This window comes from Lotus japonicus, chromosome 4 (assembly GCF_012489685.1).
Source record: "Lotus japonicus ecotype B-129 chromosome 4, LjGifu_v1.2".
NCBI classification, from domain to species: Eukaryota; Viridiplantae; Streptophyta; class Magnoliopsida; order Fabales; family Fabaceae; genus Lotus; species Lotus japonicus.
Genome location: NC_080044.1, coordinates 40,944,676 through 41,016,764, shown reverse-complemented (window position 1 = coordinate 41,016,764; position 72,089 = coordinate 40,944,676). Strand labels below are relative to the sequence as shown.

Genomic DNA, 72,089 nt, shown 5'->3' with positions numbered 1-72,089 from the left:
AATACATGGCACATAAAGACATTAACTTTCATACAACATGTAAGCTAAATCTAATTATATTTCCAAAACAATCAGAATTTCCGTAATCTGGAAAAACAGCAGGAACACCAGCCACTAAAAGCGGTCTCCTGAATTCGTTACTGAACCAAAAATCATGTATTTTATATGCCTAGAAAGCTAACTTAAAGTCCTACAATTTCTTAGTTGATCACCTCTTCATTTGAGCACTCTAACTGGGCGAAAACAGGTCTCGAAGTGTACTGTCCAGCCCAGGAAATTTTGGACAGCAGCACAGCATCATCAAATCCGTGCATAAATCATATAGCAGTTCAGGAATTACGCTCACAGCAGAAACATATTTCAGTAGAGATAACCTACAGGTTTCGTTACTTGTTCAAAAATTACAAATGACCTCAATTTGAAAAGCTAACAGAAAACTCTACCACTTTGTAGTTCATCAAAGAATTTTCTGGGCACATTAACAAGGTGAAAAATCACGTTGAAGTTCATTGGCAGAGATAGCAGATACAGAGCGCAGAAAAACATGGTTTACTAAACTGAACTTACAGACCTCGTCTCTCAACCAAAAATTATGTACCATATCATTCCAGAAAGCTCTTTCAAAGGCCTACACTTTCTCAGTTCAACGTAACATTATTCGAGCACTCTAAACAGGCTCTAAAAGGCTTCGAAAGTCACGGTTCATACCAGAAAAATGACCAGTCCGTTTTATGTTCCAAAGTAAGTGATTAAAGTTGTTTCTCATCAAACAAGACACAAAACCTAACAAGCATGCTACCTAACAGTCCTTAGGTGCGTGATCATAAAGAAAATCAAAAGGGAACCTCAACCCAAAACTCCTAGCATACTATGGTTCTGCCCTCACCCCGTTCAATCACACAAAAGAAAATCCCCAAAATCAATGGATTTCAAATCAGATTTCCAGAACATCATTAACAGCAACAATTCTACATCTCCCAAATCCCTAATATCATTCACCATAATTCCATTAGAAACTCAAAATCCCACCCTTACCTTTGGATTGAGTGCAGCTCCGAGTTCCCTGATCGAAATCTCTGAAACGGAACCGTTCTCCCTCCCTTCCTGAAGTTTCACGCACGCACTACTCTTTCTCTCCTTCTCTTCCTGAAGTTTCACGCACGGGTTTCTCCTTCTTTTTCCAAACCCTTCTTTTTTTTCTTTTTAAATCTCCTGTTTACCTTTTTTTTTTTTTTCCACCTTAACTCTATTTTCAATATATTATAATTCCATTATTACTATTATCATCACAAAACTAAACCCTCTTAATTAATTACATACTACTAAAATTAATACTATTCTAATATTAATTTCTCCCGACTAAAATTAATAATTTACCCGATTATTAATTAATCGAATGCAGGTGTTACAACTCTCCCCCACTCAGAGTATTTTCGTCCTCGAAAATAAAAGTTTACCTGGTGCAAACAACTCGGGATAGGAGTCTCGCATCTTACTCTCTAACTCCCAGGTCATGCTTTCTCCAGCAGCTCCTAACCAGACGACTTTCACCAATGCAATTTCCCTTCCTCGCAGATTCTTCAACTCACGATCTGCAATACGTACAGGCATCGTCTCCACTGTGAGATTGTCCCGCACTTGCACATCATCCATCTGAATCACATGTGATGGATCGGGTATATATTTTCCGGAGTTGTGATACATGAAACACATCGTGCAAGTTAGCAAGATTTGGCGGTAACGCCACTCGGTAAGCAACTTTTCCAACTCTATCTGATATCTGATACGGACCAATAAAACGAGGAGTGAGCTTCTTAGACTTCAGAGCTCGGCCAACACCTGTCACAGGTGTGACTCTCAAAAACACATGGTCACCGACTTGGAATTCCAAATCTTTCCGCCTTTTGTCATGGTAACTTTTCTGTCGACTTTGAGCAGCTTTCATCTTTTCTCGAACTAACCTTACCTTCTCAGTAGTCTCTCGAACAATCTCAGGTCCAAGTACTACACTTTCACCTGATTCATGCCAACACAACGGAGTCCTACACCTCCGACCATACAACGCCTCAAAAGGGGCCATCCCGATACTAGAATGGTAACTGTTGTTATATGTGAACTCAATCAACGGAAGATAAGTATCCCACGAACCTCCCTGCTCAAGGACACATGCTCTTAACAAATCCTCCAGAGACTGGATCGTCCTCTCGGTCTGACCATCTGTCTGCGGATGATACGCCGAACTCAACCTCAACTTAGATCCCAACGCTTCTTGCAAACTCTTCCAAAAATCAGAAGTAAACCTTGGATCTCTATCCGACACAATACACAAAGGAACACCATGTAATTTCACAATTACCTTAGTATAGATTTCCGCCAACTTGGGAACTGGATATGTGATGTTAATAGGAATAAAGTGTGCCGACTTTGTAAGCCTATCGACAATCACCCAAATCGAATCATGTCCTCTCGAGGTATTCGGTAATCCCGTCACGAAGTCCATCGAAATGCTATCCCATTTCCATTCTGGGACTTCTAACGGTTGCATCAACCCTGCAGGTTTCTGATGCTCAATCTTCGACTTCTGGCAAGTCAAACAAGCATAGACAAACTGTGCCACATCACGTTTCATACCAGGCCACCAAAACAAGCCTTTCAAGTCCTGATACATCTTAGTAGCTCCCGGATGTATGCTCAAACGACTTCTATGACTTTCTTCAAGAATCATTTTCTTAATTTCTTCATCCTCGGGAACGCAAATCCGACCTCGGAATCTCAACACGCCTTGCGTATCTAACTTGAATTCATCATTCTCCGACTGATTAACTCCCATCATCCTATCTACCAACTTCACATCCAGCTTCTGAGCCTCTTTGATATTGTCGAGGAATTCATTATTAACTTTTAACATTCCCAACATAACACTTTGCGGTGTCACTTCGCAAACCAAACTCAAGTCTCGGAACTTCTCAATCAATTCCAACTCTTTAACCATCATTGCCGACATATGCAAGGTCTTTCGGCTTAAAGCATCAGCCACAACATTAGCTTTGCCTGGATGATAATTCAAACCGAAATCAAAATCTTTCAGTAATTCCAACCACCTTCGCTGTCTCATGTTCAACTCCTTCTGATCAAAAAGATACTTCAAACTCTTATGGTCACTAAACACTTCAAATCTGGAACCATAAAGGTAGTGTCTCCAAATTTTCAGCACAAAAACAACTGCAGCCAATTCTAAATCATGTGTGGGATAATTCTTCTCATGAGTTCTCAACTGTCTCGACGCATAAGCAACCACTTTACCATCTTGCATGAGTACACCACCTAAACCCATTAAACAAGCGTCACAATATACCACAAAAGGCTCTCCTGGATTAGGCAAAGTCAACACCGGAGCCGACGTCAACCTCTTCTTCAATTCAGTGAAACTTTCCTCACATCGAACATCCCACACAAAAGCCTTACCCTTACAAGTAAGCCTAGTCAACGGAAGTGCCAACTTAGAAAAACCTTCGATAAACCGCCTATAATAACCGGCTAATCCCAAGAAGCTTCTAATCTCAGTAGCTGACTTTGGAGCCTCCCATTGCAACACAGCATCTACCTTAGAAGGATCTACGGCAATGCCACTACCGGAAATGACATGACCAAGAAAACTAACCTCTTGCAACCAGAATTCACACTTGGACAACTTCGCATACAACTTCTTATCTTTCAAAACTTGCAACACAACCCTTAGGTGGTCTTCATGTTCTTTTTCCGATTTAGAGAAAATCAGAATGTCATCAATGAATACTACCACAAACCGATCCAAATATGTATGAAAAATACGGTTCATGTACTCCATGAATACTCCCGGCGCATTAGTAACACCAAAAGGCATCACCGAATACTCGTAATGCCCATAGCGAGTTCTGAACGCGGTCTTCTGAATATCATCTCCTTTCACTCTAATCTGATGATATCCTGACCTCAAATCAATCTTAGAAAACACTCTTGCACCCACTAATTGATCCATCAAGTCATCAATTCTCGGAAGCGCATACTTGTTCTTAATCGTCACTTTATTCAGCTGTCTGTAATCAACACAAAGTCTCATACTTCCGTCTTTCTTCTTTACTAACAATACTGGGGCTCCCCACGGTGATACACTTGGTCTTATAAATTTTTCTCAAGCAACTCCTCTAATTGCTTCTTCAGTTCGGACAATTCAGATGCAGACATCCTGTACGGTGCCATGGATACAGGTCTGGTACCAGGTACAAGATCAATTGTAAATTCAACTTCTCTTTCTGGCGGTATATCAGGAATTTCATCAGGAAATACCTCAGGAAATTCTCGCACCACTTGCAACTCATCAATTATAGCTTGATTCTCGATAGATAACGACGCCAACAATGAGAACATCTGCGCTTCGTCTTGCATCAATTGCCTTAGCTGTTTACCAGTCATCAAGCCATCTTCTTCCTCTTCCGCAGTAGAAAACCTCAAGGATTTGTTATAACAATTGATATGAACATAGTTATACTCTAACCAATTCATACCCAAGATCACATCTAGACCGCTTAACGGTAAACAAATCAAATCAACAACAAAGTCTCTGTCGAAGATCGACAAGGGACAACTCAAACACACACGAGAAGTGGTCACCGATCCCTTAGCTGGAACCTCGACGACCATTTCCCCTTTCATAGAAGACAACCCCAGACCCAATCTTTCAACACAAGCAGCGGCAATAAAACAATGCGTAGCACCGGTATCAATAATAGTGATTAATGGCGTACTATTAATGAAACATGTACCACTGATAAGTCGATCTTCACTAGGTGTCTGAGTCCCAGCCAAAGCGAACACCTTGCTACCAAGCGCTTTCTTTGGTTTCTGACAATGAGTACTGATATGTCCTTCTTCACCACAATTGAAACAGACAGCTTCCTTATGCATGCACTCAGAAACTGCATGTCCCGCTTTACCACAACGGAAACACCTCTTCACCTCAGCAGTAGTGCACGCATTGCTCCTGTGACCAGGTTGTCCACATTTGAAACACACAATCTTAGCAGGAGCGTCTCCCCCACTAGTCCTCTGACCTGGAGAAATTCTCTGTTTACCCTTTCCCGCATCAAAAGGCTTGCCACGGTTCTGTTGACTCTTGCCTCTCTTATCGGTAACAACTTTGTGATGAGCATTGCTATCTTCTTCAAAGATTCTGCAACTATCAACCAAATCAGAGAAGACACGAATCTTCTGATATCCAACAGCCTTCTTGATGTCAGAGCGCAATCCATTCTCAAACTTGATGCACTTAGAAAGTTCAGCACCTTTGTAAGACCTGGATTTTCAGAACAAGCTAGTTTCCGACTCACGCGTAGGATCCGTGTAAGCGTGACAGGAGTTTGACATTTGAGAAAGATTAATGAAGAAGAAAGTTCAGGAATTGCTTGAGGAATGTTGCGTAGTTGTTTTCGGAGTTAGTGCGAGTCGTCTGCACACCTGCCTTATGGCGAGCGTGTCCAGAATAGGCTATTTCGCTCTTAAAGCAACGTTTTGAGTGAGATTTCGAACTCTCGGAAAATTTAAAGATTCTCTTTATTTTTCCATCGACCAGCGTTTCATTTCGGAACTCTGGACTGTACGCACGATAGTATTTACTTTTCGGAAGTTCGCCGACGCTAATTTCTTTGCTTCGAAACCCTAGTTTTGAGCGATGGATGAAGACTTTTTCTATTCGGGACTTCTAACGAAGATTCCGTCCGCGTTGCTAGACTTGTTTCGACATTTCCAATCTTTCTTCAGTAGGGAGTTTTGTCGTCTGAGCATCACAGCAAAAAGTAGTTTTTCGGGGCAGATTAACCGACACCGCTTTTGAGTTTTTCGATATCGTTTTTCCCAAATCCTAGATATTTGTTTTGAGTTCTGGAATTCTGACGCCAGAATCTCTCTTAGAATTTCTCGGTGAACGTGCTGCAAAAATCAGAATCGCGAAATTTTCATTTTCCCGCGATTTCGCCCGCCTATAAATAGCGCGAAAAAGCAAAATCCTCTCATTTCTTTCCTCAAAGGGCCGCGAGTTTGGAGAGCAAGGGAGAAGAGGAATTTTCGCGAAATCTTGACCAATCTTCGTGCAGTTCGTCCCTACTTCTAGGTATCAAGGTAACTAACACGATTCCTACCTCTGATTGTTGTTTCTGTTGCGTTTCTGAAGTCGTTTCTGTGCTCACAGTTTTGAGCTTTTTCTAAAATTGTCTGATTTCTCTGATTTCTCTCTTGGGTTATGTTCCTTATGTTCCCCTGAGTCTAAAACCTCTGTCAGTAAACTCTGATTGCGATTCAGTTGTCCAGGATCTGAAAAATTGACTCAAAACCCTTTTTGCTCACATTTCGAAACTTTATTGTCGAAAAGACTTAATCTGACTTCGTGTCTTTAGGATTTGTTGTCACGGATGTCATGAGGATCGTTGCTGTCAAATTTGTTTTCAGAACTGATAACTTTGAAGTTTTGAGCCTTTATTTTGGACCAAAATGCCCCTGGATAGTCATATTTCGACCCGATTGTCCGAAAATTGTTCCGACAGTTTCTTTGCCTTAGTTTTATCCTAAAACTACCTTGTGAATTGATTTGATCAAAGAAAAAGAGCCGAAGCCCTTTTTCCTTTGAGGCCGTGGACTATTTCCTTTAGGGGGGAGTTTTTCGGTTTCGAAAACTTGTCTTTTCGTACCTGATTGTCCTATTCTGAAGCTTTAATGCTTTGTCTATCGTTTATGTATTGTTTTGCGATCGAACTAATCGATTTTGTTTGGATTCTGCTTTGTTTTTCTCCGAGGTTCAGTTGAGGGAACTTTGGAAGACTCAGAGCAATTGTTTGAGGAGAACTTTGTTTGCGAAGCTGGAACAGCTCGAGGTTAGGGCAACTTACATATATATTAGCTATGATTGCATGATAGGCGTCGATAAATTCGACTTATGCTTTGCTATGATATTGATTATGATGATGGTTTATTGTTATGATTGTTTTCATAACTTATGATGTGATGTTGTGTTGAATTGAGCGTTTTGACGCGGCTTCGGAGTGGAGATTCATTGATCTGGTGATCTTTGATATTTTGGGTTGGATGAGCAACCCTAGGCAAGTCCAAATGAGGGGTTTGAGACCTAGCTTGGTTGGTATTTGTTGGTTTACTTAGACTTTCCCCGGGAAACTTCTTTTGGGTGGTTGGTTTTCGGAAAACGTAGAAGGATTAGAATTTCGAAAACTAAAGACTTGGGAAACCTAGATTTTGAGAAATAAACTCATAACCTGACTAATCTGAATTGAAATCATTTTTATTAATGTTTAAGTATAGGAAAACTGAAGGGGAAAATACTTACGAAAGACGGGGAAAAGTCGACCTTTGTTGTGAGTTATTGGAATTGGGGAAAGCCACTAAGGTGAGCTATGGTGATGATTGAAAGTCACCGAGTACTTTACGTACTCTTGTTGATGGGGTTGTGTTGTATTGACCGACACTAATCCCTTGGGTTCTCTTGTTGTTGGAGCGGTGTTGTATTGACCGACACTTAGCGCTCTTGTTGTTTGGGCTGTGTTGTATTGACCGACACTAGACCCTTGTGTATTCTTGTTGGTGGAGCTGTGTTGTATTGACCGACACTTACTCCGAGTTGTGTTGTATTGACCGACACTAACTCATGGGTTTGTTGAGATTGGGTTGTGAGCTAAACACTTTCGTGGTAAGGGCGATTCGTTGTTTGGCTAACCACGTTGCATTCAATCGGGTGAATAACGGGAATGGTTCACCTGTGCATATCATGGTGAATAACGGGAATGGTTCACCTTGCATAAATGATGAATAACGGGAATGGTTCATCATATGGTGAATAACGGGAATGGTTCACCAAGGATGAATAACGGGAATGGTTCATCCAGGATGGATTTCATCCAGGATGGATAACGGGAATGGTCCATCCATAGTGAAGAACGGGAATGCTTCACTTGTGGCGAATGGGAACGCGTCACAAATCCGGATTCATATTGTGCATTTCACGCATACATTCATGCTGACTGAGACTGTGTGCTATTTGTTTATTGAAGCAATGTTAGAGCCATAACATGCTAGGATTACTTATATGCTTATATAACAACTTATATATATACCCTGTCACATGTTGAGTGTATATGTACTTATTGCTGTGAGTTGACCCTAGCGCCTTGGCTTTGTTTGTATGTTTGTGTTTGGGCGGTCGGCCTGCTGCCAGATGTCGATGGCCGACTGGTTCTCGGTGGTCTCTCCCTCGGGGGGGGATCAGATATGAGCTGCAGGATCGGGATGCCTCACCGCTTGGGTGATCGATGTTGCTGGTCACCGGGCGACGTATCGGGGAAGGGTCATGGAGGACCGGACTGACGAGCGTGGACGTCTGACGAAAGGAGTTCTATGGCGCATGGAGTTGAGCTTCAACTTGCCGACTTCAGATCGTTGTGGGTTTGGCACTGGGAGGTTAGGTTTGGGCAGGCGTCATGTTTTGTGTAGAGCTCTGATTCGTTTTGCTTTTGGGATCGGGTAGGTTTCCGACGCATGACTTTTCGTGTGGTTCTCGTACTGAGGGATCACAGTGAGTCAGTTGGACCATAGGTGTCTTTGCTTAGGCCATATTGAGGCCGACTTTCTCCTAGTGGTTTGTAATTATAATTTTCTCACTTACACTTCTGGGTCTGTATATATTTGCCTACGGGCACACTGCTTTGGAGTCACTGCGAGTGCGCGTGACATGGAGTGCAGCTGAGGCTGTACATGTATATATGTTGTATATCGGTTAGTTTAGTAGTTGGGTTTTGTCTTTATGTCCTTTATCGCTTTTATTTAAAGGAATCAATCGAAAAAAAATTACCTGTTTTCCGCGTAAAGATTATTTTTGGTTACTAAAGTGACACCTGGAAATCGGGGTGTTACATTGTGGTATCAGAGCTTAGTCGAGTCTTTTGGGAGCCTTTAGGGAATAGGTCTTTTGTGCTAGGTTGTGTGACTCTGCAAAGAGTGAAAATTGATTGTCTGCAGAGCGATTTTCGCTCTAATTGTTTGCGTTACTACTTAATCGGATTGAGTGGTTTGTCTAGTGCTACCGTATGGCTAGTACTAATCGGACGTTTGATGAGATATAGGATGGTGGACCTTAACCGGATGGCGGAGGCAATAGCTACACTGATCGAGGCAATGATGAACCAGGCTGCGGAAGACGCTTATATGCGCGCTGAAGAGGCTGCACGTGAGCATCACCAACGACTGATGGCGACGGCGATGTATCAACAAAGAGGAATGAACCGAACAGGAGCTGGGGGACCAATAAGGTCAGGATCTCAAGGCTACAACAGAAGGGAGAGCTACCATCAGTGGGGACCGTATCAGCGTTTCAAGGGAAGAGATCTTATCTCAAGAGTCTACAAACCAACGACTGCTGATACTGGAGGGGAGCCAGTTGGTGACAAAGGTGTGACATGTACTCGTTGTGGAAAGTTTGGGCATTTTGCTAACAAGTGCTCAGTGACTGGACGGAGATGCTTCAAGTGTAACTGAGAGGGGCATCTAGCTGTGAACTGCAAGACACCCCAGGAGGAAACGTCTGATAGTAAGATGAAAGGGAATGATGCTACCGAAGGGACAGGAAACAAGACTTCGGGAAGAGCAGTGACGTGTTACAGGTGCAGGGAAGTAGGGCACTATGCTAGTAAGTGCAAGATCAAGGGAAAACTATGCTTTAATTGCAACCAACCGGGACATTTCTCCAGAGATTGTAAGGCACTCAAGGGCGAATCATCAAGGAATGTTGGGAAAGGAAAACAACTTGCTACAGAGGAAAGGATTCATATCAAGGAAGGAGCAAGAGTTGAGGAGTCGAACGAGGAAGAACGTGGGAACGATGGTAATATTTTAACTGTTCTCTTATTCTAGAATAACTTACTCCTTTATCTTCGAAACGAGTGTGACGCGCCTAACTTGTATTTACTACTTAGACTATGATCTTATGATTATTATTCCTAGTAGGACCTTATTCGAGGTTGCTCGTGATTTAACTATAGAAGTTACACGGGGCCTAGGATAGCACGCTGAGCTAGGAAGTTGTTTTACCGACGCGTTGATAAGGAAGCTAGGATCTCAGGGAAATTCCTTATGGGTACGATACGTAGGATTTTAGGGCGTTTAGTTTTGAATCAGATTCGGGGAGGATCTTTCGGCAAAAGGATTCATTCGACCAAGTGTTTCACCGTGGCGAGCGCCAGTGCTTTTAGTCAAGAAGAAAGACGGAAGGTCGAGATTGTGTGTGGATTATCGACAACTGAACAAGGCGACGATCAAGAACCGATACCCGTTGCCGAGGATAGATGATTTGATAGATCAATTAGGAGGGGCTGCCGTATTTTCCAAGGTAGACTTGAAGTCAGGCTACCATCAGATCAGAGTGAAGACTGAGGATATACCGATGACTGCTTTCAGGACACGTTAAGGACACTACGAGTACCTAGTGATGCCGTTTGGAGTGACGAATGTACCTGCTGTTTTCATGGATTACATGAACCGCATCTTTCAGGAGTTCATAGATCGGCGTGTGGTGGTGTTTATTGAGGACATATTGATCTATTCGAAGGACGTGAATAAACATGAAGGACATTTGCGCCAAGTTTTACAATTGTTGAGAGAGAAAAAGCTGTATGCGAACCCTTCCAAGTGTGAATTCTGGCTGGAGGAAGTCAATTTCTTAGGCCATGCTATCTCGAAGGAGGGTATAGCTGTGGATCCGGCGAAAGTGGAGACTGTTTTGGCTTGGGAGCAACCGAAGATGGTGACAGAGATCAGAAGTTTTGTGGATTTAGCTGGATATTATAGACGCTTCATTGAGGGATTTGCCAAGATTGTTGGACCTTTGGCTCAACTGACGAGGAAAGATTAACCTTTTACATGGATTGAGGGTGTGTGGTTCCGTAGCAGAATCGTTAGGAACTTGATATCAGGATATTTGTGGTTACTGGATGTTAGGAACTCATTGTCTGTTCCAGTGGGTTTTTCTAAATTTCCACCTTCGATGTATTAGGCCTGATCAACCTAATATTGAGGGGGTGATATTCGGAATCACAGCTGGTTATGGACTTTGATAGAAGGACGGGTAAGATGAATTTGAATTGATTGAGGATTAGTCGGATTTGGGAGGAAAGTTCGTGTTAAGCATTTGATTGTAAAAGATTAAGATTTGAATCTGTGGAAGTCGATGAGGGTCGTATAGACATTGATTGGTTAGTTCGTGTGATTACTCCAAGTAGAGGTAGACCAAGTCAAGAGATTTAGTGCTGGAAAAGTATTAAGTAGTTTCTCGGAAGTTATGAAGTCATAGGTTATGTGATTGCTGAGGGGAGTTGTTAGAGACTAAATAAGTTGGATTTAATCAGGTTTTAGATGATAGCTTGATGGTAGCGAGATTGAGAAGAATTAGCTCTGAACTAGATTGTTATAGTCGAGTTCGAGGAATAAGTTTTGCTAAGCGTTTGATTAATATGTGGAGACATTATAGTCTTAAGAGATGAATTTTCGCTTGAAAAGTGTTGAATTAATGATTAAGTTGGAGAAAGAAAGTTTTAGCATAAGTTGAATACTTGAGGTTGGTGATATGGATTCCAAGGAAATATGCTAAGATTACTAAGTGAGATTTACTAAGTTGGATTGAAATCTTAGGGTTAAGATTGAATCTTGAGAGCCGAGAATCACGTACGAGGAGGAGATCTTATGGTTGTAGGTGTGACAATAGGAGTTGAATCTTAGAAGATTGAAGACCTGAAGGTGAGTTTCGGGTTAAGACCATTGAGGTGTAGTATAAGAGAGATCTTGAAGTAAGGGAATTCTGGGTTGTGTGGAGTGTTAAGGTCGGTGATCGATTGATGTTGATTATGAGATTGCGGACATAATGACCATGTGATAAGATTTGAATGATGTTAGCATAATAGGTTATGATTATGGATAGCAGGACCAAGTGGTGAGTGTGGAAGCATGACGACACTTATCAGGTCGTTTGGGTAAGTGAAGGAGTTATAGTTTTTAAGAAACGGATATTCATTTAAGAAGTATTGAAGGATTAAAGGTCATTAGAGGACCAAACTTGGTGAAGGTTTAGGTTTTAAATCTATGAATGGTTGTCTAAGGTGTGTAAGACTCGAAGTTTGTAAGAATTTGATTGAGAGATTAAGAAGTTGATTGATGAGATGGTGATTGAGTCACGAAAAGGAAGGTGTTAGTATTAAGATGAATACCTGAGGTTGTCATATTTTGACAAGTTTCTTAGAGCCTAAGAGTGAATGAAACTTTGTTATGGATTTTGATGGTGCATATTACGGGTAACAAGTGAATTTTACTAAAGTTGAATGATAATCCTAGGGCTAAGGTTGACCTAGTGAGCTGAGATTCCTGTACACATAAGAGATTTGGTGGTGTTAGCGGTTACGATAACAGTTAAATCTCAGAATGTTGAAGGATTGGATGATAAAATGGCTAGTTAAGTCCCTTGAGGTATAGTTATGATTAAATCTTCTAGAGGATAAGTCTCGATTTGTGCGAAGTGTTAGGGATTTCAGTAAGTGTAAATAGGTTTGAGTGAGGGAAGTTCTAAGGAAGAAGACGATAATACTGGATTGTTAGATATTAAGAAGAGGATTATCTTATAAGTTGTTGATAAATTGATGTTGAAGGGGATAAGATTAGTGAAGGACAAGAAATAAGGACATAAGTCGAGCTTTAATTCGAATAGTGACTAAGTAGAAGTGTGATTTCTTGGTGTGTGTAAAAATAGTTACGAAGTTAGAGGTGTTTTAATGGACTAGCGGTTTCCAAGGGGGAGGATTCGTCTAGAAGTTATCGAACGAACAAGTGGAGTTTTGGACTGTAGATGAAGATCACGAGGACAAGTTGAGTATCTACTTTGAGATGACAGAGAGGCACTGAGTTTAAGAAGAATTCCGGACGACCGAAAGTAAAGAAGTAAGTGGCTAAGGTTGTGCGACTGCACGGAGTGCCAACCGGTATCATTTCAAGCAGAGGTCCGACGCAAGTAATCGAGTCAGACGACATGAGGTTGAATGATGTTTTGTCTTTTGAGACGCCGACAGTTAGCAGTGGGGATAGAAGAGTGAAACAGTTAAGGGGAAAGCAGATTGCTTAAGTAAAGATTATGAGGAACAATGACACAGGCACTACTACATGAGAATTGGAAGATAAGATCGAGGAACTGTATTCGGACTTTTCGCAGAACTCTGAGTTTCGAGGACGAAACTTTCTTTTTGGAGGGGAGTATTGTAAGACCTGGATTTTCAGAACAAGCTAGTTTCCGACTCACGCGTAGGATCAGTGTAAGCGTGACAGGAGTTTGACATTTGAGAAAGATTAATGAAGAAGAAAGTTCAGGAATTGCTTGAGGAATGTTGCGTAGTTGTTTTCGGAGTTAGTGCGAGTCGTCTGCACACCTGCCTTATGGCGAGCGTGTCCAGAATAGGCTATTTCGCTCTTAAAGCAACGTTTTGAGTGAGATTTCGAACTCTCGGAAAATTTAAAGATTCTCTTTATTTTTCCATCGACCAGCGTTTCATTTCGGAACTCTGGACTGTACGCACGATAGTATTTACTTTTCGGAAGTTCGCCGACGCTAATTTCTTTGCTTCGAAACCCTAGTTTTGAGCGATGGATGAAGACTTTTTCTATTCGGGACTTCTAACGAAGATTCCGTCCGCGTTGCTAGACTTGTTTCGACATTTCCAATCTTTCTTCAGTAGGGAGTTTTGTCGTCTGAGCATCACAGCAAAAAGTAGTTTTTCGGGGCAGATTAACCGACACCGCTTTTGAGTTTTTCGATATCGTTTTTCCCAAATCCTAGATATTTGTTTTGAGTTATGGAATTCTGACGCCAGAATCTCTCTTAGAATTTCTCGGTGAACGTGCTGCAAAAATCGGAATCGCGAAATTTTCATTTTCCCGCGATTTCGCCCGCCTATAAATAGCGCGAAAAAGCAAAATCCTCTCATTTCTTTCCTCAAAGGGCCGCGAGTTTGGAGAGCAAGGGAGAAGAGGAATTTTCGCGAAATCTTGACCAATCTTCGTGCAGTTGGTCCCTACTTCTAGGTATCAAGGTAACTAACACGATTCCTACCTCTGATTGTTGTTTCTGTTGCGTTTCTGAAGTCGTTTCTGTGCTCACAGTTTTGAGCTTTTTCTAAAATTGTCTGATTTCTCTGATTTCTCGCTTGGGTTATGTTCCTTATGTTCCCCTGAGTCTAAAACCTCTGTCAGTAAACTCTGATTGCGATTCAGTTGTCCAGGATCTGAAAAATTGACTCAAAACCCTTTTTGCTCACATTTCGAAACTTTATTGTCGAAAAGACTTAATCTGACTTCGTGCCTTTAGGATTTGTTGTCACGGATGTCATGAGGATCGTTGCTGTCAAATTTGTTTTCAGAACTGATAACTTTGAAGTTTTGAGCCTTTATTTTGGACCAAAATGCCCCTGGATAGTCATATTTCGACCCGATTGTCCGAAAATTGTTCCGACAGTTTCTTTGCCTTAGTTTTATCCTAAAACTACCTTGTGAATTGATTTGATCAAAGAAAAAGAGCCGAAGCCCTTTTTCCTTTGAGGTCGTGGACTATTTCCTTTAGGGGGGAGTTTTTCGGTTTCGAAAACTTGTCTTTTCGTACCTGATTGTCCTATTCTGAAGCTTTAATGCTTTGTCTATCGTTTATGTATTGTTTTGCGATCGAACTAATCGATTTTGTTTGGATTCTGCTTTGTTTTTCTCCGAGGTTCAGTTGAGGGAACTTTGGAAGACTCAGAGCAATTGTTTGAGGAGAACTTTGTTTGCGAAGCTGGAACAGCTCGAGGTTAGGGCAACTTACATATATATTAGCTATGATTGCATGATAGGCGTCGATAAATTCGACTTATGCTTTGCTATGATATTGATTATGATGATGGTTTATTGTTATGATTGTTTTCATAACTTATGATGTGATGTTGTGTTGAATTGAGCGTTTTGACGCGACTTCGGAGTGGAGATTCATTGATCTGGTGATCTTTGATATTTTGGGTTGGATGAGCAACCCTAGGCAAGTCCAAATGAGGGGTTTGAGACCTAGCTTGGTTGGTATTTGTTGGTTTACTTAGACTTTCCCGGGAAACTTCTTTTGGGTGGTTGGTTTTCGGAAAACGTAGAAGGATTAGAATTTCGAAAACTAAAGACTTGGGAAACCTAGATTTTGAGAAATAAACTCATAACCTGACTAATCTGAATTGAAATCATTTTTATTAATGTTTAAGTATAGGAAAACTGAAGGGGAAAATACTTACGAAAGACGGGGAAAAGTCGACCTTTGTTGTGAGTTATTGGAATTGAGGAAAGCCACTAAGGTGAGCTATGGTGATGATTGAAAGTCACCGAGTACTTTACGTACTCTTGTTGATGGGGTTGTGTTGTATTGACCGACACTAATCCCTTGGGTTCTCTTGTTGTTGGAGCGGTGTTGTATTGACCGACACTTAGCGCTCTTGTTGTTTGGGCTGTGTTGTATTGACCGACACTAGACCCTTGTGTATTCTTGTTGGTGGAGCTGTGTTGTATTGACCGACACTTACTCCGAGTTGTGTTGTATTGACCGACACTAACTCATGGGTTTGTTGAGATTGGGTTGTTAGCTAAACACTTTCGTGGTAAGGGCGATTCGTTGTTTGGCTAACCACGTTGCATTCAATCGGGTGAATAACGGGAATGGTTCACCTGTGCATATCATGGTGAATAACGGGAATGGTTCACCTTGCATAAATGATGAATAACGGGAATGGTTCATCATATGGTGAATAACGGGAATGGTTCACCAAGGATGAATAACGGGAATGGTTCATCCAGGATGGATTTCATCCAGGATGGATAACGGGAATGGTCCATCCATAGTGAAGAACGGGAATGCTTCACTTGTGGCGAACGGGAACGCGTCACAAATCCGGATTCATATTGTGCATTTCACGCATACATTCATGCTGACTGAGACTGTGTGCTGTTTGTTTATTGAAGCAATGTTAGAGCCATAACATGCTAGGATTACTTATATGCTTATATAACAACTTATATATATACCCTGTCACATGTTGAGTGTATATGTACTTATTGCTGTGAGTTGACCCTAGCGCCTTGGCTTTGTTTGTATGTTTGTGTTTGGGCGGTCGGCCTGCTGCCAGATGTCGATGGCCGACTGGTTCTCGGTGGTCTCTCCCTCGGGGGGGGATCAGATATGAGCTGCAGGATCGGGATGCCTCACCGCTTGGGTGATCGATGTTGCTGGTCACCGGGCGACGTATCGGGGAAGGGTCATGGAGGACCGGACTGACGAGCGTGGACGTCTGACGAAAGGAGTTCTATGGCGCATGGAGTTGAGCTTCAACTTGCCGACTTCAGATCGTTGTGGGTTTGGCACTGGGAGGTTAGGTTTGGGCAGGCGTCATGTTTTGTGTAGAGCTCTGATTCGTTTTGCTTTTGGGATCGGGTAGGTTTCCGACGCATGACTTTTCGTGTGGTTCTCGTACTGAGGGATCACAGTGAGTCAGTTGGACCATAGGGGTCTTTGCTTAGGCCATATTGAGGCCGACTTTCTCCTAGTGGTTTGTAATTATAATTTTCTCACTTACACTTCTGGGTCTGTATATATTTGCCTACGAGCACACTGCTTTGGAGTCACTGCGAGTGCGCGTGACATGGAGTGCAGCTGAGGCTGTACATGTATATATGTTGTATATCGGTTAGTTTAGTAGTTGGGTTTTGTCTTTATGTCCTTTATCGCTTTTATTTAAAGGAATCAATCGAAAAAAAATTACCTGTTTTCCGCGTAAAGATTATTTTTGGTTACTAAAGTGACACCTGGAAATCGGGGTGTTACAACCTTCTCCATTGAAATGTGGGTAGAACTTAGCCAACTCAACGAACTTCGCAGCATATTCTATCACTGACCGATTCCCTTGTTTCAGCTCAAGGAACTCAATCTCTTTCTTACCCCGAACATCTTCAGGATAGTACTTCCTCAGGAATTCCCTACGAAACACATCCCAAGTAATTCCCTCGCCTGCAACTTCCAATTTGTCGCGCGTTTCCAGCCACCAGTCATCAGCTTCGTGTAAGGCCCGAGTTTTTAAGTTTATGCTAAGTGAATAAACTTCTTATTCACGATTAGGGTTGATGTAATGTGAAGGGAAACCTGAACGAAAGTTTATTAAATGAAATATATTTATGAAGGAGAAAGTTCAGGAAAAGTTCAAGGATTGCATTATGATCGATAAAAGTTATAGCACGAACGTTTTACGCTTAAACCTAGGTCAGAAACCCTAGAATATAGCTAGTTTTCACTTTTAGGCACGATGGAAGTTAATTCCAAAAATCTTCAGAGAAATGTTAGAACTTCTCTTTTTCCATATATCACAATCGTTTCGAGGCGAAACTTTAGGATCTACGAACGTCCGATTCCAATCATCGGAAGTTTGCCGAAACCGAATCCCTGGTATTTCAAAACCCTAGAATTTCTCGACAATGAAGACTTTATCTATTCAGAGCTTCAAATGAATATTCTACACGCGTACACCCATTTCTCTTGATGATTTCAATCTTTCTTCCGAAGGAAGTTTTCCATTCCGACATTCGATGCAAAAAGCAACTTATCGGGTAAAATAGTTTTATACCGACTATGCTTTAGTTGCCAAAAATACAAGGAGACCTCTTTATAGTTTTGGAATTCTTTTGCCAAAACATATCTAATAATTCATGGAGAATGACGCCGGAAAAATCAGATTCGCGAAACTTTCATTTTCCCGCGAATTTCCACCTTCTATATATAGCAAAGAAAGGAAGAAAAAACCAAAAAAACTACCCATTTCCCCACCCAAACCCGCGGCCACAAAGAGGAAGAAGGAGGAGAAGATTTTCTTCATCGTTTGCTTGATCGTCGATCAATCAGTTGCTACTTCAAGGCTTCGAGGTATAGTCGCTAATCCTTACCTCCGATCGCTTTTTCCATAGCTTTTCTGTAGAGTTTTCTGAGTGGATAGTTTATGGGTTTTTGCAAAACTATCCTGAATCTTTCATTTCTGATTCTAAACCTCTTCCTTATGCGCCCAAGATCACTTCTGCCGGGTTAGATTTTCCGTTATGTCGCCGGAATTCCGCCGGAATCAATTTGAGCCTAAAATACCCATTTTTGGAGTTTTTGGTGTAAAGCTTCAACCTTTAGGCTGAAAACTATCGCCTTAGCTTAGTGCTAGTAGGATTAGTTGTCATAAACGTCGTTGGTGACGTCCCTGCAAAATTTTATTTTTGGGATTTCAGTTTTGAAATTTCTAAGTTAAAAATCATGACCAAAATACCCCTGCGACAGCTTTTGATCCGATAATTTTTCCGAGTTCGGAATACCCTTAGTTACGGCTAATGATAGCATAGGAACCAAGTTTGATCGAAGAAAAATCGAGCCCCACAATTACCAAAAGTGGCCGAGCCCTATAGGGGAGGAGGAGGAAAATTTCCTTTTCCGAAAACTTGTCTTTCGCGCTAGATTATCGTACCTTAGAGTATAGATTACTTCGAGTAACCTTAGTAAGTATCGATAGCTTAGTTTTCGATAGATTCTGATAGTATTTCTGTGACTTTGCTTTAAAGGAACTTTTGAGGAATTTCCTGAGGAGCAACGCTTTGCTTGTGAGGAAGAGTTAGAAGATAATCCTGGAGAATCTGCAGGTGAGGGCTTCTCACTGAATCTCTAGTTAATGCTTAGGGTCGATGTTTCGACATGGTTTACTGTTTAAGCACTGGAATTGTGTGTGATTGGAAAATGTTTTCTGAGGCTTCGGCTGACAATGTAGATGATTCATCTACTAAATGTTTTTGAGATTGTCTTACATGCTATGTGCTATGTGGGTAATCTAGGATGTGTGGTGCATGCTTTATATGCTAAGTGCTAAGTGTTTATGATGGGATTTATTGATATATGACATGTTGTTGATTGTGATAATTTAAATATGCTCTGTACTGGAATCTGAGATTCTGAATGGTGAGAATAGCGGGCAGGTCATGCCGATTTTATTTTGAGAGTTTTGAGAAAGTTTGATAGGACGAACGAGGTTCGGGCCTTAATTTTGTTTAGTGGATCGAGACATCCTCCGGAAGCGACTTGGGATTGGGAGATCCTGAAAATGTATAAGACTTGCGATAAGACAAAATGGAATCTATTTTATAAAGAAAATTCATAAGACCTTAAATAACCTCAAAATCTTTAAGTAATGATAACAACCTCGAAGGAAGGCATTGGAAGTCAAATCATAGTTTTGGAAAAACGAGGAGTGTCGTCGGATCCAAGTGTTGAGTTTGTTATTGTGCTGTTGGAGCAGCGTTTGTTGTTGTGCTGTTGGAGCAGCGTTTGTTGTTGTGCTGTTGGAGCAGCGTTTATTGTTGTGCTGTTGGAGCAGCGTTTGTTATTGTGCTGTTGGAGCAGCGTTTGTTGTGGTGCTGTTGGAGCAGCTATGTGTCGTTATGAAGTGTGTCTTTTGGTCGCAGAATCAACTTTACCTTAGGGTAAGCTTTTAGAGACTTTAACTTCCCTAGAACACGTGGCGACGTGTCGAGTGAGGACGGAGACGTTGTTTGACTAATCTTTTTGCATACATGCAACATTAATGAGGTATTAACACAGGACGTACTCTGGACCTCGTCGGTTTCCAAAATGGTCATAAGACCCGGAATGCCGTGTAAGAGCGTTGGTGGACGACTCTTGTAGCAGACCGAAATGGCAGACCTACGGGTTTACTGCTGATCTGGCTACCTTGGTTTGGTGTAAGAGACACGCGGGCAGAAATGGTCCCACCGTTGCTGGTGCTAGGATTGACCCGTTGATGTCCATCCCAGAGGCACGCGAGCGGAAATGGTCCCACCGTTGCTGGTGCTAGGATTGACTCGTTGTTGTCCATACCTTTGTTTGGTGTAAGAGGCACGCGGGCAGAAATGGTCCCACCGTTGCTGGTGCTAGGATTGATCCGTTTGATGTCCATCCGTTTCCGGAATGCATTTGGTTAACTGGGTTAACCGTCATTTGCATATCATGCAACATGCATACTAATTTAGTTGGCGAATGTGATTGTTATTTGTTAATCCTATTTGGAACATGCTAAATGTTATCGTTGTTGTTTATGTTATTGTGGAATGTGCAACCCTAGGATGTTATCCCTAGCTATAAGCCTAAGTAGCTATTTCCTTATCTATATCTATCGGTGGTATTATTTATATAATTCTTTGGAGTTGACCCTCGCGTCTTCTGTGTGTGCTTTGGCGAACAAACGCCCATTGTCAGATGTCTTTGGCGGGCTAGTTCATGATGGTCCACCCTTCGGGGGAAACTAGGTTGGGATGCTGGAACAGGAGCGCGTCGCGGTAGCGAGAGGATGACGGATGGTGTACATAGACTAGGTCGTTCTGGATTTCAAATTCGGACGACGATCATGCTAGCATGTAGGTTTTAGTGCTGGTGTGAGCTCCTCAAGATGGGATTAGTGTAGGAGTATAGTCTTAGCTCTGAACATGATTTGTTTCTTTTGGGACAGGGTAGCTTCCCACCTATAGCTTTTTGTGTGGTTTCTTTACAGGAATCACAGAGAGTTGGTTGGACTTAGGAGGTCTTGCTTCAGGCCGATGGGCCAGCTGATTCTCAGTTTTGAGGGATGGTGTTGCGGACACTTCACCTTTATTTTCAGTCTGTACATATTGCCTTCGGGCGCTACACTTTTCTTTCCGTCACTGGAGGTTACTCGTGACGAGGTTGTTACTTACAGCGGGGGCTGTTTATATACTGTATATTAGTTCTATTGCTTTTCGCTTTTGGGTTTTATTTAATTCAGTCTTGTCTTAGTTATTATCGAAAAAAAAATATTTCACGTTTTTCCGCATTAAGTTTACTTTTGGTTACTAAAGTGACGCCACCGAAATCGGGGTGTTACACTTCGACTGCTAGCATATGAGTGCCATACCGAACCTTCTGAGCTGGGGTGCAATCCATCACACGGAAAATCCTCTCAATCTCCTTCAACCACTCCAATGCTCCATCTGGATCATGCTTACCCTTGAACACCGGTGGATTCTCTCTTTGGAAGGTCGCCAAACTGCGAGATCCAGCATTCTCGTCAGCATTCGGCTGGTTCTGCATAGCCTGAGCCATCGCTTGCAAGGCAGCAGCAATCGCAGCATCATTCCTTCCAGCCATCTTATCACTACAATACAAAAATCAGTTAAAATGAAATAACAATACTCGATTGTTAGACAACTACGACTCGTTAACTTGGCCGGACGGACCGACCTGCTCTGATACCACTAATGTAACACCTCAATTTTAAACGGTATATGTATTGCAAATATCAGAGTGATAAAAATTTTAACACTCATGAGGCATTACATAATCACTTAAAACATTAACATAATGCTCTTGTAACAGATACATAGCACATAAACTTTAAGATGAACTCATAAATAAACTTAAATGCCCTTGTGACAGTTAATTAGTCTTTGAACTAGTTCACTTTGACAAATAGTTATGCAGCGAATCCAATGTCTTTAAAACTTAAAGAAAACATAGTATCTTGCCCACAACTTAAAACAGAAACAACTTCTCAAATAACAACTTAATTCAAATTATAACAGAAGGAAAACAAGCGTCCATTTCCCCCCCCCCCCCCCCGAGTGCTACGTATCAGAGCAAGGACTCCAACTCGAAATAAAGGCTATAGACTACTCCTCCTGATTACCTGCACGTTACCAACAAGGGTAACATTCAAACAGAAGGGGTGAGATATCGAGTATCATAAATATAAGAATGGCAATAAATATGCTAGATTAATGCCACACCACTTCTTTTTATATTCATATAGCTCAGTTACTAAAACAGTCACAAATAACGTCATCGACTCGGATACAATTCGAACACAACAATGACTATGCATATGTATGTGGTACCAACAGGGCTTCAGCCCTCATCACTAATTGCCAATTATTGGAGGCACAAGGCATAAGCCTTCATCACAAATCGCCAATACAGGCCATCACAGAGTATGCAGATGCTATGCGACTCAAAAGGACGTATACATCTCATAATCATCACTTCAACATGAGGCATTGCGCCTATATCACTACATCACTAACATCGCTTACAACAACACAATTCAGCACACATGCATTTTTATCAACTATACAATTACCCTGACATCTTAGGCAATTTTGGCACCAAATCAATGAAACAATTCACTTAAGCATGCAATCATGGAAGAAGTTATCACATATGGTAAATAAATTATGAATTTCATGCTAAAGGTGTTCAGCCACATGCATCATCCTCATAGCTAATACATGGCACATAAAGACATTAACTTTCATACAACATGTAAGCTAAATCTAATTATATTTCCAAAACAATCAGAATTTCCGTAATCTGGAAAAACAGCAGGAACACCAGCCACTAAAAGCGGTCTCCTGAATTCGTTACTGAACCAAAAATCATGTATTTTATATGCCTAGAAAGCTAACTTAAAGTCCTACAATTTCTTAGTTGATCACCTCTTCATTTGAGCACTCTAACTGGGCGAAAACAGGTCTCGAAGTGTACTGTCCAGCCCAGGAAATTTTGGACAGCAGCACAGCATCATCAAATCCGTGCATAAATCATATAGCAGTTCAGGAATTACGCTCACAGCAGAAACATATTTCAGTAGAGATAACCTACAGGTTTCGTTACTTGTTCAAAAATTACAAATGACCTCAATTTGAAAAGCTAACAGAAAACTCTACCACTTTGTAGTTCATCAAAGAATTTTCTGGGCACATTAACAAGGTGAAAAATCACGTTGAAGTTCACTGGCAGAGATAGCAGATACAGAGCGCAGAAAAACATGGTTTACTAAACTGAACTTACAGACCTCGTCTCTCAACCAAAAATTATGTACCATATCATTCCAGAAAGCTCTTTCAAAGGCCTACACTTTCTCAGTTCAACGTAACATTATTCGAGCACTCTAAACAGGCTCTAAAAGGCTTCGAAAGTCACGGTTCATACCAGAAAAATGACCAGTCCGTTTTATGTTCCAAAGTAAGTGATTAAAGTTGTTTCTCATCAAACAAGACACAAAACCTAACAAGCATGCTACCTAACAGTCCTTAGGTGCGTGATCATAAAGAAAATCAAAAGGGAACCTCAACCCAAAACTCCTAGCATACTATGGTTCTGCCCTCACCCCGTTCAATCACACAAAAGAAAATCCCCAAAATCAATGGATTTCAAATCAGATTTCCAGAACATCATTAACAGCAACAATTCTACATCTCCCAAATCCCTAATATCATTCACCATAATTCCATTAGAAACTCAAAATCCCACCCTTACCTTTGGATTGAGTGCAGCTCCGAGTTCCCTGATCGAAATCTCTGAAACGGAAGCGTTCTCCCTCCCTTCCTGAAGTTTCACGCACGCACTACTCTTTCTCTCCTTCTCTTCCTGAAGTTTCACGCACGGGTTTCTCCTTCATTTTCCAAACCCTTCTTTTTTTTCTTTTTAAATCTCCTGTTTACCTTTTTTTTTTTTTCACCTTAACTCTATTTTCAATATATTATAATTCCATTATTACTATTACCATCACAAAACTAAACCCTCTTAATTAATTACATACTACTAAAATTAATACTATTCTAATATTAATTTCTCCCGACTAAAATTAATAATTTACCCGATTATTAATTAATCGAATGCAGGTGTTACACCACTTATAAGGATTGATTTGAATAGTCTGGAATTTTGAACTTATAGTTGTCAAGAATTTCTAATTATGTTTAAATCATCGGGTAAAAAATTAATATGGGGGATCATTTTTCTTGAAATTTTTTTCATGTTAAAACTAATTGGAGAAAATATACATATAAAGTATGTCATACGAGGATATAATCTTCATGTATCTATGTTTAAATTATAGGATAAAGGGCTCCAATGTAGAGAAAAATGATTGGAGCTTCTTCCGGAGTTTCCGTCCGCATGGGTCTTAATTATTTCACTGTTAGGAATCTTTTTCGTCTACGGCAGATTTTGAAGCAGACTGTGTTCAAGCCATTTTATCATTTTAAATGAACTCCGAAATAAGTTTCGACTTTCTATCGTTGAATAGTTAATTAAAATCAGCCGATAAAAGTACCAGAACGCCCGGACCCGCGAGATCTTTCTTTTTCTTCTTTTTCCTCCCCCTATAAAGGAGGAGAAAACACTATTCTCCTCACAACTCACCAACAACCCGCGCGCTAGAGAGAGAGAGAGGGAAGAGGAGAAACTTTGTGACCGTTTGCTCGTTTCTCAACCGATCGTCGTGATTTTAGTTGGATCTGAAAGGCATGGAGGTAAGGATCATCTTCCATTCATCCTTTTCTACTTTCTCATATCTTTTTCACATCTTTTCGTGCTCAAAGTTTGGAGCTTTTTGACAAAAAGTTAATTTAGCTTCATTTCTTCTTTCAAATAGCTTCTACACCTTCTCTATGCTTCATATTTATGCCCCATGCGCTTAGACTCTCATTTTGTTGATGTAGATATGATTTTAGAGAAAAATCCACTTTAGAGCAAAAACCGAAACTTTAACATGCTAAGAGCCTTACCCATGCTTAGAACGTTTAGAATAGTTGTTGATAAATGCCTTGTTTAGAGCTATTCAAAACCTATTTCGTAAAACCTTGACTTTGAGTTTTTGAGCCTTTGAAGTTGACCCAAAAAGTCTTAATTCGTGTTTTAAGTCCCGTAATTTTTCCGAGTGTTTTTATACCCTAGATATCACCTAAGAATACCTTAGAATTAATTTAGATCGAAGAAAAAGTTCGGCAAGCCCCTTTTTCTTCAATATGGCCGAGAGCTCCATAGGGTATTGAGGGCGAAAATCTTTTTCGTGAAACCTTAGGGACGATGCATGAAACTAGGTTGTTTTCGGGTAAGTGTTGGGTAGAACATGATTTTGAATATGGAGGTTATGTTATTGTCGCCAAAATGTGTTTTTGTACAAAACTTGAATCGAACCAAAACTCACCCATTTAGAGAAAAATCTTCCATTCGTGCTTGTGTAGAACTGTGAAGCTTAGAAAGCTTTCTCCGGTTTCGATTAGTGTTATTAGATCGTATTGTTTCTTAGTGACTAAGCAATGATATTTTGCTTAAGGTTTGGATCGAGTTGAGTCGAGGAAAGAATATTTGGAACAAGCTCAGAGATTCCAAGACGAAGGAGGACACCCCAGAGGTGAGGGCAACTTACTCTATTAGCTAATGATTTAGGTGTCGAGAATTCGACTTATATTAATGATTGTGATTGTCTGAGGCTTATGCCATTGTTGACTGCTGAGGCTTCGACCGTTTGCTGGTTTCTGTCTTATTGCTTTCTAGTGGATAGGATAGAGTTCTGTTTTACATCACATATAAACTGCTTATCGCTTTCTAGTGGATAGGAGAAGGTTATTACGTTTTATCGCTCGTGTGAGCTTGATGATATTGTGCATATGTTATTCTGTTGGACTGTGCTGATTGGAAGTTATCCATGTATATGCGAACCGCAGAGTGTAGAAACACTATTAAGGTCATGATAATGACCAGAGTATTGTGAGAAATGTTAGGTAGGCTGTAAGACCCGTGAAAGCTTAAGAGAAATAAACTCGGTCAATTTCTCGGTTTAGTGCTTTAATGGTCGGTTAATGTGATCTTTATGGGTGTGACCTTGTATGATGAGTTTTATCTAATGAAAGTAATATTTTGATTATTAATATCGAAGATATTTTCCAAGTGTTTCATTCTTCGTTCGTCGGAGAATTCGGCTGCACTTCAGAAAACAGTCAAACCGATGCAGTTTCGCCTAGAGCGCCTTTTGTCATCGAACTATCATTCGAGTGTGAAATAAATATTTTCCTTATCATTACGATGATCTACGTGTAATTTCGAGAATTTTGACTGTAGTATTGATATAGGGTCGAGAAACTCACCCGGTAGTATTTTTGGCTCGAAAACGAGCCAATCACGAAATTGGCCAGCTAATATCTAATTTTGAGGTTGCATGTTCAGATTTGGAGTGTTGGAGGGAAAGGCTAATAGGATAGGCTCATGAACCAAGACAAAAAAAGGCTAGTAGCATGATGACTTTACCAAAGTAGTGTGCATGGGAAAACGGACCAAAACCACAAGTACAAGCCATCCTTTGACCTTGGGAGCTGTCCTTATTCTTGTCATAAGGGCTTCCCATCAGATTTCTGGACCAAAGGGAAGGAAATGAGAGGATTTTAGAGAGATAAGTGAGAGAGAGTTTAGAGAGAAGGTTCATCATCTTTTCATCTTCAAGAAAAACCCTAACACAAATCTTCCTCAAACACCACCAAGAAATCATCTTTTGTCTTCCATTCCTTCACAAAAGAGTTAGCATTCAAGGTGAAAGGAGCTATCTTTCTCTTCATCTTTTCTAAAAACCGAGTTGTTGTTGTGTGCTTGTGGTGAGCTTGTGATCCCCCTTGGCTTCTTGTTTGTGAAAAGAGTTTTGGAAAAAGGTTGAAGCTTGATGTTAAGGCTTCAATCTCTTGTGTTTTGAACCTTAGATTTCGAAAATGGAGAGCCAAGGAAGAAAACTACTCATCATAAAACCTTTTCTTGTTCAAAAGGTTGAATCTTGATGTTTTAATGTTCTCATGAAGTAAAGACTTCAAGAGTAGGTTTCCAAGCTTGTTTCTTAGAAGCCTTGGGGCTAAAAGTTCAGTTTTTAACTCTCAAAGATCAATCAAAGTGTTGTTCCAAACTCAAACTTTGAACTCTTAAGACTAAGTTGATCCATGAGAAGTGCTAGACTTAGCTAAGAGTGTGTGGGACTTCTATGTGTTTTTGGTGATTAATGGTTGTGTGCCTTGTGTGTTTGTGTGAAGGTGAAGAACACCTTGTTCATTTCATTACGAGGAGCTAAAGGCTAGGAAGGAAAGCACTTGAGGTAAGGGCACTTTGGATCTTGGACTTTAGCGTGCACGAATTGTGTGTTAGGATTGCATGAACTTGTATGATGATAATGAACATGTTAAGACCTTGGAAGACTAATGTAAATGAGCTTATTTAAGATCAAGATTTGATCATGTAGTACAACTCTATGTTTTGATGATTACATGTTAACTATTGTGTATGAACAATTATGGTACTCTAACGTTGTTTTCTGAGTGTTTATGTGACAGGCTCTGACTCTGGTCAATACTCACACTTATCAAAAGCACTATGCCCAAAGAGTTACCTATGCAACGCTTTCGCACTCACTATGTTCTTTTGAACAGTAGTATATGCTTCAGAAGTTCTGAAGTTTACAAGCTTTGATATGGATTCAGATCACTTGAAGTTCTGAAGACCAGAAGTTCTGAAGGTCCAGAAGCTCTGAAGATCCAGAGGCTCTGAAGGATCAGAAGTTCTAAAGGTCCAGAAGCTGAGAAGTGAAGACTCTGAAGTCCAAGAGTAAGCTGGCTCTGAAGACCAAGTACTTTCTACGCTGAGGTCCAGAAGCAGAAGTTACGAAGGTCAGAGGATCCAAGCTTCCCTCTGACTCTGATCACTATGCTTCACAAGTTCCAACATGAAGCATCGCTCTGATCAGAAGTCAACTAAGATAAAGGTCACGTCGCTGTCCAAGTACAAAAGCAATTGTACTATCCTGACGACCTTACCTAAGATATTCAGCCACAGCAGAATCTGGAAGTTACAGATTTTCCCTCCAACGGTAGCAATCCATGCAACGGATACAACCCTAATCCTTGGAGTATTTAAAGAGGCTGAAGATGAAAGATGCCGCCTAAGAAACTTTGTTCAAGCTCAAGCAATATTTTTATTCTCTTAGCAATCTTTCTTCAAACTGATCTCATTGTGTTTACCTTAGCTTTCTAAGAAGCATTTCTTTGTAAACCCAAACATTCAAACAATTAGTTTGTTTTTTCCTTAAGGGACCAAGGTTGGTCAGATCCTTGAGAAGACTAAGAGAGTGAATCTTAGTGTTTACTAGTTCATTGTATTGTTAGTCACCGAGCAGGTTGCTAGTGCAGTTGTAACAAACTCTGAATAGTGGATTGCCTTCATTCTAAGAAGGAAGAAATCACCTTAACGGGTGGACTGGATTAGCTTGAGGGATTTATCAAGTGAACCAGGATAAAATCCTTGTGTGTTTTCCTCAACTCTTATCTTAGCACTTTGCATTCTTTGTTTGAGAGATTTGTTAAAATCTCAAGTGGGAAAAGTTTATCTGAAAACGCTATTCAAACCCCCATTTCTATCGTTTTTCATACCTTCAGCTTAGTATGTTGTATGATCCTTATAAACATGAATGGAAACTTAAAGGTTAAGTCTTGAGCTAAAAATCAAGTTAAAAGTGAGAGAAAACGTGAAACCCGGAAAAGGGACAGGGCTGCGACACATGTGCGTGGCTGTGTGGCGCACATGCGTGGGAGACCTGCCCCTCTGGCGCATGTGCGTGGGGAAGGTGGCGCACATGCGTGGAGCTGCTACCTCTCCAGTGCCAGGCGACGTTTTTTTGCTACTTTGAAAGTGTTTTGTAGGCACCTATGGTTAAGAGTCGTATCATTGAATAATATGCATGATATACATGAAGTTTATAAGTTAAGAATGCTTGATTTACATGAGAAATTGATTATGAACATGATGAGTTAAAAGTTTCTTAAATGCCTTGATGTATGAGAACATGAATACTAGTTGAGAACATGATTACTTGTTGAGAACATGATGAATGATAACATGCCTAAATGTCTTGAAATTTGAGAACATGAATACTTGTTGAGAACATGATTACTCGTTGAACATGATGTGATGAACCCTTAGGATATCTATGATGAGTATATGCTTTACTTATGTTCACATAATGATTTATGAAGTATGCTTGATATTTATCAATTAGTACCCGATGTATGGGTGATGTTGGTCGATCGAGAATTGAAGGTGGAACCTAAGATGGTTGGGCTACCGTGGTGACGGATAGCTGGTGACACCTATGAGTTGGTGACCCCGATCACTCATGTTAAGGTGTGGTGGAGTCGTCATCGAACGACAGAAGATTATAACTTCGTTGTTTGACTAATTCATGGAGCATATCATTGCATTGACCGAGGGTACTGCTTGGAAAGGGTACGCCGAGGTGTTGGCTAATGACTGCATGGGAAGGGTCATTAGATAAGTGGCAATTGACTGCTGGATGGGTCTTTGTCCCGCCTGCCTGGTATGGAGTCGGCGTTTATCCGGATCATGTTGTGCATTGAGCATCAAGCATATTGCATACGCTAACAATATAGAGACCCATAGGTTCTCTTGAACGTCGTTGACGTTAGAACATTGGTTGTTGTCTTGTGACTTGTGTTAGACGATTGAATTCCCTATAAGGTGCGATGTGTTGTTGTGGGCCTTGTGCCTTGCTTGGTGAAGTTTCTTCCTTATCCTAAGTTACATCTAGGATTCTTTAGGGATGTATTAGTATGCCGTTTGGTAAGAATCTTGCTAGTTGATTATATATGTGAATATGCATTCTCTTACTTGCTCGTATGTGTGCACGTCCTAATTATGGCCTTGTGGTTTAAGAAGTTGACCCTTGCACCTTTTCTCTCTTATGAATGTTCGACGACGCCGCCCTAAAGGATGAGCAAGAGACCGTTAGATGCAGGAGAGGAGGCGCTGTCGATAAATATTGTGACGACGAGCTATTGATTCAGCGATTGGTCGTGTGGAGATTGCGGAGAGCTTGATGTGCATAGGAGGCTTTCCTTTTATATTCCTTTTGGATTCTATGTTGTAATTATATTCGTTGATGTAAGGGTATTTATATTGTGGGGTATTATGTATGCATTTGTTAGAGCATGATTGGAAAGTATGAAAAGGTATTATGTTTTTCAAAAGAAAAAAAATATATACTTGTATCTTTATGATTTTTAAAGTTCATTAGCATGATTAATTTACTTTTGTATCACTTAGTAACCCTTGAAAATCTGGCGTTACACAGGCTCTGACAAGAGGTCTGAGCCACTGCCGAGTTGAGGATCGAGACCTTATCGGGGAATTACTTGGGAGTACTAGGGATCTTTTGGCTTGATAGGTTTTTGAAACAAAAGGATAATTTGAACTTTGTTTTTATCAATGAATTCCATAACAAAACTAACCACTTCGCTTTCAAATGATAATGAGAATTTCTTAAAAGGAAAGGTTGACGATTCGGGTGTTGTGAGAAACGTGTGTGCGGGTAGCACCTTCTTTGCTCGTTGAGCAATTTGTTCGGTCATCAAGAGGATGAGCCAAGGTGACTAGAGAAGTCACTAAGTGCGGTTAGCACTCTTGTTGAAGCTTTTGACGTTTACCTTAGGGTGTTGTAGAGACAATGGACTTAGCTTGACGATACGTTGTGTGGCTAACCACATTGCATCATGCATTCATTTTGGGGTTGAGACGATCGAGAGATCGAGCCTCGGTGAAGTTGAGACGGTCGAAAGATCGGGCTTCACGAAGGTAGAGATGGTCGAAAGATCAAGCCTTCATTAAAGAACACCGAGAGTGTTTCTTCGGCATAGCAGGCGGAAATGGTTAAACCAGGAGGGTTAGGACTGATCCTACTATGTCAGGGATTGTAAGCGACACCTTAATAGAAATGATTAAACACTGGGCTGGTGTTAGGACTGACTCGATGGTGCCCAACCTATTTTCCGGAGCATCTTTTTAACATAACAATGCACATCACGCCATGCATCTGACTATACTTGGTGATGTGAAGAGGATATTTCCCTTTTAGTTACTATTTTACACCAAATCTAAACCAACTCAACCTGTGAACACTAATATAAAATACTTCATCAAAGAGCTTTAACTATTATTACAGGCAACATTTTGAAGCGCTTAATTGAGCTTATGTACAAGTGTTTGTGAAAACTTAATGTAAATAGTATAGTGTACTTATAAACCGTTTTAAGCTTATTTCATAAGTTGTTCACATAAGTTTATGAATAAGAGTTTGAGCTATCTAAAAAATATAATTAGCTTATTTCAATAAATTTCTCAAATTAGCTTATGAATAAGCATTCATGCGACAAACACTTACTGCCATAAGCGCTTAATTAAGTTGTTTACCAAAATGCACCCCAAAAGCATAAAGATAGTAATAATCTTATTCTTCATCCTCCTAGACTTATCCGAAACTAAAAATTAATGGGATCAAATACCAGTGCTATGAATAGTTAAATACTCACAACTGAAATGAGCTCCGTGTGGCCTCAATCTTCTGAAGTTGCTGCATCATCTCTTAAGAAAGGAACTTTCTCTATGTCAAAATATCATGCTCAAATTCCTTTATATTATCCTGTTGAAAGACCCAAAGTTGTCAGAGCTTCTGGGCTAACTAACAAGAAAGGACCCAGAAAGTGGGTACCTAGGGATAAGATTATATATGTTGCAGATATCTTCAATAGGTCCATCGAAACTCCAACCATAGAACCTGGACAGTGGATGCAAGCAACACATGACGGGAGAAAGGCATATGTCCCAAGATCCAAAACTTGAATCTGAAGGTGAAGTTAATCTTGGAGGCATCAGTAGAGTAAGATTTGGTCAAGTCAAAGCTAGCTGAAAAAGCTTGTAGAGATGAGCATGACTGGTTCAGAAAGAAACAAAGACTCAGAACTTGACGAACCAGAAGCAACAACATCAGAAGATGCTACTACAACTTCTGACTTGCGTCATCAGAAGAAGAGTAGTTTAATAGCTTCTCATTCTGAAGTATCTGAAGATGGAATTTTTTCCAGAACGGAGATGTCACCAGAACCACACTTCTGCTCTCATCAGAAGATATGCTAATCAGAAGCCAAGTATCCCTTGGTATTCCTTCTGAGGGGGAGTATTTCGTCTTATGCTCTTACTATTTATTTTCCCCTCACACCTTCATTCTTTTTGCTTATGACAAAAAGGGGGAGAACTTATAGTATCTTGACAACTCCTATTTTATTAAGCTCAGAATCTAGATATTACTAACGTTGATATTAAGTATTAGATTCAGGGGGAGCTTAGCTCAGAATCAAGCACGAGACTTGGATTCAGAAGGAGCAAGATAAACTATACACATCAGGATAAGTTTTAACTCTGATACCTTATACTCTGAGTGTATTCAGTTTATTTGTTTAGAGTTGTTCATCAAAATACATGGTTTTGTCATCATCAAAAAGGGGGAGATTGTTAGATCAAGATTTGGTCATGTGGTACAACTCTATGTTTTGATGATAACAAGTATTTATTTGTGGATGAACAACTATGATACTCTAATGTTTGTCTTGAGTGTTTTGACAAACAGGTTCTGATTCTGACACCAGAAGATATATTCGTCAGAAGTTCAGAAGATCAGAGGATCTGAAGATCAGAGGATCTGAGGATCAGAGGATCTGAGGATCAGAGGATCTGAAGATCAGAGGATCAGAAGATCAGAGGATCAGAAGATCTGAGGATCAGAAGATCTGAAGACCAGAAGCTCTGAGGGACCAGAGGCTCTGAAGGTTCAGAAGCTCTGAAGGTCCAGAAGCAGAAGTTACGAAGGTCAGAGGATCCAAGCATCCCTCTGACTCTGATCACCAAGCTTCACAAGTTCCAACACGAAGCATAACTCTGATCAGAGGTCAATGGTTAAAGGCAAAGGTCTCTATCGAGAAGTACAAGAGCAGTGTACTATTCTGAAATGCCTACCTACCAAGGTTCAGCCACAGCAGGTTCTGGAAGTTCCAGAAATGCCCTCCAACGGTCATATTCTCTCAATAGAAATATCCTTTGCACCTTGGACTATAAAAGGCTGAAGAAAAGAAGAAAGACGAAGAGAGCGAGAAGAGCGAGAGAAATCAAGAGCTGCAATACAAGAAAAGATTCAAGCCTCTACTTTCTTCATCTATTCTTATTTGGTTTACACTCAGCTTATTTAGAAGCAAACCTTTGTAAACACCAACCTCAAACAGTTGTTTGATTTTCCTTAAGGGACCGGGTAGGTCAGTATCCTTAAGAAGACTAAGAGAGTGAATCTTAGTGGTGATTCCTTTAGGAGATCAAGGTTGATCGGATCCTAGAGAAGACTAAGAGAGTGAATCTTAGTGATAGCTAAGTCAGTGTATTGTTAGTCACTTGTAGGTTTCAAGTGCAGTTGTAACAATTATCTGATTAGTGGATTGCCTTCATTCTAAGAAGGAAGAAATCACCTTAACGGGTGGACTGGATTAGCTTGAGGGATTTATCAAGTGAACCAGGATAAAATACTTGTGTGCTTTTCTCTTCTCTCTATCTTTATCCGCTGCACCATCTATCTTAGAGAAACCGAAAAGATTTACTTTAAATCTTAAGGGGAAAGTTTTTATATTGAAAACGCTATTCAACCCCCCCTTCTAGTCGTTTTTCACACCTTCAAATAGTATAGTGTACTTATAAACCGTTTTAAGCTTATTTCATAAGTTGTTCACATAAGTTTATGAATAAGAGTTTGAGCTATCTAAAAAATATAATTAGCTTATTTCAATAAATTTCTCAAATTAGCTTATGAATAAGCATTCATGCGACAAACACTTACTGCCATAAGCGCTTAATTAAGTTGTTTACCAAAATGCACCCCAAAAGCATAAAGATAGTAATAATCTTATTCTTCATCCTCCTAGACTTATCCGAAACTAAAAATTAATGGGATCAAATACCAGTGCTATGAATAGTTAAATACTCACAACTGAAATAAATCAATCAAATAAAGCTTTTTCATCGCTCCATAAGTAGAAGGCTATGATTAATTTAAGGAGCCGCAGTGTTTGATAGCACCAGTGAAGCCTTGAATAAATCAAAGAGGTAACATTTCCGGGGACAAGTGATGAAAGTAAAATAATACTGAGTCAATGATCTTGAATATTTATAGACAACCAGAAGAAACACATTCGTTGATAGTTTCAACTAACACATGTTTGCTCAAAAAGCTTCACCTGCCCTTACATTCTTCCCTGCTAAGGTATCAACACTCATAACATACATCATAAAGCAGCATGCTACCTTTGCTCTCAAGTTGTCCATGAACTAATGGCTTGACGGAAGTTTCGCCTATACTTAAAAAATAAGAAATGATGAAAAAGAAGGGTGACAAACAAAATGGGGATTTATCAACTCTGTGCTTTGCCATTGGGTTTTGGTGATTGTTGGGGATACTGATGGTGATAAGGAGAAGCATGAGTACCATGTGATATTGAAAGGCTCCTGTGTCCATTCCTGGTGAGCAATGATCCTTGCGTTCGCCCATTTCGACTATTAGGGCTTGCACTAAAGCGATCAGATTGCATTGTCTGGAAATAATAGGATGAACTAGCCATGTCCTTAAGGTTTGGCAGAGGCTTTAAGGCTTCTACAACTTCACTCATAAGCGGTCTGGCTTTCGGATCTCTGCTTAGGCAATGAGCAGCCAAATGTGCAGCTTTCTGAGCTCCTTTTATGGAAAAGTGACCTTCTAATCGAGGATCTATCAACCAGTAGAACCTTCTTCTCTCTCCTAGATGTGGTCTAGCCCATTCCACAAGGTTATGTTCCCCATTGGGTCGGTTTTTGTCCATGGATCTTCTGCCAGTCAACATCTCCAGAAGCACCACTCCAAAACTATACACGTCACTTCTTGATGTAAGATGTCCTAATTCACATAAGTATAAACATCATGACATTGCAAAATACTGCAATTACGACATAAACCCACCAACACAATCCTCAAAGAGAGGGAGGAAAACTATAAGGTCATGAACACAGTAGCACTGTAGCAGTAGGACAAACAGTCCCGTAAACCACCTTCTATATTTACAGTGATAATCATCAGGATCAGAATATTTGAATTCAGAGATGAACGATATTCCAAAAACAGTCAGATGCCCAAGAATATCATGCATTACATTAATGATAAGATATAAAACAACAACAACCAGGACTTTTCTCCCTAATGGAGTAGGTAGGCTACATGAATCAAACAATACCATAATATCTATCATGACAACCAAACTTTTGGATTTGGACTTTGGAATATCCAACTATGGTTACCTGTCATGACATATTCAGGTGCTGCATAACCATAAGTTCCCATCACTCGAGTAGACACATGGGTTTTATCACCCTCTGGACCATCTTTTGCAAGTCCAAAGTCTGAGAGCTTGGCATTGTAATCCTGAATGGTTACAATATAAGAAGGAGCAGTATAGGAAACAATAAAATGTTGTCATATTGCAACATCTAGCACTTACAGCATCCAATAGAATATTGGAAGTTTTGAAATCCCTATATATTACAGGACGTTCAGCATCCTCATGAAGAAAAGCAAGACCCTTTGCAGCTCCTAGGGCAATTTTCATCCTAATGGACCACGGAAGAGGCATGGATCCTGCAGAAGATATAATATCGTACATGGGAATCTAAAATATTGGAAATAATACCCACAAAGAGTACATGATAGAAGTTATAATTTCTAATTTGTACTTCATCCATGTATAGAAAAACAGCTAAACCAAACAATAAAAAACAAGAGATATCAACAAAAACAGGACGGTTGATGATCACTAGAGTAAACTGCTTCATATAAAACAGAAGCACATTTTCCCCTGACAATTTTTTCCCCAAACAAAAGACTCTTCATATCAGAAGCCCACAACATATTCAATGTGGAAAGAACCATGCTTCACAAGAGACACCCTGCAGGATCCTCTATCTATAAGTACAATAACGATCCAAACATTGTTGGACAAAATGAAAACTAATTAGTCAAAAAATAGTAATATCAGCAGGATCCTCCATCTGATGTCAGCAATATATAAGTATAGAAATGGTTCACTATTAACAGAAAAGAAAATCAGAAACTTAAAAGTCAGAAAAATAGTAACTTACTCCTAAACAAGTGGTTTTCAAGGCTACCCCGAGGCATAAATTCATATACTAAAAGCCTTTGATCATCTTCAATGCAGTAACCTATAAGTTTAACAAGGTTTGGATGAACTAGGTCACCAAGAAAATTTACTTCGGCCTGTCACATGAATGAAACAAGAAATCAAAACTTAGATAGAATTCAGCAACAGTAAGTCCTGTACAAGGTTTCGGAAAAAAAAAATATACAAACCAGCCACTCTTTATGACCCTGGAGCCCATCATGGTTGAGGGTTTTCACAGCAACAGTAAGCCCTGTACCAGGTTTCACCGGAGCAGTTCCATTTTCTTCAATCCACCCCTTGAACACACATCCAAACCCACCTTCACCAAGAAGACTTTCAGGCCGAAAATTTCTTGTTGCCAACTTAAGATCATTGAAGGAGAATTTCCGCAGTCTGGATGCAACTTTGAGCTCCTCTTCAAGTTTAGAAGTGGATGAACTGCTTTCAGCATTACTAGTGGTTGTTGAAGATAATACTGGAACTGTTGGCTGGTCTCTACTTGTATCATTAGTTAATTTACTTTCAGCTAATCAGAAGCCGAAACCCAACAAAGAGAGGGTAAAAGCAATTAGAATAAGTAATAAGATATCATTCTTTAGTATCAGGCTTAGACAAGAACGAGGAATCGGTCCACTTCAAGAGCAGTTTGATAAATTAGAGAAAAGGAATGCAGAAAGCCAGTGAAAACATATCCACCTAAGACGTACTCTTGTGACATACATGACAAACACACTCACGCATGGGATCTGGTGATTGTCAAGTTTAACTCCCACACCACTCAATGCAGAAATTGATGCTCTTGGGAGGGGGGAAGCAAAAGAGAGTGGACAATGATTGTTATCAAGTTCTCATAAAATCCTATATAAAACATTGTATCATGGCACAACCATATCCATGTAAAAGTCAAATTTGATACTTTTTAACAAGCAAATTTGCACAAACTCAACTTTTTTTTTTATGCCACCCTGAGTCTGGCAAACACAAATGTACCATAAAAATAAATTGCAAAAAAATGAAACTTGTTTAAAAGAAGCAGGGAAATAGAGGTTACCATAATTGGTGCTTGTGCCGCTAACTGAGGTGTCAACCTTGGATCTTGAAGAAATGCAGCTCCCGATGAACCTCAGACTAAGCCAGCAACCAGTAGTCTCTTCCTCTTCTTCTTGCTCCTTCTTCATTCTCCTCCCCTTTGATTTACACGTATTCAAAGACTGCACCACCACCTTCACCTTGCCATTCTCGGCACCCAGCCCCATATCTAGCAAAGCCCTAAAGAATCAAACTATATATCATCAAATCAAAACAAACAACATCCACCCGCCACCAATGCCCAATTTCAACCACCACAACCAGCAAATCGCCTATGACAGGCCCAAACCCATATGACCACTTCCAAAACAAAACCAAAAAAAACACTCGAAACCCCTCAAAATAAAAATAAAAAATCCCAGAAATTTGAAGTGACAAAAAGGGGTAGCAGATCAAATGAAGCAGATCAAAATCCCCTCAAAAAATCCCTTGAACCCTAGATTGATCAACTTGTAGGGAAACTAAAGAGAGTAATGCAAGCAAACCCCTTAGCCACTTAGCTCAACTCAGAACGCTACGCTATACTCCAAGATAAACAGACACAAGCATCAATCTCAGACATGGGGTAGTCCTATTATGCTCTGCAAGCTGAACCAGCATAACTCCAAACACACGGCTGAAATGGAAACAAATTTGGAAAATTGACAAATCAGATAATTCATAATTAACTCTAAAAAATTTGTGCATTTTCTTTCTTTCATATTTTAAAATTCGGTAAGATTTGTTTTAGAATAAGTGAAACAAATCTTATCTAATTATTTTCTAATATATATTGATATATAAAGGAGGAGATGTATGATGCAGTATCTTAGACAATTAGGGAAAATCTTTTTAAATTTTAATGGATTATAATCTCAGCACTACATATTTTATTTTTATATTGTAGATCATGAGAAAGAATAAAAGGAGAAATAAAATGATTCCTGTAACTATGCAGTAAATTAAATTAGGCTTGAGACTTTTCCTAGTTTAAAGAGATAATGAAAACAGTTTCAAGATTTGTTTTTGAAATAAATTTAGTAAGAAGTAATCTAGGTAAATCTTAGATAATTAAGGCAAATCTTTTAAAATTCGGTTTTAAGATAAAATAACACAACAGAAGAGAAACTATCTAATGGAATGACACGTGATTTTTTTTTATGAGAATTAACCTGAGAATGACACGTCACTAATAATAATCTTAGCACTACATATTTTAATTTTATATTTTAGATCATGAGAAAGAATAAAATGAGAAATCATGGGATTCCTGTAAGTATGCAATAAATTAGACTTGAGAATTTTCCTAATTTAAAGAGATAATGAAAACGATTTCAAGATTTGTTTTTGAAATAAATTTAGTAAGAACTAATCTAGGTTAATCTTAGATAATTAGAGCAAATCGTTTTAAATTCGGTTTCAAGATAAAATAACACAACAAAAGAGAAGCTATCTAATGGAATAACACGTGAATTTTTTTTTATTAGAATTAACCTGAGAATGACACGTGGAATTTTTTTTATGAGAATTAACCTGAGAATGACACGTCACTAAATCAGCCAATAGAAGTTCTTCTTTTCTAATATATATTGATTGATTAGTTAAAACAAAATATATTCTTTAATATATATGTTTTGTGATTTAAATGAAATGTAGATGACCCGAAGAAGAGCGTTTCTGGGTGCCGATTGAGTGTAGGTTAGTGATCAGACAAGGGTGTAACATCCCGATCTGACGACTGGCCTCACGGTAACAACACAAGTCTTTTCAGTGCGCTTTGTCCTCACTCGCGCACTTCCCGGGAAAACTTCCCAGGAGGTCACCCATCACGATATTGCTCCAGGGCAAGCACACTTAACCATGGAGTTCTTATCAGTTGGGCTCCCGAAAAGAAGTTGCAACTTGTTGTTATGGGTAGTACAATCAAATCATATATGCCCTCCTCAACTGTATAGTCCATCCCTACACAGTCTCGGAATACCCCTTGTTCCGGTGTGAGATCAGTTCATTCATGTGCCCCTCGCCTAGAAGTCTGCCAGGAGCCGCTCCTTGTCTGTGCCTCACTGCACCGGCGATCACTCCCGGCCCTCGTCGGCCCCGGGCGTCACAGGCCCACCAACTTCCGCTTGGTTCGTCCTCGAACCACACCGTACTGGGAGAGGTCGGCTCTGATACCATTTGTAACATCCCGATCTGACGACTGGCCTCACGGTAACAACACAAGTCTTTTCAATGCGCTTTGTCCTCACTCGCGCACTTCCTGGGAAAACTTCCCAGGAGGTCACCCATCACGATATTGCTCCAGGGCAAGCACACTTAACCATGGAGTTCTTATCAGTTGGGCTCCCGAAAAGAAGTTGCAACTTGTTGTTATGGGTAGTACAATCAAATCATATATGCCCTCCTCAACTGTATAGTCCATCCCTACACAGTCTCGGAATACCCCTTGTTCCGGTGTGAGATCAGTTCATTCATGTGCCCCTCCGCCTAGAAGTCTGCCAGGAGCCGCTCCTTGTCCGTGCCTCACTGCACCGGCGATCACTCCCGGCCCTCGTCGGCCCCGGGCGTCACAAAGGGCGCGGGCAGTTCGGGCAGCCGGAGAGAGAAATAGAAAATGTGGGACCTACCACGATAGTGATGTGTGTGCCTTCGGCGGATGTAGATTAGGGAAGCCAAATCGCGCGTCACGTTGATCTCATTTTTGGCATATTGTCACTGCCATATCATATGAATATATGATCACCAAATGTCGTGCAATAATGATATGCTTACACCCTATTTTTTATACACTTCATATCCTCCTATTTTTATTTATATATCTCTCATCTTACCATTTATTACATGTGATACCTTTTCTCTCTTACTCTTTCTTTTCTTCTTATCTCTATCTTTCTTTCACAATTTTCCACCCTAAAGAGGGGTGTGAAAACAACATTATTCAATGGATTATAAATGTATGTTAGGGTAAAACTATTAGTAAATGTGAGACCCAAGTTTAAAAGCTTAGAATAAATTGATGAAATTCCTATTCACGATTGTAAGATCAAGTTTTGATCTAGTAGTACAACTCTATGTTTTGATGATTACATGTTAATTATTATGTATGAACAATTATGGTACTCTAACGTTGTTTTCTGAGTGTTCTAATGACAGGCCCAGACTCTGGTCCTATTTCACATGATTCAGAAGCACAATGCTCAAAGAGTAACCTCTGCAACGCTTTAGCACGTTCTATGTTCAATCTGAACAGTAGATCAAGCTTCAGAAGATCTGAAGATTATAAAACTCTGATATGGATTCAGCTCACTAGAAGCTCTGAAGTATCAGAAGCTCTGAAGGATCAGACGCTCTGAAGGATCAGACGCTCTGAAGGATCAGCAGCTCTGAAAGCCCAGAAGCTGAGTAGTGAAGACTATGAAGTCCAAGAGTAAGCTGGCTCTGAAGACCAAGTACTTCTCCTCTGAGTCCTGAAGCAGAAGGTACAAAGGTTAGAGGATCCAAGCTTCCCTCTGACTCTGATCATCAAGCTTCACAAGTTCCAAGATGAAGCATCCCTCTGATCAGAAGTCAACAAGGATAAAGGTCATGTCACTATCCAAAGTACAAAAGCAATTGTACCATTCCTGACGACCTTACCTAACTGATTCAGCCACAGCAGAACCTGGAAATCCCAGATCTGCCCTCCAACGGTAGCATCTCCATGCAACGTTCAAACCCTAATCCTTGGAGTATATAAAGAGGCTGAAGATTGAAAGATGCCGCCTAAGAAACTTGTTCACGCGCAAGCAATATTCAAATATTCTTAGCAATCTTTCTTCAAATAGAACTAAGTGTGTTTACTATTAGCTTTCTAAGAAGCATTTCCTTGTAAACCCAAAACCTTCAAACAGTTGTTTGATTTACCTTTAGGAGATCAAGGTTGATCGGATCCTAGAGAAGACTAAGAGAGTGAATCTTAGTGATAGCTAAGTCAGTGTATTGTTAGTCACTTTGCAGGTAGCAAGTGCAGTTGTAACAAACTCTGATTAGTGGATTGCCTTCATTCTAAGAAGGAAGAAATCACCTTAACGGGTGGACTGGATTAGCTTGAGGGATTTATCAAGTGAACCAGGATAAAATCATTCGTGTGCTTTCCTTAACTCTCATCTTAGCATTTTTATCCTTGGTGGTTGAAGAGATTTATTTAAATCTCAAGTGGGTTGAGTTTTTAGTTTTAAAACGCTATTCAAACCCCCGTTTCTATCATTTTTCATACCTTCAATTGGTATCAGAGCGCAAGTTCTGATTACCACACCTAACAGTGTTCAGTGATCCGGGCCGGTGTGAAAAATTAAAATGGCTGCCACCATTGAAACGCAAAAAGATGTCTACAGTGCAAAGCCTCCTATGTTTGATGGGCAAAGATTTGAGTACTGGAAAGACAGGATTGAAAGTTTTTTTCTAGGCTTTGATGCAGATCTCTGGGATATTATAGTGGATGGCTACGAGCATCCAGTTGATGTTGATGGCAAGAAGATCTCTAGATCAGAGATGTCTGCAGCACAAAAGAAGCTTTACTCACTGCATCACAAAGCTAGAACTATTCTTCTAAGCGTCATTTCTTATGAAGAATACCAAAAGATAGCAGATCGTGAGTATGCTAAGGGTATCTTTGATTCCTTGAAGATGACCCATGAAGGAAACAAGAAGGTGAAAGAGTCAAAGGCATTGTCTTTGATCAGGAAGTATGAATCTTTTCAAATGGAATCCAGTGAGTCCATTGAAGACATGTTTTCCAGGTTTCAGCTGCTCATTGCTGGAATAAGACCCCTCAACAAAAGTTATACCATTGCTGATCATGTCATGAGGATTCTTAGAGGTCTTCCTGAGAGTTGGATGCCCTTGATAACCTCCATGGAGCTGACTAGAGGTGTTGAGCAGATGAGTTTGGAAGAACTCATAAGCATACTGAAGTGTGATGAACTGAAGCATGCTGAACATCAAGATCAGAAGAAGTCTATTGCCTTGAAATCCAAATCTGAAAAGGCTAAAGCTCTCCAAGCAGAAGAAGAAGAATCTGAAGAAACCTTTGATGAGGATGAGCTGACTCTGATCTCCAGAAGGCTTAACCGCATCTGGAAACACAGGCAGAGCAAGTACAAAGGCTCTGGAAAGAATAAAGGAAAGAATGAATCTTCTTCTGATCAGAAGAAGTCTTCATCAAAGGAAGTCACATACTTTGAATGTAAAGAATCAGGGCATTACAAGAGTGATTGTCCTAAGCTGAAAAAGGACAAGAAGCCAAAGAAGCATTTCAAAGATAAGAAAGGCCTCATGGTGACTTTTGATGAATCAGAGTCAGAGGATGTTGACTCTGATGGAGAAGTTGTTGAAGAACTCATGGCTATTGTCAAGAACAAAGAAGCAGAGTCAAAAAAAGCAACTAACTCTGAATCAGCATCAGAGGAAGATCCAGACTCTGACGATGAAAATGAGGTATTCACTTCTTTCTCAACCTCTGAACTTAAATGTGCTTTGTTTGATATCATGGATAAATATAACTCTCTCTTGACTAAGCATAAAAGGTTGAAAAAGGAATTTTCTGCTGTTTCTAAAACTTCTACTGAACATGAGAAAATTATTTCTGAGCTGAAAGAAAATAATCTTGCTTTAGTTAACTCTAACTCTGTGCTCAAAAACCAGATTATTAAGTTAGAAGAAGTTGTTGCATGTGATGCCTCTGATATAAAGAATGAATCTAAATATGAAAAATCCTTTCAAAGATTCCTAGCTAAAAGCGTAGATAGAAGCTTGATGGCTTCAATGATCTATGGCGTAAGCAGAAATGGAATGTGTGGCATTGGCTATTCTGGACCCAGTAGAAATGAGCCTCCTATGCCTAAGGCTAAACCTCTGTGTTGGTCAATCTGCAAGTGTACAGAATCTACCCGGTTTTAAATTATCGAACCACAGGGAATTAGATTGCAAATTCAGTTTAAGAATCAAGTTCAAGGTTGAAAAGCAAGTAAAATTCAGTTTTAAAGGTTGATTGTTTCTTAGGTCATGTAAAAGACAAGTGAACAAGTGATAAAGCGATTGAAATTCAGAGATGAGATTGCCTTGGGTTCTTGCTCAACTAATTCAGTTTTAGCAAACCTTCCTATTCAAGAAATCCGGAGTCTCTCCTTGATCTTCTAGCCTAGTTAGTTATCTATCGATGCCTCGTATAGAAAACCCTTCCTAATCAAAAGATAGGTTCAATTCCTTGACAACCTAAACATTTGCTAGAAGCACTAAGCATGCAATTTAGGCCAACAAACCCCAACCCTTCCTCTATTCCTAGTAGCAAGCAGAGAAGAGGTAATCTCACAACAAGTCCCAATTCTATAACAAACTCTCGTTATGATTATAGAAAAGCAAAAAGCTAGCATGCATTCAAGCTTGAAAGATAAAGCATAGGAGTGAGATTCAAGGGTTTACTCAGAACAACATGAATAGAAAAGGAATGAAAGCTAAAACATTCAAAGTCTTACAAAGAACCCAAAGAAAAGGGGGTTTTAGCCAAGCATGGCTATGAAATCCATACAAGAAAGTAAAGATGAAACCTCGAACATAAGGCTTAGAGAAAGCTCCTCAAGCTCCCGAACCCAAACCCTCTCTTCTAACTTATTACAATATGAGAAATTGACAAAAGGTCCCAAGAGAAATGTCTAAAAACCAATTTATAGGCAAAACAGGCGAGTCTGGGCGCTCAGGCGCCAATTCAGAGCGTCTGAGCGCCAATTCCAACCAAAAACAAGCTCTCTGGAAGGTAATTGGCGCCTAGGCGCCAATTGAGCATGCCTAGGCGCCAATTCCAAAACCTGGAATAAAGCAATTGGCGCCTAGGCGCCAATGGAGCACGCCTAGGCGCTCTGACTTCGCTGGAAAACCTTTAGAACTTCCTCTTAACTCCTCTTCAAGCTTCTTTAACCCTTTCTTCAATACACCATGCCACTTGACCTTCCTCATTCATCAGTTTCAGACCTGGTAACTTAGGCACAAAGTAAAGGAGATATCTAGAAGCTTCAAGAGTTAATTAGCAAAGAGAACCTTAAATTAAAATAGAAAAGATATGCAAGTCCTCTAGCTAATGAAAATGCACGAAAGGTCCCTATAAAACTACAAAAATACCAAAACAAAAACACAAAGAAAGATAAAAATGCATGATAATGCATGAAACACTACATGAGACTCAACAAAAAGACGCAAAACTAACAAAGGAATGACCCTAAAAACACCACTAAACTAGGGTCATCACTCTACATGAACATTTTGTACCCTCTGGTACTATTTTTCCTGAATCATTGCCTGCTAAAGTTGCTAAACCTTCTCGTAAAAAGGGAACTCCTTCTATGCTTAAATGTCATGCTCAAATCCCTTTATATTATCATGTTGAGAAACCCAAGGTCATCAGAACCTCTGGAGTAACTAACAAGAAAGGACCCAGAAAATGGGTACCTAAGGATAAGATTATCTATGTTGCAGATATCCTTGATCGCTCCACTGAAACACCAATCATGGTATCTGGACAGTGGATGCTCGCGTCACATGACGGTAGAAAGGCGTATGTCCCAAGAGCTAAAACTTAAGCCTGGAGGCGAAGTTGGCTTTGGTGGAAATGAGAAGGGTAAAATTGTTGGTTCTAGTACTATTGGTGTTGATAATAGTCCATGCATTGATAATGTTCTGTTGGTAGATGACTTAAATCATAACTTATTGTCTATAAGTCAATTAGCTGACAAGGGTTATGATATAATCTTCAATCAAAAGTCTTGCAGGGCTGTAAGTCAGATCGATGGCTCTGTTCTGTTTAACAGCAAGAGGAGGAACAACACTTATAAGATCAGACTATCTGAGTTGGAGACTCAGAAAGTAAAGTGTCTTCTGTATGTTAATGAAGAGCAATGGGTATGGCATAGACGGTTAGGGCATGCCAGCATGAGAAAGATTTCTCAGCTGAGTAAGCTTGACCTTGTCAGGGGCTTACCCACTCTGAAGTTCTCTTCAGATGCTCTTTGTGAAGCATGTCAGAAAGGCAAATTTACAAAAGTCACTTTCAAAGCAAAGAATGTTGTTTCCACCTCAAGGCCGTTGGAACTTCTGCATATCGACCTGTTTGGACCAGTGAAAACTAAGTCTATAGGTGGAAAAAGATATGGGATGGTCATTGTTGATGACTATAACCGCTGGACATGGGTAAAATTTCTATCCCGCAAGGATGAGTCTTATTTTGTGTTCTCTACCTTTATTGCCCAAGTGCAAAACGAGAAGGCTTGTAGAATTATGCGTCTCAGAAGTGATCATGGTAAAGAGTTTGAGAATGACAAGTTTGAGAGTCTGTTTGACTCCTATGGAATTGCACATGATTTCTCTTGTCCTAGAACTCCTCAACAAAATGGGGTTGTTGAGAGGAAGAATAGAACTCTTCAAGAGATGGCTAGAACCATGCTTCAAGAAACTGACATGGCAAAGCACTTCTGGGCTGAGGCAGTAAACACAGCATGTTGCATTCAGAATAGGATCTCTATCAGACCAATTCTGAATAAGACTCCTTATGAATTGTGGAAGAAAGTAAAACCCAACATTTCTTACTTTCATCCTTTTGGTTGTGTTTGCCATGCTCTGAATACTAAGGATAGATTACATACATTTGATTCTAAATCTTCTAAATGTCTATTACTTGGTTACTCTGAACGATCTAAAGGTTTTAGAATTTATAATACTGATGCTAAAACTATTGAAGAATCTATTCATGTTAGATTTGATGATAAGCTTGACTCTGATCAGTCAAAGCTAGTTGAAAAGTTTGCAGATATGAGTATTAATGTTTCTGACAAAGGCAAAGCTCCAGAGGAAGCTGGGCCAGAGGAAGACTCTCCAGAGGAAGTTGGTCCCTCTGATTCACAACCTCAGAAGAAGAGCAGAATTGTTGCCTCTCACCCTAAGGAGTTGATTCTGGGAAACAAAGATGAACCAGTTAGAACCAGATCAGCATTCAGACCCTCTGAAGAGTCCCTACTCAGTCTGAAAGGATTGGTATCCTTAATTGAACCAAAATCAATTGATGAAGCTCTTCAAGACAAAGACTGGATTCTGGAAATGGAAGAAGAATTGAATCCATTCTCCAAGAATGACGTCTGGAACCTTGTCAAGAAACCTCAAGGCGCTCACATCATTGGAACCAAATGGGTATTCAGAAACAAGCTGAATGAAAAAGGAGACGTAGTCAGAAACAAAGCAAGGCTAGTTGCTCAAGGCTACAGTCAGCAAGAAGGAATAGATTATACTGAAACATTTGCTCCAGTAGCAAGATTGGAAGCAATCAGACTGCTGATTTCACACTCAGTGAATCACAACATAATTCTTCATCAGATGGATGTTAAGAGTGCCTTCCTGAATGGATACATCTTATAGGAAGTGTATGTGCACCAACCTCCTAGTTTTGAAGATAAGAAGAACCCTGACCATGTTTTCAAATTGAAGAAATCTCTCTATGGTCTGAAGCAAGCTCCCAGAGAATGGTATGAGAGACTTAGCTCATTCCTTCTGGAAAATGAGTTTGTAAGGGGTAAAGTAGTTACAACTCTCTTTTGCAAAACTTAAAAAGATGATATCTTAATTGTGCAAATTTATGTTGATGATATTATATTTGGATCTGCTAATCCATCTCTTTGCAAAGAATTTTCTGAGATGATGCAGGCTGAATTTGAAATGAGTATGATGGGAGAACTCAAGTACTTTCTGGGAATACAAGTTGATCAAAAACCAGAAGCTACTTACATCCATCAGAGCAAGTACACAAAGGAACTTCTGAAGAAGTTCAATATGACAGAATCAATAATTGCTAAGACTCCTATGCATCCTACATGCATTATGGAAAAAGAAGATGCCAGTGGAAAAGTATGTCAGAAGCTCTATCGTGGAATGATAGGTTCACTTCTATACTTAACTGCATCTAGGCTAGATATTCTGTTTAGTGTACACTTATGTGCTCGATTCCAATCAGATCCTAGAGAAACTCACTTAACTGCTGTTAAGAGAATTCTCAGATATCTGAAAGGTACCACTAACCTTGCCTTGATGTATAAGAAAACATCAGAGTATAAGCTTTCAGGTTGTTGTGATGGTGATTATGCTGGAGATAGAACTGAAAGAAAGAGTACTTCTGGAAATTGTCAATTTCTGGGAAGTAACTTAGTCTCATGGGCAAGCAAGAGGCAGTCTACTATTGCACTATCCACTGCAGAGGCAGAATATATCTCAGCAGCTATTTGCAGCACTCAGATGCTCTGGATGAAACATCAGCTAGAGGATTATCAAATCCTTGAGAGCAACATTCCAATTTATTGTGATAACACTGCTGCAATCTCACTCAGTAAGAATCCAATCTTACACTCAAGGGCAAAACATATTGAGGTAAAGTATCACTTTATTAGAGATTATGTTCAAAAGGGCGTACTTCTTCTGAAGTTTATTGATACTGACCATCAATGGGCAGATATCTTTACAAAGCCCTTAGCAGAGGATAGATTTAAATTTATACTGAAAAATATGAATATGGACTTTTGTCCAGTATGAAGATGGATCAAAACCTCTGACTATGATGCTTTCTCATCAGAAGATGTCTAGTTCAGAAGGTAACTCAGTCAGAAGATAAGTACCCATTGGTGCTTACTCTGAGACGAGACAGTAAGCGTGTGTCAATTTACTTTGATACATCGTTCCTTGTGCCCGTGCTGACAATCTGTTGTAATGAGTGTTGATGTGCTTTTTCTCCACCGTGTGATCTGTGTATTAACCGTTCATAATGATGTTCTTAATTTTTAACTGTTGATTTTACTTTTGCTTTTACAATCAACAACGGTTACTTTCTAAAACCACTACGCACACACGTTTTCCATCATTCACGTCTTTTGCTTCTCTCTCCTGTTTGCAAAACCTCATCCTCTTCGATTCTCTCTCGCTCTCACTCATCTCTCCTCTACCCAAACCTCCTACCTTCAACAATGGCGAATTCTGAAAGAGCTGACTCCGGTGAAAGGACCGATTCCGCCGATGGAAGAGTATTTCCTAGAATGGTTGTGGGTCTTCCAACAGGGCAAGTGGGTCCTGTTCTGCGTCCTAGATCGACAGAGGGTGCTCAAGCACAAGTCCAAGACGCTGAAGATGTTGTTCCCCTATCTCAGAGAAGATGTGCAGTTACATGCGTGTTCCCTCCGGAAGATCTCCAAGTTCTTGCTGAATGGAGATTTGACCTCGATAACATTGCAGATAATGGGGTCGATCTTCATCCTGAAGTTCAAGCTCAAGGCTGGGAAGGGTATTTCCAAAGACTCCATGGTCTAGTTTATGATAAACTCGTGAAGGAATTCTGGAAACACGCTGACTGCAATGAGTATCAAGTGGTGTCCTTTGTTATGGGAAAGAGGATCATCATTTCTGAGAAGTCGTTTGTAAGGCTTCTGGGTGCAGAGACAAGCAATGGCTACAGATTCCAGTTGCAGGAATCAAAAGTCAAACCAAGCACCAAGGAGAAGGTCAACATGGCTCTTTACTCTACATGGAAGCCAGGGAAAAGTGACTGCAAGACCAAGGATCTTCATCCTGATCTGAGAATCTGGCACAAGATTCTGCTAAACTGCATAAATCAAAGGCCGAAGGGAAGCTCTCCATCTGAAGGACTACCCTCTCTGGTCCAAGGCTGATGACCCAGAGGCAATCAGAATCTACCTTGATGATCTGAAGCAGCAAGGCTATGAGATTGATGTGGATGAATTCTTCAGGAATCTTCAAGATCCTCCAGACTTTGAGTCTCCCAGGAAGAGGAAGACTAAGAGAAAGCAAGTTGAAGCATCCGAGGAGAAGGATCCCTCTGATGGTGATGATGATGATGATAATGAACCACCGCCTTAGAAGAAGGCCAAGAAGGTCAAGATTGCAACTCAAGTCACTCATCTGCAACCAACTCAGGAGCCTGCTAGAACTGCACCTTCTACCAGAATCACAAGATCTGCAGCTAGAGCTTCAAGTAAGTTTGTTGTTCTTTCAGATGATGATTTAAATTTGCTTGATGCAATTCATGATGAAACCAACCCTGAACCCACACCAGATAATCAACCAACTTCTCATCCTTCACCCCCTAGGGCCTCATTCTTCCAACCTTCCATTGAGGAAGAACCCCTCTGGAAAATGCTTCAGGCTGACAAACCCTCTGCTTCCACCTCACCCATTATTCTTCCCTACAATCCACAACCCGCTGAACCAATAATTTCTGAGACACAAGCTCAAGAGATACCAAACCCTGAAAAATCCAACTCTGAGCCTCAATCCTCTGATCACTCAAATGAGGAACACTCAGAAAGAGAAGTTCTCTCTCCTTGTCCCACTATTTCTTTTCGTACCAATGTTCTTTTTTCTTCTCCTTCCAATTAATCTGAAGATTCTCGCCAAATCTTTCAACTTGTCAGAGAAAGAGTTTCAGAAATTCCTGAACATTTTCTAAATGTTCCATGTCCAAACCGCTACTCTGGACCCAGGCCAGAACCTCTGGTTGCTCTGGATTCCCCAATTCAAGCGGTCCCTCTGGCTTCTATGCCTCCTCCACCTCCTCATCCTCATTCTCCTCTTCCAGAGAATGATGCGTCAGTCTCAAACCATTCCTCAGACAAATCACAAAACCCTGAGACTGAAACCTCTCATCAAAACCCTGAGACCAATATATCTGCACATCAGACTCAGCAGATTGGTTCTCCATCTGAGGTTGCTAGTAGCAATCACTCTTCATCACCTGAACCAAACCTCTCTCTTGTTCCCTACACCTACTCTGGACCAAACACCCTCCTTGATTGCATCAAATCATTTAATCATGAAGCATCTTTAAGGGTTCGCAATGTGCATGGTCGCACTGACCTCAGTGAGAATCCATACATGGTTGTTGAGGACTGGGATCATCTGTGTTCTTGGATGGTTGATCAAGTTCCAGTGATGGTGGGGTTTCTAAATGCTGAAAAGAATAAGTGTGTTGAAGCTGCCAGTCAACGACTCAGAAGAAGAAAAGCTTTGAATGAACAGCTGATGAGAGAACAACTCTATACTGTTATTGAAGAAGCCAGAAAGAAGAAAGATTGAACAAGAAGAAGAAGCTGCAAGGATTGAAGCAGAACAGCGTGAAGCTGCAAGATTGGAAGCTCTGGAACAAGCTGCTAAATTACAAGCTGAAGCTAAGGCACTAAGAAATCAAGCACTTAGAATTGTTCCAGTTACTGATGTTGCCTCCACATCTGCTCAAGTTCCTCACTCTGATCAAGCTGCAACGTCTGCCCAACCTCAGTCAGATTCAAGAATTGATCTTATTGAACAGAGACTTGATTCTCATGAAGTTCTTCTTCAGAGTCTGAAAGAGATGTGCACAGAACTTCTAAGGAGGACACCTAAACCCTAGCTTTAGGAACTCTCTTTTCTTCTGTCTTTCTTTATCTATGTTTATTTGTTTTCTTCTTGAACTATGTTCCTTTATCTATTTTTTGTTTATTCAATTATCGTTTTCATTATGTGTTGCATAATACTTGTTTATCATAAAATTAATTTTCACTCATACACATTAACCAACAAACAAGCTTTTTATTCCTTAATAAGAAACTTCATACAATGCATTGATACACTTAAAAGGGAGGATTTTTCCTCAACTTTCTACATTGCCTACGCATCGCTGCTTTCTCAAGCTCTAGACGATGTTGCCTATGCTCTAAGAGGACTAAGCTCTGGTGCAGCTCCTGCCTCTCAGGACCCTCTGCCACCGTCTCCAGAGCCGCCTCTGTTGCTCTGATTTCCTCATAAAGCTCAGCTCCTTCTGGAAGCAAACTTGCATTTCCTCCACAAATCTGAGGAAGCTTCTGAGGATGTTGTCCATTTCTGGACTCAGGCTCTTGCCTAATAGCCGGTTTGTCAGACCATAGACGCTCGGTTCCTCTGGATGGCGTACATTGATGAAGAGATCTTCATCAAAGGCTTTCTTCCTCAACTGCTTGATGCATGCTATGAAGGATGTCATTGCAATTTTAAATTCAAGTGAAAATGAGATGTGAAGACTGATATGGTTTAACCGCTATTTATAAGCTCAGTTCAATCTACAGAAGTTAATGCTGAAGCAGTTTCTCGAGGATTATTTATTGGTAACATATGTTTACCTTTAACTCCTTGGCCGGTGGTAAACCTTCAACCCTCTCATTTAATCTTCTGCATATGCATTAATTAAAAACGTTTTCTTTAATCTCTTTTTCTTTTCTCCATCTTTTTACACTTAGACCTTTCATAAGGGGGAGTACCATGTACTTAAAGCTAAGTTTTTCACACCCCGTGCTTTTTGCTTATGACAAAAAGGGGGAGTATAACCCAGTTTTTTATGTGTAAAGTGTGTTAGTGTGATTTCTTTTTCTTTTGGAGAATTTAAGAGTTCCACCTTTATGACCATAGATGTGTCACTGGGCAAATACAAGGAATACATTTTCACTTCCTCTGAAGTGATATTAGTTGACTCTGATACCTTTACTCTGCTCATGACTCTGAATACTTATGCGCTCTGATTATTTCATTTTATCTATGTCATACATTCTTACTCTGAACTCTTTTATTATTTAGCTTAGAATCTAGATATTACTAATATTTTCATTAAGTCCTAGATTCAGGGGGAGCTAAGCTCAGAATCAAGCTGTGACTTGGATTCAGAATGAGCAACATAAACCATTCACCTCAGGATAAGTTTATCTCTATTCTCTAAACTCTGAGTGATTTCAGTTTATTGTTTAAGAATTGTTCATCAAAATACTTGGTTTTGTCATCATCAAAAAGGGGGAGATTGTAAGATCAAGTTTTGATCTAGTAGTACAACTCTATGTTTTGATGATTACATGTTAATTATTATGTATGAACAATTATGGTACTCTAACGTTGTTTTCTGAGTGTTCTAATGACAGGCCAAGACTCTGGTCCAATTTCACATGATTCAGAAGCACAATGCTCAAAGAGTAACCTCTGCAACGCTTTCGCACGTACTATGTTCAATCTGAACAGTAGATCAAGCTTCAGAAGATCTAAAGATTATAAAGCTCTGATATGGATTCAGCTCACTAGAAGCTCTGAAGGATCAGAAGCTCTGAAGGATTAGACGCTTTGAAGGATCAGACGCTCTAAAGGATCAGAAGCTCTGAAGGATCAGAAGCTCTGAAGGATCAGCAGCTCTGAAAGTCCAGAAGCTGAGTAGTGAAGACTCTGAAGTCCAAGAGTAAGCTGGCTCTGAAGACCAAGTACTTCTCCTCTGAGTCCAGAAGCAGAAGGTACAAAGGTCAGAGGATCCAAGCTTCCCTCTGACTCTGATCATCAAGCTTTACACGTTCCAAGATGAAGCATCACTCTGATCAGAAGTCAACAAGGATAAAGGTCATGTCACTATCCAAAGTACAAAAGCAATTGTACCATTCCTGACGACCTTACCTAACTGATTCAGCCACAGCAGAACCTGGAAATCCCAGATCTACCCTCCAACGGTAGCATCTCCATGCAACGTTCAAACCCTAATCCTTGGAGTATATAAAGAGGCTGAAGATTGAAAGATGCCGCCTAAGAAACTTGTTCACGCGCAAGCAATATTCAAATATTCTTAGCAATCTTTCTTCAAATAGAACTAAGTGTGTTTACTATTAGCTTTTGAAGAAGCATTTCCTTGTAAACACAAAACCTTCAAACAGTTGTTTGATTTACCTTTAGGAGATCAAGGTTGATCGGATCCTAGAGAAGACTAAGAGAGTGAATCTTAGTGATAGCTAAGTCAGTGTATTGTTAGTCACTTTGTAGGTAGCAAGTGCAGTTGTAACAAACTCTGATTAGTGGATTGCCTTCATTCTAAGAAGGAAGAAATCACCTTAACGGGTGGACTAGATTAGCTTAAGGGATTTATGTTGGTCAATCTGTAAGTGTACAGATATCTCCGGGTTTTAATTTATTGAACCACAGGGAATTGGAATGTGAATTCAGTTTAAGAGTCAAGTTCAAGGTTAAGAAACGAGTAAAATTCAGTTTTTAAGATTGGTTGTTTCTTGATTATGTAAAGATAAATGAACGAGTAGTAAAGCGATTGAAATTCAGAAATGAGATTGTCTTGGGTTCTTGTTCAACTAATTCAGTTTTAGCAAACCTTCCTATCCAATAAATCTTGAGTCTCTCCTTGAAGTTCTAGCCTAGATAGTCCTATCGATGCCTCGTAAAGAAAACCCTTTCTAACCAGAAGATAGGTTCAATTCCTTGATAACCTAAACATTTGATAGAAGCAATAAGCATACAATTCAGGCCAACCAACCCCAACTCTTCCTCTATTCCTAGCAGCAAGTATAGAAGGAGTAATCTCACAACAAGTCCCAATTCTATAACAAACTATCGTTATGATTATAGAAAAGTAAGAAGCTAGCATGCATTCAAGCTTGAAAGATTAAGCAAAGAAGTGAGATTCAAGGGTTTACTCAGAATATTACGAATAGGAGAGGAATTAAAAGCTAAAACATCCAAAGTCTTACAAAGAACCCAAAACAAAGGGGTTTTTAGCCAAGCATGACTATGGAATCCATGCAAGAAAAGAAAGACAAAACCTGGATCATAGGACTTGACGGAAGCTCCTCAAGCTCTAGAACTCAAACCCTCTCTTCTAACTTATTGAAATATGATAAAATGACAAAAGGTTCCAAGAGAAATGACAAAAATCCTATTTATAGGCAAAATGGGCGAGTTTTTTGTGTGCTGGGCGCTCAACAGTAAAATTTAGAAATTTTTCAAAGTGTTCTTTTTACGTCCCAAGTCAAGATACCAGAGAATTGAAAGAGGAATTTTTTCAAACACCTGGCATGCATCAATGTGCAACTTCACAGTTCCTACCCCATGTACCAACAAATTATCCCACCCAACATGCAACTCTTTCATCATCTATGATTGTCTCACAAAATAGAGCATAAAAAGTTGAAATTGTACATAAATTTCTAACCTGAGGATGAAGAGAAAACAGAGGAGGGGGAAGGGAAATTACCTTTGAAGCTTGAATGGGAGGAGTGAAGGGACTCAAAATCGTAAAATTTGTGGGAGAAGAAATCACCCAGATTAATGATGCAACATCACTTTGTGAGATGAGCAAAAGAGTGAAACGTGCGTGTGTGGAGAGGGCATAACAAAAGGAGGGTTAAATAAAAGCAGTATAAACTGATTCATCTCTAATTTAAAATATCTCTTAATAAATTAAATCAGATTTGTACTGTTTTTAAAAGATAATATTAACTTTTCAAAAACATTCTATTTATATTTCCACAGATTCCTTTTGTTTTTAAATGTAATGTACTTGCGCCACACCACAATGGAATTTGCGTGAGTTTGTGGCCAAAAATTCCAGACAATAGTTCTTTGGTCCAATTGCACCGTGGGCCAAAGAGAACTGCACAAGTTCCGTGCAGAAATTGATATTTATATTTTTTTTTTCTTTTTTTTTTTTGAACGGTTTTCAACTAATAATAAAAAAACTAATGATACTAACAATATACTAATACTAAAATAAAATAAAATAAATGCCAAAATAAAAATAAATAAAATAAAACTTACTTCACTATGCTAATTTTGCTTGGGTTGTCTCCCAAGAAGCACAATGTTAGAGTCCTTATTAGACTCTTGTTCCGCATGTCTACTTTGGAGAAGCTAAGCCCAAGGTGGTCTTTCCTCTAACTATTTCACCCCCATGATATAACTTAAGTCTTTGACCATTCACGGTGAAAACTCGTTTAGAACTTGGCTCTTCAATTTCAACAGCTCCGTGAGGGAATACTTCCTTTACAGTGAAAGGTCCCGACCAACGAGACTTTAATTTTCCTGGAAATAATCTTAACCTTGAGTTATAAAGTAAAACTTGTTGACCAGGGAAAAACTCTCTTCTCACAATTTTACTATCATGCCACTTCTTAGTCCTTTCCTTATAAATGCGAGAACTCTCATAAGCTTGAAGCCTAAATTCATCCAACTCATTTAATTGCAAGAGTCTCTTACCACTAGCATCTTTTAAATCAAAATTTAGACATTTTGTCGCCCAATAAGCCTTATGTTCAAGTTCCACTGGCAAGTGACATGACTTCCCATAAACTAGTTGAAATGGTGAAGTTCCAATAGGAGTTTTGAACGCAGTTCGGTACGCCCATAAAGTGTCGTCTAATTTCTTAGACCAATCTTTACGGGACGAACTAACCACCTTTTCTAAAATCCTTTTGAGTTCTCTATTTGAAACTTCAACTTGACCACTAGTTTGTGGGTGATAGGGGGTAGAAACCTTGTGCTTGACACCATATTTTTCTAAAAGGGATTCAAATGCTTTGTTACAAAAATGTGTCCCCCCATCACTAATGATAGCCCTTGGAACTCCAAATCTAGTGAAAATATTTTTCTTTAGAAATGTCACTACAACCTTGGCATCATTTGTTGAGAGGGCGGAAGCTTCAACCCACTTAGAAACATAATCTACAGCCACAAGAATGTACTGACATCCATAGGAAGCTGGGAAAGGTCCCATGAAATCGATACCCCACACGTCAAAAAGTTCAACTTCTAAAATATTTTTCAGGGGCATCTCATTCTTCCTAGAGATGTTTCCAGTTCTTTGGCACCTATCACACCACTCAACAAATTGCCTACTATCTTTAAATAGTGAAGGCCAATAAAAACCACTTTGGAGGACCTTTGCTGCTGTCCTCTCTCCACTAAAGTGTCCCCCATACTCTGAGCCATGGCAATGCCACAAAATATTTTCAAATTCCCCCTCAGGGACACACCTCCTTATCACTCCATCAGCACACCACCTAAACAAAAAAGGTTCCTCCCACAGATAAAATTTAACATCATGCAAAAACTTCTTCTTTTGTTGCCATGTAAAATCAGGTGGCAACACACTAGCAGCTCTATAATTAGCAAAATCAGTGTACCAAGGTAAAGAAGAAGAGTTAAGGGAAAAAAGTTTCTCATCTGAAAATTCCTCAGAAATAGGAATTAAGTTGGAATCTCCGCCTTCAATTCTTGACAAGTGGTCAGCAACACCATTGTCCTTCCCTTTCTTATCTTTGATCTCCAGATCAAACTCTTGCAAAAGTAGGATCCACCTTATCAACCTGGGTTTAGAGTCCTGCTTAGACAGTAAATGCTTCAAGGCAGAGTGGTCAGTATGAACAATAACTTTAGAGCCCACCACATATGATCTAAACTTTTCACATGCAAAAACAATAGCAAGCAATTCTTTTTCAGTGGTTGTATAATTCCTTTGTGCTTCATTTAAAACCTTACTAGCATAATAGATCGCATGCAACATTTTTTCTTTCTTTTGACACAACACAGCTCCTACAGCTATATCACTCGCATCACACATTATTTCAAAAGGTAAAGACCAATCAGGTGCAACTATCACAGGAGCAGTTACAAGTCTTCGTTTAATCAAATTAAGAGCACTAACACAATGTTCATCAAATATGAATGGAGCATCTTTCTCAAGTAAATTTGTCATGGGTTTAGCAATTTTTGAAAAATCTTTAATGAAACGTCTATAGAAACCGACATGACCTAGAAAACTTCTAACACCTTTTATATTAGAAGGGGGAGAGAGTTTATCAATTACTTCAATTTTTGCTCTATCCACTTCTAACCCCTTTTCAGAGACACGATGGCCAAGAACAATTCCATCACTAACCATAAAATGACATTTTTCCCAATTCAAAACTAAATTTGTTTCTTGGCATCGTTTCAATACAAGAGTAAGGTTATGCAAGCATGCATCAAAAGTAGGACCAAACACAGAAAAATCATCCATAAATATTTCAATGCAGTGTTCAATAAGATCAGAGAAAATAGCAAACATACATCGTTGAAAAGTTGCAGGAGCATTACAAAGCCCAAAAGGCATTCTCCTATAAGCGAACACCCCATAGGACAAGTAAAAGCAGTCTTCTCTTGATCTTCAGGTGCAACAACAATTTGATTATATCCAGAATAACCATCTAGAAAGCAATAATATTTATGTCCAGCTAACTTTTCAAGCATTTGATCAATAAAGGGGAGGGGGAAGTGATCTTTCCGGGTAGCTGAGTTAAGCCTCCGGTAGTCTATGCAAACTCTCCATCCCGTGACTTGTCTAGTTGGGATCAACTCGTTGTTCTCGTTCTGAACAACAATGATTCCCCCTTTCTTGGGAACCACTTGAACTGGACTAACCCATTCACTATCAGAAATCGGGTATATGATACCCGCATCAAGTAATTTTATTACCTCTTTTCTCACCACCTCTTTCATTGTTGGATTAAGTCTCCTTTGAGGTTGGACTACAGGCTTATATTCATTTTCCATTAAAATTTTATGCATGCAAATTGTGGGGCTTATTCCCTTAATGTCATCAATAGTCCAACCCAAAGCTGACTTGTGCTCTCTCAGAACACGCAACAACTTCTCTTCTTCAAGAAGGGAAAGAGACTTGTTAATAATAACAGGTTTCGATTCACCCTCCTCAAGATAGACATACTTGAGAGTGGAGGGTAATTGTTTCAATTCAGCCTTATCCTTCTTTTCAGAACTTTCCTCATCTCTACGAAGTTCCTCTATCAAATTCCTCCTAGGGTGGTATTGGTTGAGGGAATCTAGTTGTCCTATGGCAGCACTCACCTCTTCTTCCTCAAAATCTAGATCATCTAACTCTATTCCTTCCATGATCACAGCTTCGTAAGGATCTTTCATAGAGATTCTCATAAATTCCTTACACACAAACTCATCCACTACCTCGACTCTAAACACATCTTCTTCCTTGTTTGGGTGTTTCATATTCTTCCACACAGAAAATGTCACTCTCTCATCAGCTACTCTAAGGTCCATGGTTCCCAATTCTACATCTATTAATGCCCTTCCAGTAGCTAGGAATGGTCTACCTAAAATGAGAGGGACCCTAGTGTCTTCTTCCATATCTAACACCACAAAGTCTACAGGGAAAACAAATTTATCGACTCGCACTAACACATCTTCCACTATTCCATAGGGTGTCTTAAGTGACCTATCAGCTAACTGGAGAGAGATCATAGTAGGGGTGACTTCTCCTATATCTAACCGTTCAAACATGGTCAAAGGCATCAAATTAATGCTAGCACCTAGATCACACAAAGCTCTTCCTACAGTTAGACCTTCTATGTCAACAGATATTGTGAAGCTACTAGGATCTTTTAGTTTAGGAGGAAGCTTCTTCTGCAGAATAGCACTGCATTCCTCAGTTAACATTATAGTTTCACTCTCCTCACTTAACTTCCTTCTCCTTGACAAAATGTCTTTCATAAACTTAGCATAAGTGGGCATTTGCTCCAATGCTTCAGAAAAAGGAATGTTAATTTGAAGCTTCTTAAAAACTTCTAAAAATTTTGAAAACTGTTTTTCCAAATTCTTTTTTACTAAAGCATTGGGAAAAGGAATTTTGCCACAACAAGCAGGACTTTTCTTTTCTTTATTCTCACTTACTATCATATTTTCACTATGATCTTTTTCCTTACTTATTGCTTCAGATTCACTTTTATTACCAGCCTCACTGTTATTCTTTTCACTATCTTTTTTCTTTTCAATTTCATGCATAACTTTTCCACTTCTTAGAGTAACAACAGAAATATTCTCCCTAGGATTAGGCACAGTGTTACTAGGAAACATACCTGGAGGTCTCTCAGATAATTGTTTGGAAATTTGACCGACCTGATTCTCCAAATTTTTGATCGAAGCCTCCTGATTCTTAAAGTTATTTCTGGACTCATCGATGAAGCTATCTGTGGACACCTGAAGCTTGCTAGTAGCTTGTGCCAGTTCTCCCACAATCTCTTCCAAGCTCTTCTTTCCACTTCCTTGCTCTTGAGAGGACGGAGGTTTTTGATCTTGACTATAACCCCTTTGATTAGAGTACTGCCTCGAATTTCCAGACTTGTCTTGATCTCTCCATGAGAAGTTAGGGTGATTCCTCCAACCCGGATTGTAGGTATTTGAGTAAGGGTTGTTTTGAGGATTACCCATTGCCTTCACTTCCTCATCAAATTCAGCATCTTCAACACTTGGTTTCCGACCGTCCAAACGTTGTACTATGGCATCCATCTTTTGTGACAACTTCCTGTTGGAGGCGAGAACATCATCATTTGTTCCAACTTCATGCACATTTTCCCGGTTCTCTCTATCATAGTCTGACTGTGAAGATCTAGTGGCCAAATTGTCGATGATCTCAAGAGCTCTGTGTGCAGGCAATGAATCAAATGCACTATTAGCTGCTGCGTCCAACATACCTCTTGCGTACTCACGCAATGATGAGTAGAATTTGTCAACTTGTTCACCAGCAGAAATATTATGACCTGGACACTTTCTCAGAAGTTCTTGGAAACGCTCCCAAGCCTCATACAAATTTTCAGATTTGCTTTGTTTAAATGCATAAATTTCCTGCTTCGCCTTTCTGATGCGTGTGGATGGAAAGAATTTGGCGATAAATTTTTCCGCCAAGTCCTCCCATGTTCGAATGCTGTTAGGGGGTTGTGATCTCAACCAATCTTCTGCAGCATCCTTCAAAGTGTAGTGAAAAAGAATCATCCGGACTGTATCCAAGCTGACTTCACGCCTTTTTAGAGACTCACAATGTCTGGTGAATCTGTCCATGTGAGCATGCGGATCCTCAGTAGCTTTACCTCCAAACTGATGTTGGCTCCCCAACTGAATATAATGATGTGGAATCTGAAAGTTGTCTGGTAGGTCTGCTGGAAGGACAACGCTGCCCTCATATGTGTAGTTCATACGAGGGGCAGTGATTTCCCTCAATGTTCTCTGAGCCTCACGTTCAGCTTCTTCTTCTTTCTGGCGAAGGATCCGAGCTTCAACCTCAGCTTCCACTCTCGCTTCAAACTCAGCTCGATTTCTTGCTTCATCTTGTGCTTCTGCCATTGCAGCGGTTGCTTTGGCTTGACTCTTCTTCTTCCTTTGCCGTGCACGATTGGATCGACAAGTTCTTTCAATTTCTTGATCAAACAACAAAGATTCAAGACTGACTGTACCTCGCATGCACTAACAAACAGAAGTTAGTAATACCCGCACAAGAGAATTAAAGTAAAAATCCTAACAAAAAGATTCAGAAAAATTAGAAAATAAACTAAACACAATCCCCGGCAACGGCGCCAAAAACTTGATAGCGAATCTGCAAGTGTACAGATTGCTCGAAGTAATAAAAAGATCGAACCACAAGGATTGCGTAGTTTATACTCTAAATTAACTAAACTTAGAATGATAGGACGTAAAAATAAAAATACAAATAAAGAGATGATTGATTTTTCGTAAGTAACTTAACTGCAGTAAAATTAAAGAAAGCAAATAACACTGTTGAAATGAATTCAATTTAAAAACGCGCTAGGGATCCTGATTTCGTTAACCCTCTCCCTATGTATCTCCCCAAACAGTTATAATTATGAATTCAATAGATTATCAAGGTGCTAAACCTAGATGTCCACTTATCAATTCCTTGCATAAATGTCCCTTCCAATTAATTAGTGATAGCTAATTCCTTAGTACCTAATCCTAATTAATTAGAGATGCAGTTCAATTCAATTTCAGGCAAACACAAGCAATTCGTTACCCTTATTCCTAAGGTGCACAGACCCTTGCTCAACTTCTCCCCAAATCCCTAAATTCTACAAATTTTCCAATTGCATAGAAAATAGTATGACAAACTATTGCAATAGAAAGTATCAATTAACATAGAGGAGAAATTCAAGAACTAAAATATAAATCATAATCATAACTGAAACTTGGTTCAAAACATAGCTTGAAAGAAAACTAGATCAATCACCCTAACACTAAGGAAACTTAGCCTGACATGGTCATAGAGCAATCACCAGAGAAAGAAGAAAACCTATAGAAATAATCAAATAGAGAACCAAAATTCTTCCTCTTCACGTTCCAGTACTGCTGTCGTTCTCGTTCTCCCTTATGGTCTGCGTACCCTATTCTGAATTGATACTCCAATATATATTCCCTTTCAAATCCAATCTGTACGTTTCTAATAAAAAATTCAATCCCAATCCGTTTTGTTTCTTTCACGTGAATAAAAAGCTTGCCCAACAACTCTGCCACGGGTCACAACTTCATTAGCCGGAGCTTAAAGGGGTGTATTCCAGCGCTTCGCGGACTACAGCCCTATCGTGAAACTCTCTTCTGATCACGCCACATGGCTGGGTTGGAAACAGCAGCCGTCAGATTTCCTTTGTGTGCATGGTAATTTCTGTGGACCATCAGCGCCATATCAGCTCCCCATTATTAATCCGAAAATCCTAATAAAATATAAATAAAAACATAAAAATTATAGAAAAATAGTAAAAACACATAAAAATAATAAAATGCATGAAATAATCCTAATGTGACCCAGATTGACTAAAATAGCCTAAATAATATATCAAAATGCATAAAAATAAACTAGAAAAATAACTTAAACACCCGGGTTATCATGCACAAAAGTATAAAATGAACTAGGAATTAAACTAGACCCCTAAACTCTACTAAGATACCATTAAAGACCTTATAAAACTATGAAATTACCAAAGCAATGCAAAAGGACTAATAAAGATAAAAATGCATGAGAATGCATGAAACACTACATGAGACTCTTAAAAGACTCAAAACCCACAACGGAACGACCCTAAAAACACTACTAAACTAGGGTCATCACACCACTTTACTCAACGACAGCTCGCCCTCGAGCGTAAAGAACAACTCGCTTGCCCTCAAGCGCAAGAAATGCTCCCGAAACAAGTGCTCTCACCAGAATACTTATCACAAAAACCGGGGGATATTGAAACTACAGCTGGTTCCAAAAGAAAGACACAACAATCCACTTCATGCCACTTTCAAACAAAGAAGAGTGTAGAGTCCATTATGAAAAACATATAGATCTAAAATTCCTAGGATGAGATATACATTTAGTGCACTGAGCACACAAGCAGTTCATAGGTTCTGGATTTCATTCACTCAAAAGCAACAAAGATCAAACATGCACAAATTCAAAGAGACTTCACAAGAGGTGAAATGTGTGGCTTGGTGAAGTACAAGGTGGTTGGTCCCTAAGGAAGACTAGGCTTCAAAACAAATTGAGTGTGGTCCTATTAGTACCCCCCTGAAGCTTTCAACAACGAACATTTTTTCGCACAAGTCTCTTGACCCCTCTTTTTCAACTTTCTTTTCTTCTATTTTTTCCTTTTTGCAACTCCAACTTGATTAGGAGTCTTTTTTTCTTTTTCTTTTTCTTCTTTTTTTTTTCATATGGGGCAAGAGACAATTTCCAACTTTAATTACTAGCTCCAACACAATGCAAGGACCAACACTCCCCAAAATCCAACCTATCATCCATCCCTAATCATTTAGCTAACAAAGAAATCTTCAATAGGCTCAAAAGAGACAACTAGGGACAAATGTTCAAGCCAACAAACTCTGAAGCTCAAAAACCTACAAGTCTCAAGAATTGTGCAAGTATCACAAAGCATGCAAAGTGTGAAATCAATACAGAACCAAGAAGTACGAGTGAGTCAGGATCCTCCAGGGTAATTTTATGGTGAAGGGTCAAAAATGGACCCTTAAGGACTCACACCAACTCTATCCTTAAGAAACACTCGGAAGACCGAAGTCTCCTCCTCTCTTCCCCAAAGCATGCAATCACTCATCCCCAAATGACAACACAAGTATTCACAAAAACATTTTCCAAAACCAGCACAAGCTAGAGAGCATAACTAAGGGCAAAAACATGTGAGTATAGAGAAGTAAAGACCCAAAAACGACTCTAACAAAACAATGCATGAATAAAAGAAAAATAAAAGCTACAAAAGAAAAATATGCAAAAATGCATGAGCTAAACTAAGGGAAAGAGTCGACCTCCTTTACCAATTACCATGGAGGCCTTAGATACACCTCCTACTCCAGAATTCAAGCTCTCATTCCCTGCAAAATGCAACAAACAAACAAGCAAAGTAAAACAAGACTTGGGTTGTCTCCCAAGCAGCCCTACGTTATAGTCCTAGGTGGAATCTCCTTCCTTTGGTGTTAGGAAGGGAATTCCTTACCATCAATCTTTTCTGCACATGTACAAGGTAGGAACCTTGCACAAAACTTTTGGAACAACTCCTCCCAAGAGAGGGTATCATCTAAACCATCGTACCAAATCCTTGCTCCCCCCTTCAAGGAGTGAGGGAAGAGCTTAATCATGAACTCATCACTAGTCACACCTTCCATATTTACAAGGTGACTAGCTTGAGTGAATCGGGCCATGTGGTCTTGGAAATTCTTCTATTTAGACCCCCCATACCTGTTTTCACTAACAAGCTTGATGAGAGCTTGATTAAGCTCAACATCTTTTTCACTTAACTTGGGGATCTCCTTTGAAGACCTGGACAAGCTTTTGATCATATCACAAACAAAACCATCATTAAGGTTAGTTTGCAAATTAGGATTGAAAATCGAAAATCTTACCTTGTCCTCACCTACTCTGAGAATGAGCTGACCCTTATCAACATCGATCTTAGCCCTGCCAGTGGCTAAGAAGGGTCGGCCAAGAATGAGAGGAATCTTCGCATCCTCCTCCATGTCCAGCACCACAAAATCAACTAGGAACACGTACTTATCAACCTTAACCATCACATCTTCAATGATCCCATAAGGTGTTTTTAGGGATCGGTCCGCCATTTGTAAGGAGAGCATGGTCGAGGTGACCTCTCCTAAGTTCAGCCTTCTAAACATGCTAAGCGGCATCAAGTTGATGCTCGCTCCCAAATCACACAAGGCTTCAACAACAGTCAACCCCTCAATCTCCACTGGGATAGTAAAACTCCCAGGATCCCTTCTCTTCTTAGGCATTTTTTTTGCAAAATGGCACTACACTCCTCGGTCATCATGATAGTTTCATCAACCTCACTCAACTTCCTTCTCTTACTTAAAATGTCCTTCATGAACTTAGCATAGATAGGCATTTGCTCCAAGGCTTCAGAAAAAGGAATATTGATGTGGAGTTTCTTAAAAACTTCCAAAAACTTAGAAAACTGTTTATCTAGATTTTTCTTAACCAAAGCCTTGGGGAATGGAATCTTACTAAGTTCAGGAGAAGGAGTGTTCACAACTCTAGCTTTCACAGGTTCACTCACTCTCTTCTCCGTAGCACCCTCATATTCTTTCTGTACTTTCTCATTTTTCTCTCCCTCATCTTGTTTTTTTGACTCGTGTAACACTCTCCCACTCCTAGTGGTAACAACAGCAAAATTTTCTTGTTTAGACAAAATTAAAGAATCGGGAGAAAACTTACCTTGAGGTATCTCGGCCATTTGCTTGGCTAACTGGCCAAGTTGGTTCTCCAAGTTCTTGATAGCCGCCTCTTGGTTCTTATGGTTGTTATTCATGCGGTTGATGCAACTCTCCAATAGCTCCTCTAAGCTCTTCTTGCCACCATCATTTTCACCAACTTGCTCTTGGACTTGTTGAGAAAGTGCAGAGCTTTGACCTCGGAAACCCTGACTAGTAATGGTGCAAAATTCACTAACATTGGGCCCTCCAATAGCCACACACTCCACTTTGGCTGCTGTAGCACCGACCAAATTGGTCGCCTTTATGTGATTTTGAATCTCCGCAATTCGTTCGGAGAGTTGCTTGTTGGAGGCCAAGAGCTTGTCGTAAGCTTCCACTTCAAGCTTACTCCTTCGGGTTTGGCGATCATTTTCAGAGTTCATGGCTCTCGCTGCCATCTTTTCTATTAAGTCATACCCCGCTTGTGGGGGAAGAGCATCGAACTCGCCATTTGAAGCCGCATCTAGGCCAAACCTCCAAGAGTATTGTAGACCATCATAAAATGTTGCAACCAATTCAGCTTGGGTGAGATTGTGTTGAGGACATTTCCTCAAGAGCTTCTTGAAGCGCTCCCAAGCTTCATAGAGATTTTCTTCAGTGGGTTGCACAAAATTCATGATGTCTTTTTTCAATTTCCTCAAAAGGGCTCTTGGGAAGAACCTTGTTGTGAACTTTTCCGCTAAGTCTTCCCAAGTAGTGAAGCTCCCTTGAGGTTGAGAATTCAGCCATTCCTCAGCGGTGTCCTTCAAATAAAATGGAAACAAGCTCAACCGAATTGCATCCGCCGGAACATTGTTCACCCGATAAGTGTTGCAATTCCGGATGAACCTCTCCATGTGAGCATGTGGATCTTCCAAAGTACCTCCACCATATTGGTTTTGGCTAACCAAGTTGATGAATGTCGGTCTCAACTTAAAGTTTCCCACTCCCTCAGGAAAGGCAATGCTCCAGGGATAGTCATAACTCATGGTAGCCGAAGTGAGTTCCCGAAGAGACCGGTTGGCATTCTTGGATTCTTGTTCACATAATCGGAGGGTGATCCCCTCTTGGATTCTTGCCTCGATATGGGCTTGCATCTCCTCCTCCGTCATATGGCCACCCATGGCGGTGTCTCTCTCGAGAGCAACCTGAAAGTGTGACACTCAAACAGAGAAAGATTAGTAGCACCAATTCTAGACAAAGCTAAAAACAAAAAATAAAACCACAAACTAAAAACTTAAACCAAAAACCACAAACAATTCACCGGCAACGGCGCCAAAAACTTGTTGGTCAATCTGCAAGTGTACAGATATCTCCGGGTTTTAATTTATCGAACTATAGGGAATTGGAATGTGAATTCAGTTTAAGAGTCAAGTTCAAGGTTAAAAAACGAGTAAAATTCAATTTTTAAGATTGGTTGTTTCTTGATTATGTAAAGATAAATGAACGAGTAGTAAAGCGATTGAAATTCAGAAATGAGATTGCCTTGGGTTCTTGTTCAACTAATTCAGTTTTAGCAAACCTTCCTATCCAATAAATCTTGAGTCTCTCCTTGAAGTTCTAGCCTAGATAGTCATCTATCGATGTCTCGTAAAGAAAACCCTTTCTAACCAGAAGATAGGTTCAATTCCTTGATAACCTAAACATTTGATAGAAGCAATAAGCATACAATTCAGGCCAACCAACCCCAACTCTTCCTCTATTCCTAGCAGCAAGTATAGAAGGAGTAATCTCACAACAAGTCCTAATTCTATAACAAACTATCGTTATGATTATAGAAAAGTAAGAAGCTAGCATGCATTCAAGCTTGAAAAATTAAGCAAAGAAGTGAGATTCAAGGGTTTACTCAGAATATTACGAATAGGAGAGGAATTAAAAGCTAAAACATCCAAAGTCTTACAAAAAACCCAAAACAAAGGGGTTTTTAGCCAAGCATGGCTATGGAATCCATACAAGAAAAGAAAGACAAAACCTGGATCATAGGACTTGGAGGAAGCTCCTCAAGCTCTAGAACTCAAACCCTCTCTTCTAACTTATTGAAATATGATAAAATGACAAAAGGTTCCAAGAGAAATGACAAAAATCCTATTTATAGGCAAAATGGGCGAGTTTTTTGTGTGCTGGGCGCTCAAGCGCCAGTGCTGGGCGCTCGAGCGCCAGCACCAAATCCTGGCACAAAAAGTATCTGCCATCCTGGCGCTCAGGCGCCCATGTGGAGCGCTTGAGCGGCCTAGCTCGCCTGAAAACCTCTTAAACTTCAACTTTAACACACTTTAATGCCTCCATCAAGCCTTTAAACCCCTTGGCCTTCTTCCTCCGGCTGTTACAACCTGATTGCTTGCATAGAAAGACTAGGAACAAAACCAAGAAACTCAAAGGTTAAATTGTACAAAAGTATAAAATGAACTAGGAATTAAACTAGACCCCTAAACTCTACTAAAACACCATTATAGACCTTATAAAACTATGAAATTACCAAAGCAATGCAAACACAATCAACAATCAGAGTTTGAAAGTAATCAAACACACATAACCCTTCTTTGCTTTATAGAATCAGTGAGCAAAGATGATTCACAACTAACAAAGGACATAGCACAATCACAAATCCTAAAACACTTGATCTCTCTCTATAGCTTGGATCATCTTCAAGTTTTAGGTCTTCATCCTTTTATAGACTTCAGCAGCGGCAGCATGGGATCTAGGGTTAGCATGGGCTGAAGTAACAGATTGCAACAACAACAATTCAAAACGTAATCTTGACAGATCTTGTTACTTATTGCACAAGAAAAGATGTTTCAACAAATAACAACCCATAAATAAAAGCCTTCAGGAATAACTACTTGACCCTCAAGTAACACGGAAAACATATCTTCAAATAATGGTCAAAGGGCCCACTGAAGGTATGAAAAACGATAGAAAGAGGGGGGGGGGGTTGAATAGCGTTTTCAATCTAAAACCTTTTTCACTTGAGATTTTAACAAATCTCTTCAAACACCATAGATAAATATGCTAAGATAAGAGTTGAGGAAAGCACACAATGATTTTATCCTGGTTCACTTGATAAATCCCTCAAGCTAATCCAACTCCACCCGTTAAGGTAATTTCTTCCTTCTTAGAATGAAGGCAATCCACTAATCAGAGTTTGTTACAACTGCACTTGCAACCTGCAAAGTGGCTAACAATACACTGACTTAGCTATCACTAAGATTCACTCTCTTAGTCTTCTCAAGGATCCGACCAACCTTGGTCTCCTTAAGGAAAAACAAACAACCGTTTGAAAGTTTTTGGTTTACAAGGAAATGCTTCTCAGAAAGCTAATAGTAAACACAATAGGTACAATATGAAGAAAGATTGCTTAAGAGAAATAAATGAATATCGCGTGAGCTTTCTTAGGCGGCATCTTTCATCTTCAGCCTCTTTATATACTCCAAGGAATTAGGTTTGGAAGTTTGCATGGAATGCTACCGTTGGAGGGCAGATCTGGGTTTTCCAGGTTCTGCTGTGGCTGAATAAGTTAGGTAAGGTCGTCAGGAATGGTACAATTGCTTTTGTACTTTGGATAGTGACATAACCTTTATCCTAGTTGACTTCTGATCAGAGCTACGCTTCATATTGGAACTTGTGAAGCTTGGTGATCAGAGTCAGAAGGAAGCTTGGATCCTCTGACCTTTGTACCTTCTGCTTCTGGACTCAGAGGAGAAGTACTTGGTCTTTAGAGCCAGCTTACTCTTGGACTTCAGAATCATCACTACTCAGCTTCTGGACCTTCAGAGCTCCTGGACCTTCAGAACTTCTGATCCTTCAGAGCTTCTAGTGAACTGAATCCATATCAGAGCTTTACTATCTTCAGATTTTCTGAAGCTTAATCTACTGTTCAGATTGAACATAGTAAGTGCGAAAGCGTTGCGGAGGTTACTCTTTGAGCATTGTGCTTCTGACTTATGTGAAATAAGACCAGAGTCATAGCCTGTCATTAGAACACTCAGAAAACAACGTTAGAGTACCATAATTGTTCATACACAATAGTTAACATGTAATCATCAAAACATAGAGTTGTACTACTAGATCAAAACTTGATCTTACACCCACAACAGAAAATCAAGCTGAGGACTGATGCCCTAGCTTCACAGAATCAGATGCCACTGCATCTGCTTCGACAATTGGTTGTTTTGACAAAATGCAAGACAACATGTACCAACAATCTCCCCCTTTGTCAAATTTTGTCTAAAACAACACACATACAAGAGAGGATAAAAATAGAGAATCAATTCTCCCCCTTAAGCATAACTCCCCCTCAAAAGATGCATCCATACCAACAACTAGCATAGTTAGAACATAACACTTAGTAGCAATGATAGCCTGAGTGCTAGATTCAGGCACAGGAGGGGCAGATGTCCTGCTGGTTGGCATGGCAATGTCTAGGACATGTGGCTCCATAAACAAGCGTTGATCCTAGGTGATTGGAACTCCACGAGACATAGCCACTTCATCAGCCCTGAGTATCTGAGGACGCTGCTTGAGAATGATCTCATTAAGTAGTGAGAGAAATGAAATAGGCAGCTTCACAGCACAAGTATCAACATGCTTCAATGTCTGCTAAAAAACAAAAGCACCAAAATCAAAGGCAATAGACTTGCCAATCCTATAGATCAATTTGGCAAGGGTAACAGAAACACCAGAGGTATGCTGAGTAGGAACCCAATTCACAGCACCAATCCTGTTGAGAATTGCATATTTCACACTGAGATCCCCAGTGGATAACAATTTCTTGTGAGACCACTTCTTCACATGACCAGCAGTAAGCTCCTTGGCAATAGCATCCATGGACACTTCTTCATCAGCAAACTCAATAGCACTCCTTCCAAGTGCTTGATTGATTACAGCAGGTGAGAACACAACACATTCAGCCGTCACAAAGACTTTCCTGAATTCATCACACTCAGGAAGTCCAACATCAACAGAGAGATTCACCAAGAATTCTCTCACAAGCTTCTCATAGCACCTTCCAACATGCTGAATTGTCTTCATCAGACCAGCCTTTTCAATCAGATCAATAACATCTTTGCATTCAAGAACATCAGGGCCAACTTCCCTTTCCTTGGCCATTCTCCTCTTGCAAACAAACTTCCACTTATGAACACTCTCTTCTAAGTGAAAAGATACTCTATCAATGGGAACAGCAGGAACATTTTGAGGAATTCGCTTACCAGAGTATTTCTTTTTCTCAGAAGGTCGAATGTCCTGGACATCGGCTTCAGCATCTGACTCAGAGTCTTCAACATGAACTGGAGTCTTCCTTTTCTTCTTCTCATTGGGAGTCTTGACAACCTTTTGCTTTTCCCTTACCCTTCACACTCGCTTCAGGAGAGGATTTGGATCTCTTTGGTGGAGTAGGAGTGACTTCAGGAGTAGAGACCCTTCTTTTTTTTTTTCATCCTAGCAGCAACGCTAGCAGGAATGATCTTAGTCAGAAGAACATCATCAGAATCATCATCAGAGATGTCCTGAACAGGGGCTGGAGCCTGGATTGGCTCTTCAGTATTGGTATCCTCAGAATTTACATTCTTTGGATCAGCATCCTTCGAAGAGGACGACACAGAGACATCAGGCTGGGTAGCATTGTCTGAATCTTCAAGAGAAGTGGAATCCTTTCCAGGATTTTCTTGATCAGAAATTTCCTAAGACACATATGTCTCAACATTGGGCACAACATCAGAAGAAGATTTCACAGGAGAACCTCCATCATTAATTGTAAGATCAAGAAAAACTACGCAACGCAACGCTTTCGCACTCACTATGTTCAAGCTGAACATTAGAATAAGCTTCAGAAGATCTGAAGATAGTTAAGCTCTGATATGGATTCAGATCACTTGAAGTTCTGAAGACCAGATATTCTGAAGGTCCAGAAGCTCTGAAGGTCCAGAAGCATTGAAGGTCCAGAGGCTCTGAAGGTCCAGAAGTTCTAACAGTCTAGAAGCTGAGAAGTGAACACTCTGAAGTCCAAGAGTAAGCTGGCTCTGAAGACCAAGTACTTCTCCTCTGAGTCCAGAAGCAGAAGTTACAAAGGTCAGAGGATCCAAGCTTCCCTCTAACTGATCACCAAGCTTCACAAGTTCCAACATGAAGCGTCGCTCTGATCAAAAGTCATCTAGGTTAAAGGTCAAGTCGCTATCCAAGTACAAAAGCAACTGTACTATTCCTGACGACCTTACCTAACTTATTCAGCCACAGCAGAACCTGGGAATCCCATATCTGCCCTCCAACGGTAGCATTCAATGCAACGTCTAAACCCTAATCCTTGGAGTATATAAAGAGGCTGAAGATGAAAGATGCCGCCTAAGAAAGAAACTTCGTTCAAGCTCAATCAATATTCAAATATTCTATTAGCAATCTTTCTTCAAATCGTTCTTATTGTGTTTACTTTAGCTTTCTGAGAAGCAATTCTTTGTAAACCCAAACTCTCAAACAGTTGTTTGTTTTTTCCTTAAGAAGACCAAGGTTGGTTAGATCCTTGAGAAGACTAAGAGAGTGAATCTTAGTGATAGCTAAGTCATTGTATTGTTAGTCACTTTGCAGGTTGCAAGTGAAGTTGTAACATGTAAGACCCATATTTCAGAACTGGATTAAATAATTATTTTTCCGACTCACGCGTAGGATTGGTGTAAGCGTGACAGGAGTTTGCTGTTTGGGAAAGTTTAATGAAGAAGAAAGTTCAGGAATTGCTTGAAGATAGTACCATAGTCGTTTTAGGAGTTAGTGCGAGTCGTCTGCACACCCGCCTTGTGGCGAGAGTGTCCAGAATAGGCTAATTTCGCTCTTAAAGCATTGTTTAAGCGAAATTGTAAATCCTTGGAAAAATAAGAAGTTCTCTTTATTTTTCCCTCGACCAGCGTTTCATTTCGGAACTCTGGACTGTACGCACGATAGGTTTCATTTCTCGGAAGTCTGACTACGCTAAAATCCATTCTCTAAAAACTCTAAATTCAAACGCTGAATGAAGACTTTTTCTATTCGGAGCTTCTAACGAAGTGTCCATCTGCGTTGCCAGTTTTGTTTCGACGTTTCCAATCTTTCTTCAGAACGAAGTTTTGTCATCCGACTTTCACAGCAAAAAGTAGTTTTTCGGGGCAATTTAACTCACGGCTTTTGGATCGTTTTCTTCAAATTCAAGAGACTTGTTTTGAGTTCTAGAATTCTGTCGCCAGAATCTCGCTTAGAATTCATAGATGAACGTGCTGCAAAAATCGGAATCGCGAAATATTCATTTTCCCGCGATTTCACTCTCCTATAAATAGAAGAAAAAAACACAAAATATCTCCCATTCCCCCATTTGAGGTCGCGAGCTTGAGGAGAGGAAGGAGAGAAGAGAACTTCGCCGTTTCTTAACCGATCTTCGTGCTGTTCGTTGCTACTTCGCGACATCGAGGTACTCTTGCTTATTCTTACCTCTGATCGTTCTTTTTATCGCGTTTCTTTATCTCTTTCTGAGCTCAAAGTTTCGAGCTTTTCGTAAAATTGTTCGATTTTCCCGATTT

At 39.9% G+C, this 72,089-nt stretch overlaps 1 protein-coding gene, 1 non-coding gene and 1 pseudogene across 2 annotated transcripts; 1 reads left to right on the top strand and 2 right to left on the bottom strand.

Annotated features, from left to right (window-relative positions):
• Positions 1-33,984: 33,984 nt before the first annotated feature.
• On the bottom strand, positions 33,985-54,346 carry LOC130715520 (serine/threonine-protein kinase PBL34-like). Its single transcript, XM_057565626.1, has 7 exons — positions 54,218-54,346; positions 37,112-37,765; positions 36,249-36,586; positions 36,020-36,155; positions 35,383-35,519; positions 35,183-35,306; positions 33,985-34,784 (listed from the first exon to the last, which is right to left on the bottom strand). The coding sequence occupies exons 2-7, from the start codon at positions 37,314-37,316 to the stop codon at positions 34,267-34,269; spliced, it is 1,458 nt and encodes a 485-aa protein (XP_057421609.1). The 5' UTR covers positions 37,317-37,765; positions 54,218-54,346; the 3' UTR covers positions 33,985-34,266.
• A 284-nt stretch (positions 54,347-54,630) lies between these two features.
• Positions 54,631-60,147, bottom strand: LOC130712749 (uncharacterized; annotated as a pseudogene).
• Positions 60,148-65,103: 4,956 nt separating this feature from the next.
• On the top strand, positions 65,104-65,210 carry LOC130716454 (small nucleolar RNA R71). The gene has a single exon (XR_009012066.1). It is a non-coding gene; the product is annotated as a small nucleolar RNA R71 (small nucleolar RNA).
• Positions 65,211-72,089: the final 6,879 nt, after the last annotated feature.

What these genes read in the sequence shown, in the direction of transcription:
- LOC130715520 (XM_057565626.1), bottom strand. Translation starts at nt 37,316, where the DNA reads ATGGGGCTGGGTGCCGAGAATGGCAAGGTGAAGGTGGTGGTGCAGTCT. An exon ending in CGGCACAAGCACCAATTATG is followed by an intron (nt 36,587 to 37,111) that starts GTAACCTCTATT and finishes GCTTCTGATTAG; the next exon opens with CTGAAAGTAAATTAACTAAT. An exon ending in AGGGTCATAAAGAGTGGCTG is followed by an intron (nt 36,156 to 36,248) that starts GTTTGTATATTT and finishes TTCATGTGACAG; the next exon opens with GCCGAAGTAAATTTTCTTGG.